This window comes from Cryptomeria japonica, chromosome 5, assembly GCF_030272615.1.
Source record: "Cryptomeria japonica chromosome 5, Sugi_1.0, whole genome shotgun sequence".
NCBI classification, from domain to species: domain Eukaryota; kingdom Viridiplantae; phylum Streptophyta; class Pinopsida; order Cupressales; family Cupressaceae; genus Cryptomeria; species Cryptomeria japonica.
Genome location: NC_081409.1, coordinates 517028594 through 517100682, shown reverse-complemented (window position 1 = coordinate 517100682; position 72089 = coordinate 517028594).

Below are 72089 nucleotides of genomic sequence, written 5' to 3'. Positions count from 1 at the left end.
ATTCTCATGTTTATTGATTCCTTCCTTATGTTATAGTTTTGGTGTTGTGAAAATTCATAGGGGTTATGCTAGCAAAATTTTGCCAGATTTACCCTCCTTTGTTCCATAAAAAGTTTCTCTGTGTGTTATGCAATTTTTGTGTTCTTCTTGGTTGAAGAAATTTATTAAAAAATTGGGTGAAGCAATAATTGGATTGTGGAAGATATTTGTGTAAATAAAATGGAGTAAAGTGGGGATGCATTGAATTTTATCTCTGTTGAAAATTAATTTTAACCCCTGTGGAAATTAATTTTAAATCCCTATGAAAATTTGATTTTTAATATTCTGTGAAAACTGATTTTTATATTCTCTGTTGTAAAATTTTCCTTTTTCTTTTTTTTTTTTGGGGGGGGGGGGTGTGGTTTGTGGAATATTTATCTATGTATTTAAATCTGGGCATTTATTAAATTTAATTTTAAAAATTTTAAAAAATATATATATAAATGGGTTTATGGGAGGGAGTCGGTAGTTACTACCGACGGTAGCAATGCTACCATATGATAGCAGTGCTACCGCGTGGTAGCAGTACTACCGCATGCTATCGTTGGGTAGCAAATAAAGCTGCCAGGACACATTTAATCCACTCCCTGGTTTGCGTGCCTTCAGCTTTAATGGAAAATTCAGTTTTAGTAATTTTGTGTTATATAAAATATATGTGTGTGTGTCTGTGTCTGTGTCTGTCTGTGTGTGTTTTAAACTTGGGCATTTTATTAATTAAGTTTTATTAATATCATGCAAATTTATTTATGTTTTAATATAGATATATTTAGTAATATGAATATATGTATATGATATATATATTCGGTGAATATATATATTAATATACTTATATTATATTATTATATATATATATATATAGTTAATTCAGAATTTGGGTATTTCCAGAAAAGCTTATATTTTTTAGATTCTATATTTATTCTTGGAAATACATTAGAAGGTTAATTTTTATGTGCTTAATTTAGCCTTGTTGTTCAAATGACAATTTTGCTTTTCTTTTATCAATGAGGTGTATTTTCGGCTTTTCTGAAATATCTGCATTTGCAAGTAATTAATGCTTTTTACTGTTTTAAAAAGATTATCTGTTATAGGATCTTTAGAATAAAGGGTATTCTCTGGTTAAAGCATATTTTGTTGTAAATATGAATTGAGTTATTGTCTTGTTACTAAGGTTGTTTTTACCCCTTAGTTAGGTGTCGTTGTATAACCCTGTTGATGTGAGCCATTGTGTGTTATGTTTCTAAATGGTCAATCCTGGGTTAGTGATTGTGTATCCTTCACCTGTGGTTTGACATGGTTAGATATGGCTGTCAGTTTCACCAAAGAGTTCTCGTAGAGAGACCTTTCCTATTAGTATCCTATGAGAGAGTGGCTTTCAAGTGGGGGTAGCACCCAAAGTGGATGGTAGGATAACCCTTCGAAATTCAATTAAGATGTGATAACCTAATAATTTATTAGGGGGTGGATAGCTAAAATATTAACTAAGATAATGTGCCTCACACATGGTTGAGTGCTTGTATAGGCTTAGGATGTGGTGAGAAGGCCTGGAATGGCAAACCTGCCACCTTGTCTTGACGAAAGGATTGGTAGGGTTTGCATGATGCTTAGATGGGAGAGGTTACCAGGATAACCCAGGATGGGGGTCAGAACCTATGGAGGCCTACCTAGGGCAACTACCTTAAGCCATGTGATGACACTCTCTCCTTAGAGTCACTGGTGTTTGTGAGTTGAGTCACATGGATGTTTGCGGAGTCATGTATTTCTGTCGTACTTGTCTTATTTTGCTTGCTTGAGGGTCTTCTACTATCTCCTAGCACGGTGGGGTGGTTCCGTTTTGGCATCACATGGTCGGGTGGTAGTGCCACTTCCCATCGGATGTTTTGGATTGTATCTTCAGGCGAGGAAAGGCTTCACTGGTGTTTCTTGGTTCATGGTTCATGTACCAGCTCATGTTCATGATCATTGTTCAGTTGAGACCTTGTGGTCATTGTATCAAGCATTTATGTAACCTTCACATTGTAACTTTTGGATACCATGATATTTTTGGAAGCCATGTATTTATGGATATTGTAATATTATATCAATGGAATGTATGTTAAATTCAGATGCTTTAATCTTTTGTATATATGATCTATGGGAAAATAAATGCATTGGAATACTTTGATTCTTTCATTATGGAATTTAGATGTATGTGTAGGTTTTGTCTTAAGCATTTAATTTTCCTAATTAGATGGACAATTGGATTAACCATGGTGTTAATATAATCTGTGAATTAATCTTTGTTGGTAACCCTTAGGAAATCATGTGTTAGACTTTCATTGTGTTATTAGACATGCAATTGTTATAATTAATGCACTTAATCTTTTTTTTTTTTAAATCACCCTTTAGTTGCCTAGTTGTGTTGATTTCCTTTAGGGTTGCTGGCAGGGCATTACAACTTTGGACTCACCAACAATAAGTGATCGGGACCATGTAAGAATTTGTGCATAAAGATGACACCCTCAATTCCTTACACCTCACTTTCAATAGTAGTCATGTGGTTATTTCAGTGATTTGGGCATCAAATCTATAACATGACAATAGAAAAGCACGCTTAAAAGCTTACAATCTATTAAAGACAACCCATGCATGCCATCATCAAAGAGATAAGTCCTTATTCCCTTCATTTAATCTCTTGTTTCATTTCAAAGAGAAAAGCATCTTCATTCAAAGGGATAGGATCTATTAGGGTTTGGCAAATAAATGTTTGGTGAGTTTTGAATTCAACGATATTCTTGTAAGGTTTTGAAGATGTAACAGTAACATACATCAATAGAAGTCATTTCATTAAGGAAGATAGAGATTAATCTTTAGCCTTAACAAATAATAGGGTGAAAGATAGTTTTTCAAACAACAATGAAAGATATGACAACAAAACCACATAAATCTTTGTTAAGACATAGCAGCATTGAAGAAGTCAGAACTCTCCCAGCCAAAGATAGATTATGAAGAACACTATCATCATATCATTAAAGTGCAAGTCTAAAAAACAATGAACAATATTTCAAGGATAGCAACCAAATCGGTTCAATAGCAGTAGCGAAGGGGGTTTTGACAAAGATCAACATATTGCATATTCATTAATTCAACATACAGAATCAATAAACATCAAAGGATAGTGAATTGTTTGTGTGGTCAAAAGATATGAGATAAAGATTCAAAAGAGTGGAGAAAGAAAATAAGACAATCCATGTTATGAATTGTTGTAGTTTTCAAAGCATTATGTGGTAGAATGAAATAATAATAGTAGCATGAGCACAATCAAGGACATTATGTCAATAATACTCAAAGTAATATTGGGTGCTCAATAAGGTTGTCACCACAAAGCATGCATAGGGCATAGAGAAGTCAAGCATATATTCTACAAAGTCTCATTGGATATGCAGTCTTATGGGGAGAATACAAATTTTCTGAGATAGTCCTTGTCAAAAGAAGACAATACACAGAGAACAATGACAGCATTGTTCTGATAACAACAACCATCAAGAATAACTCATAGGGAAGATTGGTATAGAAAAAGGTATAAAAATTCCATATGATGATAGTGAAGACTTAGAAAAAGTATTCAAGAAAGATGATTAGAATACAAGCCATAAGACAGAGAGTAGACCCTTGGCAATGATAAAAGGAAATACATAGTCACAATCAAATGATATTGTCAAAGAAGACAAAGATAAAGGATCGCATACAAGGAGTCACCATGAAGACAAAGATACAAAAAAGGCCACATTCAAAAGACAATCCTCAAGCTTCTGGGCATACAAAACAATGAGAAGGGTCTTCTACACAAATCATCCTAGGGTTTGGAGAGTCAAAAAGATGTTGAAGTAGCCCCATTGAAAGGTAACTTCGGTAAAATAGTAGTCAATGATGATAACAGTCTCAAAGAGATAGAAAGATAGTCCTAAAGCTAGAAAAGAGTTACTGTTAAATACAGTAACAAAGAGCTTCATGAAATCACAAATGCAGTCACAGAACAACAACAACAAAAATAGTTTCCTTTCAACAATCATGGAAATTACATGTGTAAACAAGATTAGTAATAAAAGATAAGATATGGACATTTTAGGTCTATTTGGGTCAACAAAAGTATAAACAACAAAAGACAGTCATTGGGACTATAGTATAGAGAGCAGTAGATGAGAAAATGTTCTCAATTTTCACCATGGCAAAGTTTCATGTTAGTTCTTATTTCATTGTTTCATTGGTAAGAATGGTACATATTTCCTTATGACAGTGATATAAGATTGTCAAGGTATAGAACTTAAAAGAACACTTAGTCATAAGAGGGTTATGAAGAAGATTAAAGAGTAAGAAAGTAGAGAGCAATGCCTCAAATTGAGTCAATATTGACAGTGGAAAGAGGTGTGAGAAATTGTATGAGAAAAGTAGTCAATGTATGGCAAGAAGAAATACAAAATGGTCTTTATGCTAATGAGACAATCCCCTTATTGATCGTAACAAATTGTCAATAAATCCATGATTGAGAAATGATGAGGGACTCCTATCATAGGAATAGGAAAGATAATTACCTTTGCTTTACTATTGCAATAATAAAGGATATAAAATAGAAAAGCATTAAGGATGATTGGTCATAGTACAGTAATAGCATTGAATTGTATCTTTTGGAGCAATTTGATATTAGAGGAAGTTATGTCCACCTACATAAAGACCGTAAATAAGATGAAAGGAGCATCATCAATATCAGAAGAATGAAGAGTTGAAAAGTATGCATTGTTGTTGCACTTTTAATAGAGCATTACAAAGTCTTTTTTACAATTAAAAACGTAAGAATAATTTATTTTGCAAAGTATTATATGTTGGAATTGAGTTGTCATTGATGTCAACATACACAAATGCAGAGTTGATTTAGGTTCAGGATGCAAGGAGAGAAGTGTTGGCTCAGATTTGGGACTAATGCATGGGATCTTTTTCATGTTGATTACACAGTGTGTTTGTCGCCACTCATTAAGCATCTAAGTTTATTTATGAGAGATCTCATTTCTACAAGATGCCTTGACTACGTGTGAGAACAATTAGGTCTTGTTGATAAATATTCTATAAATGGGTTTTCGCAAACCCAATGTGTTTATCACCACATGCATAAATAGAAGACAGAGGGTAGTCATTGTTTCGTAGGTAAACATATTTGTGTTGACCAAAGATGGCTAGTGAAAAGAATTGAAGATAACACGATGTGTTTATTGCCATGGTCTCTGTGCATTTGTAAGGGCAGGAGCACCCTTCCAAGCTCTTCCTATTTCTTTGTTTTTTTTTTGTTATGCTTCCTTTGAAGCCATTGTATATGGAAGAAGAGCCATGAGCTCATTTGTTTTTGACTAGGTCCTAGTTTTAGGTCCTTACTATTTTTGTTGTGATGTCTTGTACAAGAGAGGTTGAGTGTGCCTTGGATGTGTGTTAGGCCTTAAAGGTATGTTGATTTCCTTAGGATAGCCCAAAATAGGCCTAGGAGTCATGAAAAGCAACAATGACAAAGTTGCTCAAAAGATGCAAAAGTTGCATGACAACTTTTAAAAGTTGTCAAGCAACTTTTCCACCCAAAAGGGTCAAAAACTCTTGTTGAGCATGGAGAGCCCTAATTTTGGCACACCAACCAAGGAGAGGGTAGTATAAGTATTTCCAAACCCTAAGTTAATGGGTTGGATGTCAGACATTGTACGGCCCAAGGAAGAAAAGCTTGACTGTGACTATTTTTGGGTTACCGGTCAGTTTGAATGAAGCTATCGAGCAAGTTAATGGATTGATTTGCATGTAAAAATATGTGGAGTTTCTTTTATGGTGTAAATACTTTCATTGTGAGAAATTAGATTAGGTTTTTATTTGCAGGTTGTGTGTGTTTGTAAATATTTTGAAAGCTGTCTTCTCACTGTCCAGTTTTGGACTGGTTTGTGCAAATGGACTCATAACTCCATTCCCCATTGTGGAATCACCATGAAACCATGGGTAATGAGAGTAGAGACCTTGTATCATAGTTATATGCAAGCAGGGCCCTTGAAAATGCAAGGAAGCCATTTGAAAACCCATTCCTAGGCGAGACTAGACAGTGCCCTGTTAGGAATGGTTGTTGTTGCAGAGGTCTTGGAGAGCAAGGTTGGTCAGAGAAGAGTGCACTCTTTGGAGGAGGTGTAGAGGAGTGTGTGAAGCACCATTGGCATGAAGGAGAATTCACCACCAATCCAAACAAGGTGGCTAAAACACAAAACATCCACTGTGACCCATGTAGACCATAAAAACCCTCACAAAACTCTTAAAAACCCCAAAATTTGCCCTAGGCACTGTACGGCCACTTGGAGGCCCAAAACTAGAGAAATCCTTGAACCCTTGCCAGCTTAATGGTAGTCTATTTTGGAATTTTGGGTAGTTTGTGCATCGTTTGTGAGAGGGAGCCCTAAAAGTCTAGGTAGGAGGCCTAATTGGTCCTAATCCTTGTAGCCCTATTTTGTAGGCAAAACACAAAATAGTGAAATCGGTAAGGGGTTGAAGGCTTGAAACCTCTTGGGGGTACATGAATGGGTGGAAAGACCATGAATAAGACCTGATATGACCTTGCTAAGACCTTGGAAGGTGTAGAAAAAGCCTAGCCCTTATTAGCCATAGTAAGGGGTTTTGAGTCTCATGAGTAGGTGAGACCTTAGGAGAAGCATTGCAACTAATTGGTGGGTGGAATTGGGCAAGGTCAGGGGATTCCTCAAGAAAAGGAAGTTCTAGAGACCCTAGGGTGTGTAGAGAACATTAGGTGATCCAAGGAAAGGATCCAAGAGCATAGACTAGGCTAGTATATCCCAAGCACCAACCCATCAGTTAATTATATCACTATCTGATCCAATAGTAGGCGTTCATCCATGGGCAGATTGGTTGTCAAAGAAAAGGAGGCCACAATGCAATGATATCTGTTGATTCAAGAGGTGGACTGATGTAGAGCTAGGCAACAAGCTAGGTGATAATCTTCTCTCACCCAAAACAACACACCAACCAAGTTCTCAACTCACACAATAAATTGTGTGATGAGATCCATAAAGGATTTGTATCTTCTGGTACTAGTGGGATGGGAACACTCAACCCTTGTATGAATGGTAGATGATCTTCTGGTACTAGTGGGATGGGAACCTATTTGATTTTGTCTATTGGTGGTCTAACCAAATCAAAACATCCATCAGGTCTGACGGTCAAATGTGCTAGGGAGTACTTGTCTCACAACTGTCCTATTTGTCTAATAGCCCTACCGGTTGAGTTTTTCCCGCACAACTAAATAACTTCCAAAGGATAAGACAAACTAAGGGAATATTTAGATACCCTTTATCTATTTATACAATTCCCGAAAGGCTTAGACTATAACCCCAATTTTAAAGGTATGTGCCCTTACTGTCCTTACAAACCTAATTAAGCTAATGAGGCCTAATTTACAAAGAAAGTACCCCTTGTATTAGTCCCCCAAATAAATAAACACTTTTACAAGTTGGGGTAAGATGTCAAACCACAAAATCCAAGGTTTCAGGACTTGATCCCATCTCCTTTGCCTACTGCAAGTGATTTTCACTTCTATAGTTTAGGCGATCACATATAGATGCCCACCTAGGGTCAATTCAATCTCCTCGGGATTGGAGCCCCCCTGAAAACCAATACCAAAATCATATGGTAAAATTAACCCTCTAACATTTTCCCATAGGTTGTATGATCCTCTGGTGAAAATGTTAGATTAAGAGCATTTTTACAGTAAAACGCTGGGTGTTGGCAGGGTTTGTGACTAGTCCAGATAGGTTTTGATGGATCTCTACAACCCGATTGTTAAAAGACCTAAAACTTAATATAAATGAAAGGAAAGAGATATCCCTAACTCATCCAGTTAGGTTCGGGCATCCACCAATCTGTACAGATCAGAAATGAACTTCGAACACTCCGATTTTCTAGGAAACTCTAAGTATATTGTATTACTCCAAAACTCCAAAACATCACCATCTTCAATGACTTCAATAAAAACCCTAGAATCAATCCAAGTGGGCCTAATATATCCTCCCTAATGGTTTCCAACCACTTTTCAACTTTGGAACCATTGGAGGATGAGTTACCCCTTTTTACAACATTTTGCAATGACAACAAAAGTTGTCAACTTGCAACTTTCCAATTTGGTGACTCCAAGGCATATTCGGCCTATTCCAAGGATTGGTCTAATGTTTCTAAGACTAATATTTATTTCTTGACTCATGCCTAGACTCCTACTAACCCACATGGTCATTTTTCCATGGTGGCTTATAAAATCCAACCATGACAATGTCTTACATCAATTGGGTCTTATTGACTCACAAACCTATCAACTTACTACATATGATGTCAATGTGAAAAGGTCATTACATTTAACCTCATGGGTGATATTAGACTCTTTAGGCTTCATTTGTGTCTTTGGGTGCTCCTACACCATGGACCCTATTTTAGCCAAGTTAGCGGCAGGTGTGCGGTAAGGTGCTAGCAGATCTAATAGAAGGATTTCATCAGTGGGGAGATTTGTTGTCAGAGGAAAAGAGGCCACGGTGCAATGATAGTCATTGATTAGGTGAGTGGACCCCACCTCAGCCATGTTGCGGTATACCCAACATGTTTTCCTCCATACAAATAAAATCCAAAATGAAAGTGGCCCAAATGGAAGTTTGACCCAATGGCACAATAGGAAATACTGAGGACATGGCGTATACAAGACAAATTAGATATTGCTGACATGGAATAGTTATTGTCCATTTCATCAAATCTAATTGTTGAAGGAAGACAAAAAAATGATCTTGTGGGATATTAAAGTGGAAGAAGGTGCATAGTCCTGCCATGCTACAGGTATCTTTTGTGATGTTGATAAAGCGATGGGTATTTCACCCAACCAGTTTTTTCTTTCATTTTGTTGGGATGTATTTTGAAAAAATTCTCTAATAGTAGTCTAGGCTTTAAATCTTCTAAATATCCTAAGTCTAAAACCCTAAACCCTAGTAGTCTTCCACTTGTTTGGTTCACTTTTCTATTCTAATCGGATGTTGACCTCTGATAGTTGGTACATGTGCCCATAAGTTATAACTTAAAGTCTATTATAACATCACGTGACCAGCCCCTTTGCATTAGCTACCTTGTTCGACTATTTTCTTGTATTGATTAAGTGTCCCTAATCTTTGGCCAGATCTACAACTCACATTTGTGCATGATTGCATGATTAGATCAATAAGCTAGTTAATGCTAACTCTGCAACCATTCCTTCCAACCTGGCACATGGGCCCCATTTGAATAGGTCATATCCCAGATGGACCAATCAAATTAAGCTAGATCAATAATTGTCGATATGTAAACAAGAGTGGGTCTAGTGTCTTTGTGATATATACTACCTTATTAAGAGGTCATGTATAGGTGATCCAACGGATTGGATTATCATGCAACTGTGTTGTTGATGGAAGTTGCTCGTTGAGGTTAATTAAACAACCCCACCGCTTACATGGTAGGTGGGACCTAATCAAGCTTACTAAGCACATATGTGAACCAATAAACAAGTAGTACGTGGATGACAGGATGATATGGTAAAAAGGTGGGCCTGGTATGGTCGCATCCTTGGTATCATATGAAGAAAACAACTTGAGCAAGATCAACAAACCAGATGCTCACACGATTGCGTGATTGCAGAAAATTACACCCAAAAGATAACTCTATTGTGTGGCATATGGGTCTCACACAGGATGATGTCAGCCACTATGGCCCAATAAAACACATGGGTAGCTAAGCCATGCAATGAGAATGTGGTTCCTATGCCCCTCGCTTCTAAGTATGATAAAGGGAGATACTTTCACAGGGGATCGACGACCAGATTTTCCACGCGATTATGTAATTGGATAAAGCTACATGGCCAAGTTAATTTTGTAGCACCATGAAGGCTTGAGGACTAAAGGCAAAATAAAAAATATTAAATTTCCTACGTTCCCACTTCTCATTCATTACTGATTGATAGGTAATTTGTTGTTGGGGCCCCAACATTCAAATATGAAATGCAAGGGGTATCTCCCGTCATCACACCAGCATACGTGCCTGCAGTAAATGACCTAATTTCCCATTGCAAACCATTTTTATCAGTTATATTTACACTATTTGTGATACATTTCACATTTATTATTACTTTGAATATGTTTTGATTTCTATGTAACTCCCTACCCTCATACTTAAGTTTATACGATAAGAATTGCTGCAATTTCTTTAATTTGCTTGCTATATTCTGCTTGATACCTTCCATGTGTTTCTTGGTTGCATATAGTTGCTTGAACCATCAAATTGCATTTTGTGCCTGATTTGGGGAGCCACTAGTTGTTTCCTTGATGGTACCCAATAGACCCTAACCCTAAGAATGGCATAATCCTCTTTTACAATAAAGAGAAAGTTATCAGAAGAGATAATTCTTCAACTCCTAGAGTCAAGTGAAACACAGAAGAGGTCTAAGCCTAGTTCTTGGCTGAATGAGTTTATAATTGACCATTTATCTAGTATAAGAGATGCATTGATTCCTCCTTTGGGTTTCAGTGTGTGGAGAAGAGGATACAATAAAAAAGGAGAGGGTTCCAGTCTCAAACATTTGGAGACACAACTTAGGAAGGCTTTTGGTCCCTAATGTATATATGAATACAGAATTGATTGATGCCATAGCTTTGAACTATAGATCAAATACCAGAGAGATTGTGGTGAGTGAAGGTGGCAAGCTCACCTTAATATGGATGTCATCAATGAAGTCTGCATGATTAACCCAAGTACAAACTGGGCCATAGACCCAAAAGAGTTGGATGGGGAATACAAGAAGAATGAAACTCTATATAGGAGAAGGTTGGCATACTTCAGGCCACAAAAAGTAAATGGAGATGATAGGAAGTTGACTCCATACCATTTTTCCCCTTATAGCACCAATTTGTTTGTTAAATACTTCACGGATACATACCATTCTCTATGTCAGGTATGTGCAGAAGATGCAAACGACATGATTCCAAACCGAATGCTAGTGATATGCATGGATATCAAAAATAGGTATATCAACAGACCTTTTGATTATGCCTCATTGGTGGTAGAAGGCCTTCATAATGCCCTTTTTGAATTCAAAGCTAAGAAATCAATAAATTTTAAGTATTATTATTTGTTGATGCATATATTTGTGTACAAAGGTCTCAAGGTTTGGTACCCAGATTTGCAAATTACAACTACAATTGGAGGAGAGCCACTTCCAGTCCAGGAATGGACATATATCTAGGATGTTCATATGAATGAATCTAACTATCTACTATATGAAAATCTTTTTGTTAGAAAGATTTTGAGTATTTTATAAAAGGATGTTAGGTGGGGATTGAGTAAATTGGCTAAAGAATTCGTAAGGCCCAAAGATTTAAGGCTCGGTCTAGATATTCCTCACAATTGGGGCTCGTGGTTCTATTTTAAGGACCATACGGTCATTAGAGCATTGGGTAGTCCTATTGTTCCTCATCGCCTACCTATCACTATTCAAGTTAGGGTTTCTTTGCTTGAAATCATGCATCAGTTGGTAGAAACTGATAAGTCTTTAAGTGGGGGAGCACATAAGAAAGGATCAATGATCCCATCACAAGTTATGATTGGTATGTATCACTTATTCAATAGGAGAGAATATAAAATTCTTTATTCTATGTTGAATAGGTTTAGACTTCCTCGAGCTAATTATAGGTTTTATGATTCTAAGTGGTTCATCCACAAGATTAGAGAGGAAAATATACCACCACATCAATGGCATGATGAAGAAGACATCATTATAAATGTTGAAGACTACAATGATGTCTTAAAAAGAAAAGAGAGATGGTACAAAATTCACTATGAGGAACATACGAAGAGAAGGGAGGATAGTGCATAATTTCTAGAATGGAAGATGCAACTAATCCCAGAGGCTAGAATAAGGGCAGCTTTTGCGACCTATCTTGATTTTGATAGGATTCCCTTACCTCATGAAAGGCCATAATTGGAAATTAGGCCACTATTTTAGACAAAAGAAGAGGAGGAGAAGTTAGAATCTCCTCAATCTATTGGCTCCCCTATTGGTCCTTATTCCCCTCCACACAGCCATGATGAACCTTCTTTGGCCCCTACTCTTGCATCTGTATCATCTAACCCTTCCCCTTCATAGAAATTATTTGTAGAGGTTTCTATGGATAAATATATTATAGCATCATCCTCAAGTGGCCCAATTCTACAAATTCTAGAGAGCCCAAGAGTTTTCACCCCTCTACATATATTGTCTCCCAAAAGAGAAATCCCATTTCAGTCATATGAAGGTTTTGAATTTCGAGATGAACCTCAGCCTCCTCATAGATTTGACACAAGACTAGGTGTCACAATTCAAGATCCTCCCAAGGAGAGGGCCCTAGATGCATTCAAACTAGGGGGAGATCTCAATGAAGATGTAAGGATCAATGCCTATGAGAATTTTATGAGTGATAACTAGTTCATAAACACTAGACACTTCAGGCATTTTTTTATAAGAAACTTGACAGATGACATAGAAAGAAGAAGAGGAGTTGATCTTGATAGAACTGAATATGATGAGAGAACAAAGATGAAGAATGAGATAGTAAAGATGGTAAATCAACAATTAGAAGCTATGACTCCTGAAATGGGAAGAGAAATTGTGAAAAGAAGTGGGGTGCTCCTCTTGGAAGGATGGGACATATCTTCTCCTATTGTCTTTGATGAACTTAGAAGAACACATAACATAGATCTGGATACAATGGATCCTGAGCACAGATAAATGGTAGTTTTCAAAGTGATATTTGATGATCGCCTTGATCAACTTGTAATTTGGTGTCTCCACAAGGTCACTAAGAGGCCTAGAATGAGTCAGGAGGTTGATCAGTTATTTGTAAAAATTTTTGTAAAGAGAGTAGCGGACACTTCTATTACAAAGGCAACAGGATTAAATATGAATGTAGTAAAGTTTGTTCACAAGGTGACCATCAAGGCAAAGGAAGAATTTGTTATCCTAAGGGAAAGAGTGAAGGCAATGCAAGAACAATTGTATGCAGGTCTAGCATATAGACCTCTGGGTATGATTGAATACTCCTTTGATGAAATGATGGGATTGAGAAATGACCTAGCCCAAGCTAGCCTAGATGTGACAAGGTTAAATAATGATGTAGATATGTTGAAAGAAAGTACTCCACAAGTGGAGAAGAGAGTGATGATGGATCTTTGTGCCTTCCACTCTGCTTAATAGTTTCTAGTGTTTGGTCACTAGCCATATGCCTACACAATTTGATAGAGAAAGAAGAAGAGTGGAAGACACAAAGATCCTGAGATCAAAGACAGAATGGAGAGAATATCTCATAACACTCTAGAGTCAGATATTCTCTAATGTTATTTCAGACGATGCATAATTATTGAAGAAGTTAGGATCATACACGGATGCTTTATCAAGACTTGACATTGGGATGACAATAATGGAGGTGATCAGATTAGAGATTGAAGACAACAATTACCAGCAGCATCTTAGTGGACTCCAGAGGCTTAAACAACACAGATTTGATGACTCTTGAACCCTTTCTACTATTTATTCTAAGTTTCAAAACAATTATATTATTAGAGGTCTTGCTAATAAAATCAGTTTTAAATCACATGTATCTTATAGTCCAGAGCATTAAAGTTAAGTTTGAAGTGATTAAGTAGGTCTTTGCTACTACAATTGTCTTGCCCATATGAGATTGAATACTCCTCTGATGAAATGATTGGATTTACAAATGACCTAGCCCAAGCTAGGCTAGATTTTACAAGGTTAAACAATGATGTAGATATGTTGAAGGCGGGTACTCCACAAGTGGAGAAGAGAGTGATGAAAGATATGAAAAATTCATTATTGGGAGCAAAGATCAGTGAAATCTTGGATCATGAAGATACAACATGGGATGTGCATAGAGAATTATTGAGACTCTCTCAAGAGAATCTGAAGTGGCAGTGTTTTCTTGCATGCTCTCTATCTCATATGGGCAATACAATTGTAGTATTAGAGATCTTGCTAATAAAATCAGTTTCAAATCACCTGTATCCTATAGTCCAGAGCTTTACAGTTAAGTTTGAAGTGATTAAGTAGGTCTTTGCTAAAAATAAGGTGTACACACAAAAAATTGGAGATAAGATTAATACTTTTCAGTGTTTGGTCACTAGCCATGTGCCTACATAATTGGACAGAGAAAGAAGCAGAGCGAAAGGCACAAAGATTTTGAGATCAAAGATAGAATGGAGAGCAGATCTCAGAACACTCTAGAGTCAGATATTCCCTGATGTTAATTCGGATGATGCACAATTGTTGAAGAAGTTAGGATCATATATGGATTCCTTATCAAGACTTGACATTGGGATGACAAGAATGGAGGTGATTAGATAAGAAATTGAAGACAACAATTACTAGTAGCATCTCAATGGACTCTAGAGGCTTAAACAAGATGGATTTGATGACTCTTTAACCCTTTCTACTCTTTATTCTAAGTTTTGAAATTACGAATTCAAATTCTATATTTTCCCGCATTTTTTTTAATTTTGTTGTTTTCTTGGCTTTCCTTGAAAGGAAAATGGCTTAAAATAACATACTTCTAGTTTAATTCAATGATCTTACATATCTGCATAAAGATATTGATCTTTATCCTTCTAATTAAATGCATATCTTTGAGAATAATTTGTAAGTTTCTCTCTATCAATGTGAATTAAATAGGTCTATAGGGTTTTCACACTTTTCAACCTGATAAGGGAGCTCAAGCAAGGAAAAGGAAGATCCCAAATAATCTCATATCATCTCTAACAGCTACCAACTTTGGAGGAGTAGATAATAATATATATCTTTTTTAGAGAGATGAAAAGTTTTTTGTCTTTTTCCTGTCAGTCGGTCACCTAAATTTTGATTTTGTAAAAGGCTTGAAGCTTGTTGCATCCTCAATATTTCTATACAAGAATATTCAAGGCCTTATTTTTCTTCTTCTTCTTCCTCGAGACAAAATATAAATGATACAATTTTATTAAGAAGGGCTATTGTACTATTTTTCCACCAAGGGTGAATAGCATGCAAAAGTGTTAATATGTTTCGTAGTGCAATATTGTGATTTTGTGTCACATCCTATTTGCAGTAAAACTTTGCAAAGGATATGCACACATGTTTTGTAAAATATAAACATATGGAAATCCAATTCTATGATTTCTATGTTGTTTCTCTCTTCTTGTTATCTAAAGTCTTATATGAATCAATAAAATCAGGGGTTTGGGGTTCATATCTGTAATGCCCCACCAGGAACCCTAAAGGAAAACAACACAACTAGGCAACTAAAGGGTGAAATAGAAAAAATTTAAAAGATTAAGTGGATTAATTATATCCATTGCACATTTAATAACATAGCAGAAGTCTAACACATGATTTCCTAAGGGTTACCAACGAAGTTTAATTCGCAGATTATATTAATACCATGGTTAATCCAGTTGTCCATTTAATTAGGTAAATTAAATGCATAAGATTAAAACTACAATGTACATCTAAATTCCAAAATGAAAGAATAAAAGTATTCCATGCATTCAATTTATCCATAAATCATAAGATCAAAGCAACTGAATTAACATACATTCTACTGACACAATATTACAATATCCATAAATACATGGCTTCCAATAGTACCACAGATTACAGTTATAATATCAAGGTTACATAAAAGTTTGATACAATGACCACAAGGTCTCAACTGAACAATGATCTCGAACATGAGCTGGTACATGAACCATGAACCAAGAAACACCAGCGAAGCCTTTCCTTGCCTGAAGACACAATCCAGAATATCTAATGGGAAGTGGCACTACCACCCGACCATGTGATCCCGAAATGGAACCACCCCATCGTGCTAGGAGATAGTAGAAAACCCTCAAGCAAGCAAAATAAGACAAGTACGAAAGAACTACATGACTCCGCAAACATCCATGTGACTCAACTAACAAACACTAGTGACTCTAAGGAGAGAGTGTCATCCCATAGCTTAAGATGGATACCATGGTACAGCCTCCATAGGTCTCGGCTCACTATCCTGGTAACCTCTCCTGAACCTCCAGTTCCAACCAGTCTCATGCAGACCCTACCAATCCTTTCATGAAGACAAGGTGGTAAGTTTTCCATTCCAGGCCTTCTCGCAACATTATGAGCCCTGTACTAGCACTCACCTATGCACGAGGTACATTATCTTAATAAATATATCTATTTCACCCACCCCCAAATCAATTATTAGGTTATCACTTTTTAACTAACTTTCGACGGGTTATCCTATCATCCACTTCGGGCACGACCCCCGCTTGAAAGCCACTCTCTTTCATAGGACACTAACAAGAAAGGTCTCTCTACAAGAACTCTATGGTGAAACAAACAACCATAACTAATCCTGACAAACCACAAGTGAAGGATACACATTCACTAACCCAAGATTGACCATTTGGAACAAAACACACAATGGCTCACATCCACGAGGTTATACAACAACACCTGACCAAGGAGATATAACAACATATGACATAATGACAACTCAACTAGAATTGCAATGAAATTAAGCTTGACTACAAATACCATTTACACAAGATCCTAATACAGGCAATCTTTTCTTTAAACAGCCAAAAGCATAAATAACTTGCAATTAAAGCTTTTCCAGAAAATAAGAAAATACAACTAAATTAATACAAAGAAATTTTGTCATTTGTCCAATAAAGTTAAATAAATTCACATATGAATTAATCTCCTAATGTATTTCCAAGCATAAATATAAAATCTAAAAATTACAAGCTTTTTCTGAAAAAACCCAAACTCTAATTTAATATATATATATATATATATACATCGTATGTATATAATATACTTATAATTATTTTACAAAATATATATGTCAACTCATAAATTAATTTTCACAGTATTAAAAATAATGCTAAAATAATATAATGCCCATAATAAAAAAACAACTTATATATATATATATATATATATATATATATATATATATATATATATATATATATATATATATATATATATATATATATATATTATACAATAAATTAATTAATAAATAACCAAAATACACAACCCCGGGCACGAAACCCGAAAGTGCCATGTCAAAGTGCGCATAGGGGAATTAAAAAAAACATTAAATCTCTGCTACTCTGGATGGTAGCACATGCTATGCACGATAGCCCATGCTACTGCCAGTAGCACATGCTACCGCCGGTAGCACTACTACTGTTGGTAGTACTGCTACCGTATGGTAGTCGTACTACCGTCGGTAGTGCTACCGAGGTTTAATTTATTTTATTTTATTTTTATTTTTTTTATATTTTTATTTTTTAAATTAATTTCTTTTCAATAAATGCAATAACATAAATAACAATAAATTTCCAATTCCAATAAAATTCACTTTCACAAAATTTTATCTAATACAATTTTTTTTTATAATTAAATAAAATATTTCCCAAAACTTAAATAACCCAATAAATTTAATTAATAATTAAATTTATTTCTAAAGTAATTAAATAATTTAACAAAGATACCATTATTAAAAAAAAACTTTCATAGCCAAATATTGGAGCAAAAATCAAACAAGAGGAAATGAATTCTGTGGTAAATCACATTCCTTCTAAATCTTGCAATTTCCATGCACAACAAAATTCTTGGCAAAATTTGCCATAATAACTTATCACAATTTCCTCCAAATTTAATCTACAAAACATCCAGAAAATAACTTTTTTCCATAAACCAAAAATCAACTTCAAGAATGGACTTTAGCCAAGAACAATAATTAATCAGACAGGATTTTAAATTTGACAAACATCTTAACACACACATCATTCAGAAAGATAAAAGAAATAAAAATATTTTCTTTGAAACAAACAATCAAAAGAAGCCACCCAACCTGGTATAGCTTTCCTGGAAGAAATTTGTAGAAGAGAACCAATCCTTCAACAAACTTCGAAATAAATTTCTTCACCTAAATCCCTGACCTATTTCCTGTGTATCTCTAAAATAATTTCCTGTTCCCCTTTTAAACTAAAATTCTAGGTTGAATATCTTTTTCTCCAAAAACCTAAATTTGGCAATTTTCTTTTCTTTTCTAATTTTCTAACAAAGGGATAAGCTAACATGCAATAATTAAAAATCATTTTTCTTTTTTTTCTTTTCTCATGTAGATAATTAAAAATCAAACAACAAAATACGAAGGCCGAACAAACTCACAGGATGACCAACTGATGACACTCACACGAGTGTAACTGAGTAAAATAGGGTCAACTACTATCTCCTCCACTTCCATCGAAAAATATAAAAAAAAAAAAAAGAAATAAAAATAAAATAAAATAAAATAAAAATAAATTAAACCTCGGTAGCACTACCGACGGTAGTACGGCTACCGTATGGTAGCAGTACTACCGATGGTAGTATGCTACCTACAGTAGCATCTGCTACCGATGGTAGCAGTGCCACCCAACCTAGTATAGCTTTCCTGGAAGAAATTTGTAGAAGAGAACCAATCCTTCAACAAGCTTCCAAATAAATTTCTTCACCTAAACCACTGGCCTGTTTCCTATGTATCTCTAAAATAAAGACCTATTCCCCTTTTAAACTAAAATTCTAGGTTGAATATCTTTTTCTCCAAAAACCTAAATTTAGCAATTTTCTTTTCTTTTCTAATTTTCTAACAAAGGGATAAATAAACATGCAATGATTAAAAATTATTTTTCTTTCTTTTCTTCACTATGTTGATCAAATTGAGTGATTTTGGCTTCTTTTAAAGTAGGAGACTAAACTTGCTAATTTTATTCAAAGAGACTCTCTGTAGAGAGTAGGAATTGACATACAATCATGAGATTCATTTCATGTTGTGACTAGTATTAGGTATCACTCATATAAGGGAAAAGATGGTGTATAACATCCATAATTTATATTGTAATAATGATTCATCTAGGGTCTAGCCCAATGGATAAGCCATTGATCATGATAATGTATTCTTAACTATGGCAAGAAGGTTTTGTCAAAAAGAAATTCAATAATCATTTTAAGTTTGTTAATTTTTGTTTTCAAGTACATAGGATAATTAGTTCTCATTGTGATTAAATTAGTATAAGGATGAAGGCCACATCCTATGAAGTTTAGATATTTTATGACTCACATAGTAGTCTAAGAACACATATGTTTTAACATCATATGAGCTAGGAGAATGTCAAATATGTTGTTGTAAGGGATACCCACCTAGGTTTAACAGAGGCTGAAGTGTAGAGAGGGTGACTAGTTCCTTATCCCTTGTCATTGCTCTGTCAGTTGACCCACTAATCCAAGATGTTAAAAATTGAAGTTGGCCTCTCATAGAGGATCTTTTGGAGAAATTAGTTGCAAACACCAACAAAATGGTGACTCTTCTTGGGAATTGAACAAAAAAGCACTAGTACTTATAAGATTTCCCACAATGGTGTTACCTCACAATAATCAACTTCCATTCAAAAAGCCTACTGCAAATTGGAGACAAGAAGATCTTATAGATGTGGTTTTCCACTTAGGTACTACTTCTTGGGATAATAGAAGAAGCCTTGCTGAATATATAAGAATTAATGTTGTTTTAACAAAGGAGAAACAAGAAACAGAATTGGCTGTTGCAAAAATTGAGAAGTTGCTCCATCCCCAATTTATCTGAATAACTTTGGTTTCATAATCTAGATATATTGTGATAGGTTTTATGTTCCTTTAATTGAAGCTTTTAAAATTTTATCCCTAACCTCAAGGGTGGTGACTCTGTGCACCCTTTGTACCCTTTGAATCCCTAAATTGACTAGTGAAAAACCTAGAGAAAAACCTTTTCCTTTACAAGTAGGGGATGGTAAAAACTAGAGCTCAAGTTCAGTCGGATAGGAATATGAATCAAGAAACCCTAAGACAAGCCTGGGTACCTATATAGTTAGGTCAGTCAACACCTCCTGGTACCCCAAATCTCATAAGTCAGGAGCCTTCTTTGACTCTCAGGGTTGAGCATCGTCAAGAAGTTGTCATGAGTAGCAATGTGTCCCAGATGTCCCCTTTAGGAATGAACGTGGGAGTTGAAGGAGTTGAAAATATTCAAGATACTATGAATTCTTATTTAGTACCTCTAAACAAAGTCCTGCCAAATATCACTAAGTCATTTGAATTGACAAGATGGTTACAAAAATCCAATGATCCTTCGTGTGTTGACCAAACCAAGCCTCAGAACTTGGGTGCTCAAATGATATTTCCACCTCAAGATCTGAGTTCTTCTTCTTATCATATACCTTTATCTCAAAGCTCAATAGCAAATCAAACCCAAATGGTTCAACCCTTTATTGCTTTACAAAACATAAGTACCAACCCGTGTTCTACTTCAAGCCCCTAGATAACTAATGATGAGTTAAAGTTACAAATACAAGATTTGAAGGACCAAGTAGAAAGGGTTGGGCTTGAGAAGGAAAGGGAAGCCCTTTCTCAGAAATTGATGGCCTTTTTACCCAAAAGAAGAACAACTACCAATGCACCTTTTCCTAATATGTCCACTTCCTTAGTTCAAAGTACTACTTATATGGGGAATACTCAACTAGGGTCTTCAAATATACCAGTTTATACCTCTTCAATTGTGTCGACCTCAGCCAGAGACCGTACCCAAGGATGGCCTACTGTGTTCAATTATTTTACTTACCCCAATCAGGGTTCTACATCTTCCCTAGCCTTTGTTGTGAATCAAAACATTCAAGCCACCACTGTACCCCTATATAATACGTCATTTCCCATGATTCAAGTACCACAAAGCCTTGGTATAACCCCTTTTGGCCATCAGAATTCAAGATACAATCTATTTGTTGGCCAACAAAATTTGTAAAATCAAAATTGGCAATAGACTCCTATTTCATAGCCCCAAGTGCAGCAATAAATACCTCAAGTTCAAGGAGGATAACAATTCCAACAAGGGCAACCATAGAATCAACAAAACCAAACTTTTAATCAGTAGAAACAATGAGAAAATCAGTTTGCTAGGGTTCCAATACAAATGGATAGATATAGATAAATAAATTTTAAAGTAATTCTTAGATTACTAAATGCAATCACCAATGAGGTCAGATTGCAAGTTCCCAAGTTCTCTGCCAATAATGCTTTGACAGGGGAAGATCATCTGAGGGAATTTGAAAATTTTATGGACAACTATGAGTTGGAACATGAGGATGTGATAATGAAACTTTTTATGCAATATTTGGTAAATGATGCTAGGGATTGGTATTAAAGTTTGCCTAATAATTCTATCAGCTCTTGGAGAGAGTTTAAGCATTTGTTTAAAGATCGGTATGGGGATCACTTTGACCCTAGTTTTGCTTTGAATGGGTTCACAAGTATTCGGAAAGGGGTTAATGAATCTCACATCTTTCAACACAAGGTTTCTCAAAATTTTCAATAAGATTTCACCTCTCTTAAGGCCTACAGGTCCTATATGTCAAAATCTATGCATAAGAGCATATGATCCTAAAATCGGATATAAATTAAGAAGTAGAAATATCCTTGATTTAAGGGAAGCTTTTAAGGTTGCATTAAACATAGAAAACAATAGAAAAGCCTCTAGCATTGATTGGAAAAAGAGATGGTGTTAAGATATTGTAGAATCCAAAGCACTCACAAATAAAGCAGCAAAAGGATGATGATAAGCTTGATAGGGTGATGAAACAATTAAGGTAACTAGATCATAAGATTGCTAGGAATGAAAAGGGCAACACTTATGAGAGAAATACTCATTATGGATATCAGAGACCAACATTGCATAGTATGCCTTACAATACAAATTGGAAGGATGGCAAGCCTTTTCCTAATAATCAAAGGGATTCAAAAATTAAGAAACTCATGATCCACTAAAAGGTCCAAATGTTGACTTTTCTGAAGAGATTCTATGGTATTTAGTATTCTAGTTACCTCATTCCTCAAACATGTTTGTTATAGCCCAATCTTTACATGATGTTGATATGATGGAAGACGATGTGGATAATGAATGAGATCAAGTTGACCACGCTATAAACATGTTGTCTTATGAGTGTCATGTCATAGAGGAGGATATAGTTTCTGATGCTTATAATGATGGAAATTATGTGGACATGCAAAGACAAAGGGGTGAGGTATATCATCAAGAATTATTTTCAGATGATGAATCACTTGAATGTAAGCAGTCACTTTCCTCTCTCTTCTATCAGGACACAAATGCAAGTTTGAGGAGGAATATTGAGGAAGAGATTATATCTCTCACAATAGCTACCATTCAGCAGGTGAAGAGTAATTATAATTTGAGAAACAAGGCGATATGAGGTGACTCAGGAAAACCAGGAAGCTTATTTTTCAAAGCATCCCAACCAAAACAATCAACTCAAGGAAGTAGGAGGGAAAAACCTCAAAGTTGAAACAAAGTTTAGTTTGATATTCCAAGTGATACCAAGAAGGAAAACAAACTACATATTCAAAATCTTGCCTCACCTATTCCTACTCCATCAGCCCTCAAGGAGAAAGAAAAGAAAAGAAATCAAGAGGTTTGTAAGCCATCTTCTACTCCTACAATGATCAATACACCTAGTTTTGATATGGCCCAAGCACTAAATCAGGTAAATATTCTAGTCCCATTTCTTGAATTTCTAAAATCATATAAATGTAGCTTTATCAATGATAGATAATATTATTAGGGCTATAAGCAGGACTGATAATGGAAATGGGGGAAATATACCAGTATCTAAGGTCAACCAAACTCATGAAACCCAAAATACAATTGCAAATAACCGTGAAGTGTATTTAGGTACAACACTTGATAGGTCTCCTTCTCAAGTGGATCCTTTTTACATCACACTCCTTATTAACAACAAATTAATCAAGAATTGTATGTTGGATTCAGGGGCAACAATCAATGTTATGCCATTGGTATAATGAAGCAATTAGGACTTTGGGTCGATACTCCATATGGAAGGTGTTATGCTATGGATAATAGGGAAATTCCTATCTTTGGGGTAATTAAAGACTTAGAGCTAAGATTTGTTTCATATCTTGAGACTCCTTACAAGATGGATGTTGTAGGCATCCAAAAATAGTCAACGATTGTGGTATCATACTTTGACATGTCTGTGTTGCTGGGGAAGAATTATTAAGACTCTACTGTGGGAGAGAACTCAGAAGAAAGAAATAACTTATGTTCTCTATGAAAGAGGTAGCGACTCTATAAAAAGGAAAATTAAATGAAAAAGATTAGTAGCATTCAATATGTTTCACTATCCATATTTTTATGGAGAAGCATCTTTAGAAAAATATGCACAGTGGAAACCACAGCCACAAAAAGACAGGAATATTCCAAGAAGATTTAAGCCATTGGATTTTGGTAACATCCCTGAGTATCCATATGCATTTCCCTATGAGTTGAAGATCGATATGCCAAGGTTCCATGGAGATGAAAAGGAATCATCAATTGGGCATCTAAAATCATTTTATTGGTTTATTGAGACCTTCAGAATCTATTCAGAATAAATGATCATGAAATGGTTTGTGCTAACATTGGAGAATGTTGTGGAGCAGTCATTCAGCTTGTTACCCCCACAAAGTATCTCATCATGGGAAGAACTTGAATGGTGGTTCATGGAAGAGTTCTATGGTGCAATCAAGGATAATACTTCAGCCATTAGCCCTTAAAATGGCTCTCCATACCAAAATCACATTCAACCAGATTATGATTGTGGCAATGCAATCTACAACATAAGAAGAAAGGAAGGTGAATCTATAGAAAACCTGATTGGTAGAATAATGGTGACTTATTTCCAAATGCCTGATAATATACAATTTAATTCAACTATACTAGAGGAATTGATCGTGAGAGAATGTGGGCCTGACAGTTTGGAATCAGCATGTTCAATTCTTGAAGAATTAAATAAAAAACTACATGATTTGAGTGAGAAGAGTAACATCAACATAAGAGATGCAAATGAAGATGAATATATAGGAGAACTACTTGTCCCTTTTGAAGGCCCATCAGATGAAGAAGTAATGGATGATATTTTTTACTATGATTCAGAACTTGAGGAGATTATTGTTGATGATACAGAATTATCTCCATGTGAAGAAATATACTTGTCTAACAGGGAACAAATGGTTGATTCATCCATACCTGAAAACCATGAGGATATTTTGACAGGAACAAAAACTTGTATCAGTAACAAAGAGGAACAAGAATGTTTTCTCAATATTGAACAAATTTCAGACTTTCTGGATAAAGAGTATCAGAGAAATGAAGAAAAGGCAAAAGGGGTGTATTATGAACAACAGACAAAATGCACACACACACCTGAAAATAATTTCCAAAATTTTTCAAACCTATTGTGGGACAAGGTGATAGAAGAAGATTGTAATGTGAAGGATACAATGGAAAAAACTTCATGTAACGAGTCTTTCTATTTCTCTGATAAATACATTAATGATAGTGAGGGCACACATGGTGACCAAAAAACTCAAGAGTCACATGAGCATGGAGATGATTTTAAATTTTTTACAAATCCCCTTTATAATGATGAAGATAGAAATGATGAAATGATATACTGCCAGAGGATGTCTGACAGAGATCTTTATGTCTTTCCAAATCCACTATATGAAGAAGAAAAAACACCTCCAAATGATCAAGAAATCTTATTGAGAAATGACATAAATAATAATGAGGATAATTGGGAGCATTGTTGTGGATCAAAAAAGTTGCATTCTCCAAAGAAATATCAGAGAAATAAAATTGGTGATATATTTTTTTCAAAAATGAGAGAAAAGTGCCATGAGAAAAATTTAGGGTTTCTAAATAATCCTTCTCCTCAGTATGAAGTACATCTTAAAAATAACCTGAGATATAATTTTTTAACTTTTGGCCTACATGAATCACATAAGCGAATAATAAAGGAGAATTTTTTTTCAAATTCTAATGTTGACATTACTGAGAGGGTTTTTACCTAAAGATGGCATTAGAGGTAAAAAACAAAGTCTCTCAAGTAAAATGGAACACCCTTATAAAATAGGGATGAATATTGATGTATTCATGAATAAGAGGATGTTTCAGAAAGGAAACCTTGGTGAATATGAAAGCTTAATAATTTATGAAGATTTTATAGCTTATATGATGAATACAGGGAGGGGTAAAAAACAATATATCCCATATGATTTGGAATGTGTCCATAGAGAAATGAGAGACAATATGATACTTGAAAATATTAGAAAATCTCAAAAGTTAAAACTTTATAAACCAAATAGTATAATGGTTTATAAAAGTCTGATTCATGTGAAACAAAAATGAGATTGTTGTGATTCTTTTATAGAACATCAAGACAAAAATAAAAGACATTACAACATATATGGACAGCATGGAAAAATGACAATTGATAAGCTTTATGATGAAATTGGAATGTTGTTGCAAAATGAGAACCAGGTGTTTGATCCAGGAAAAATGAGTGTTCATGATTTTGGGACCTAGGGGCCACGAGATGCAGTTTTAACATAATCTACAGAAGGAAGGTGATTGGCAATGGTCTACTCTACCAGAGAAAACTATATTCTTGCTATGCCCACAGGGGGCATACATCCCCAGTCAGAGCCACTGTTGAGCATCAAATTTGAATGTTTATCTATGGAATTAAATCATAAAATCCCCCTATTGTTATAAGAAATCATCATTTTCATTAATACCATGATATCCCAAAGGTCATCAAGCAGGTATAATAGCATCCTATAAAGATATCTGGATTCAAATATTATCAATGAGACCCAATGATATCTCATCAATATAGAAGTGTATCGAAGGAAAGGGAACACCGATGAACTCTAAAAAGGACTCATCGAAAGCAATGATTCCACCGAAAGAGGATATCAAAGAAAGCAGAGATGGTTTTCATCGACGGGAGAAGGCTTCAGAGGAAATAATACCATCGACGCAACATGAAGGAAACTTACCGAAAGAAGCTTTCTTATCAAAAGAATGATATTGATCAAACATAAGGAAGCTACATCGATAAAAGATATCGATAAGGAAATGAGTTTTGAGGAGGCTAAAAGGTATGTTACCGATATGTGTGGTTTTTCCAATGCAACTTTATCGAGGAAGATTACTAATGAACTCATCAATGAAAGATGATAGTGGAAGCAAATCATCAAAAGAAAGATGGCCTCAATGAAAAAATAGACCCATTCATCGAAGGAGTGTATTGATGTCGATAGAAAAAGTGTTTCGATGGAAGGATAAAGGAAGTTACCGAAGCCCAAGGTTTCTTTGACATGAAACCCGATGGACATCAGATATATATCAATGAGGAAATAGGTTTCGAGGAGGCTAAAAGGCATGTCTCCGATATGCATTATTTTGCCGATACAACTTTATTGGTGGAAGACGACAAGAGAGGATAAAGAAAGGCTTCAGTGAGACAATAGATCCATTCATCGATGGGGCATAGTGATATCGATGGAAGAGGTATTTTGGTGGAAAAATAAAGGAGGTCACCGAAGCCCAAGGTTTCTTCAACATAAAAAGCTGATGGATATTAGATAGGTATCGATGAGGAGATAGCCATAGTGACCGAGATCAACATTTTGATGAAGGGAGAAAATACCTAGTCGAAGTAATGTTCGAAACAGAAGTGTTAGTTAACGGTTATATGATGAAGAGCCACAACGCTTGGTGATAATGTATACTCTCATATAAAGGAGGGAGCTTTTGTAATATGGAGAAAGAAGTAGAGAAAGAAGTAGATTATAGCCTCAGACTTACCATTGTACTATTTTGGTGAATATATATAATATAATCAGTTATTCCTTTGCATATGTGTTATGGATTACTGCATTTTTCTGCAGGCAGTTGCTTATGATATTATCTAAAGGAGATAAGGTTATTTGTGTTCTTCTAGTAAAATTTTGTGTTTCATATTGTAGATTTGGATCAAAAAGATTTACTTGCAAATTGTAATTATTCCTTGTATTTCTTCCTTGGATGGTCTCTTAAGGTTAGAGTTAAATTCATTCAGGCAGTTTACAATATAGACATTGAAGTAGAGCTCATAAGAAACAATAACTAACAGACTCATCGAGAGGGGGTGGGTTTAAAAACTCTCTCATAAGTTTACACAATAAGTCCTAAAGAGATATAAAGACTTTGTAGCCCAAACAGCAAAGAAAGGTAATAGTCATCTATAAAATACAACTCGTCAATTCATACTTTCACATTAAAAGTAATAGGAGTAGCTGAGTAGGAATTCTAGAATAAATTAGCAATAGTGTATATATATATATATATATATTTCAAGCACAAAGATCAAATAGCTTCTACAATAACAATCTTGAACTCATCTGCTATATCTCCATCCTAGGAGCTTATGCCATTCTGAGATAGGAGGAAGTCAGATCAAGACACTAAATTTGCTATAAAAAGCATTAGTTGAAGGAACAACTAGTGAGTAGGTACACCCGCCTAGGTCCTGTAGAGCCTAAAGTGAGAGAGTTAGTAACCAAATAGGTTCACTCTATAAGTTGGCGAAGTCAATTGAAGGGTTTGAGCATAGGAGTTGGCATTTCCTTAGAACCTATCCAATCTATTGGTTTGAGACCCAACATGTGTGACCTTATTTTAGGGTTTTCACATCTTATTAGCATTTATTCTATGTCGCACACTTGATCTTTATCATTTGTCGACATCTTGTCATTCTTCTGCACTTAAGTCCTCTTAGGTCTTATCAAATATTGTCCCTCAAGTTGTAATCTTCAGTCTAATCAATTTTATCATGTCAATTAGACATCGTCAATCCTAATTTGTGTTGAATTAGGGTTTTGTCCCCTATTGGTGAACCCGACGTGAACTAGCTAAATTTGATCCTTCTTGAGTGTCTTTGAGGTGTTTGCAGGTTGAATTTCCAGAAAAGATCCCTTTTTTAGCAATTTCAGGTCTTTTGTGCCTGTGCAAGATATTTTTACACCTGTGAAAGCTATTTTTTCATCTGTGTTGGCTATTTTTGTGCCTGTGCAGTATACTTATACACCTATGCAAGGTGATTTTGCGCTTGTGTGGCCCAAAACTGCGCCTGTGTGGAGAATAGGGTTTTGGGTTAGAAGACTCAAAAATTTGATTGTATTGGCATTAGTGAAGGATTTTGATCTTAAATTAGGCTTCAATTTTGATAAATGATGGCTTAAAATGAATCCACATAGTGCTAAATAGGTTGGTTAATGAACAACAACTTTCACATTTCCAATTTTCATGCAATTGGGTTAAAAAGAACTTCACACTTGTCAATTTGGGCCCTAAAATAAACTCCAATCTACTCATTTTGTTTCAATTTCAAGTGAAATTAGTCTAATTAGGGCTAAAATGAACTCACATAGCCTAATCAGGTTGGTTAAGGAATAACAAATGCTCACATTTTAGGGTTTTGGTTGTGCATTAGCTATTTTGGGCATAGATCCATTATGGTTCTTTGATATTTGGACAAAATTATGCCATTTTAGTGGGTTTTAGAGTCCAATCAAGTCAATTTTCATCAAAAATTAGGGTTTTCATGCATGATATGGCTTTAATTTTACAAAATTTACCCTTTATCTGAGAAAATTTTGTTGTTTTGCATGTGCATTGCACTTATGTGCCTGTGTTCCCTGATTTTGCACCTGTGTGCCCTTATTTTGCACCTATGTGCTCTGATCCTACGCCTGTGTGCCCTAAAACTACACCTATACAAGGGAAGAACCTACGGTATAACTGGTCAATTTTACTTGCAGGAATAAAATGATTTCTTTTTGTTTCATGTATTTTGGCTTTCTGCATTACTAATAATTTGTGCAGCACCGTGGCTAAATGTTTGATGAAGACTTATTCACAAACTACTAATGTGTTTGTTGCAGGACGCGGCCAAAGAATTTCACCAAAACTAAGTGTCTACGATTTTTAGAGTAGTTGCACACTTCCTTTCTAATAATTAATGAACACCATGTATGTCATGTTTTCTTTTATTTTTCTTGCATGTTTTTACCCTTAGAAGTGGGCTACCTCCCGATTTGCCTGGTACTTCGCACAAGCATTGGTGAGAGGGAACGACCCAAAGTGGCAACGAGATAAATCCAAGCTCTTTTGAGCCACTATAATCAAATGTGTTTACAACAAAAGTTGTAAGAAACACGTATTGGAATGGCATAACGATGATTAAATTCGTCGAATCTATGCCCACCCAAACAGATGCCCTAACTAAAAACCTTTGTGCTTAGAGACCAAAAACCTTATATTTATTGACTCAGGTGTTGTGATATGCGCATGCTGAAGAAACCCCGCATGTGCCCTTCAATTCAAGATAGTAAATTCTTGGGAAGTGATTCCCCTTTAATTTGAAGCTTGGTATGCCCATAGAAGTGAGTTTTGTGGAGGGGAGCCAATGCTACCAAGCTTCTAACTATCCAGTTGAATGAGGTATTCTAGGTAAGGGGATTCAACAAGTATTTTCCTTACCAGCCTTAGGATTTTGTCATTGAATGTGCATGAGTGTCTTTTGTTAAAATCAAATAAACATATTGTCTTCTATGCTTGTTAAAAGTGAATTATAAACAAAGGACATAATCAACCTTACAAACATTGGCAAAAATATTTTTTCAAAAGAAGTCATAATCAACTTTGATCATCAAACCCAAACAATTGTCCAAACAGACTTCAAACAAATTCAAATTTGGTTCAAGGAAATTCAAAGTATCTATCCAACAAGTTGCAAAAAAATTATCAACATGGCTTGTCAAAAGATTGGGTACCCTTATTTCAACATTGATGTCACTTAGGGCTAGGTTTTGCATAGTCTGACCTAGGTCTTAGGACATATTATCATCCTCCTTCATTTTTAGTCCATTTCATTTCAATCAACCTCTTTTTGCACTTAGGTTAAGAATCATTTCCCTAAGTCTTCATTGCATTGTCATCTTGCATTATCATTGTCATCGCCAAACTTAGGTCTTCACTTAGGTCATATCATTTCCTTGCATACCCCTTTCTTGCATTAGATAATACCATTGCATAGTCAAAAACTTTAGGTCATATCATATTCCAAGTTTTGTCAACATTTTCATTCATACCTTAAGCTCATATCATTGCATAATAGCCTTGAGTCATTTTATATGCTTAGGTCATTTCATTTCTTCTTATTAGGTCATATTCATATCATATCTTGGGTCCATACCCTAGGTCCTTGTCAATAGTCATTGTCCTTTTGCATAATAGTCCCAAAATTACAATTTCCCAAACTTTAAAATTCAAATCTCTAGATTAAACCCTAAGTAGTTGTTAGGGAGTCTTGACCTTGTCCAAAATTTATCCTCTTGTCAACATCATTTTGTCAAACCTTAGCTTAGTATCCAAGTATATAGGTGTGACATTTTCATTTGTCCTATCGCCATTTGGTCATCTTGTCCTTTTCACTTCTAGACTTCATTTCAGCTTCCCAAGGTTATGTTTTTAGGTTTGCATTTTGAAATTTTGTCCAAAATCTTGAGAAATAACAAAAATATAAGTTGCATTTTCAATCATTTAAGTTGCATTTAGTTGCATACCCTTGCCATTCCAAAAATTCAAAAGACCAAAACATAAGTTGCATTGTCATCATTCTAGGTTGCATTTAGTTGTGTACTCATTGTCATTCTAAAAATCAAAAATACCAAAAACATTGCATAGTGACATGTCTATTGAAACAAGGTTCCAAGTTCCCATGATGCAACAAAGTTTAACATATCAACCAATGATTGGTCCAATTAATAACACAATGCAATCAAGTTTTGATCCAACGCAATCACAATTCTATCCAACCCAACAACAAGGTAACACCAATCAAGATTTTTATGACGAAATAAGCATCCAAATACAAAAACTAGAGGAGAAACTAGCTTGAGAAATAGAGATCATATAATAAAGAGCGATAAACATTGAAAAGTCTAGATCCAAAATGATGAAAACTTTTTGAAAATTTCATGGTCTAAACCCAAAACTTGAACTAGTTGATTTGAAGGCTCTCATTGAAAAATCAGACATACCTACTCTCCTCTCACAAATAGAGATGATGAATCAATTTCAAGCAATAAGTGCAAACTTTAACCATGTCCCAAATCAAGTCTTGTTTGATCAAGTTCCAAATCAAACCTCATTCAACCAAATTTTCCAAACCTCATGTGATAAATCTCCATTCAATCAAATATTGAATCAACAACAACCAATGATCCACCAATAATCAATGGTCCAGCATATCCAACATACACAACCAATGATTCAATTAACACAACCAATGGTCCAAAGTATCTAACATACACAACCAATCATTCAGAAAAAACCAATGATTTTATTAACACAACCAATGATCCAACCAACACAACCAATGGTGCAATTTCAACAATATGTCCAACCAAACACACAATGTCAACAATTGGTTCAACAAACTGGCAAGTATCAACAACAATTTCAATCATCATATCAATGAATAGCTACAACCCATTAAAAAACAAAAGTTGCAACACAAACCAAACCAAATTTTAAACATGTCAGAGCAATTCAACCAAAAGCCAATTCAAAATCAAAACATGACATCAAACCAAGACCAAATTCTTGTCAAACAAGTTCAAGATCCAAAGTCAATCATGTCAAATCCTCGTAAGGATTCAAATGCATCTTCAATAAAAGATATCTCTTTTAGACATTTCCTAAAGATAATCCTAAGCGATTCTTCTTAAGAAGATCAAAATTATGCACCTGTGTCTAGCAATGGCTCATCCACTCATAAGTAAATCGAATCTCCAGTGACATCTATTCCTACACCTCTTAAAATTTCGCAAGAGCCTTCCATATCATCCCCATCAAATGATACACCTAAAGATGCAATTTCCCAAGGGTTGTTTGTAATTAATTGCCAGCTAATTCAATTCATGATGCAAGTCCTTGCCATACTTCAAAAAAGATAGACCCAATGCTACCATGTGCTTCATTTCCCATCATGCCTATTGCAGAGGATCCTATTCAAAGTCCATCTCCCTCATGTCAAAGCATTGAGTCCTTGCTAGAATCCCCCATGTGTATTCAAAGTCCAACCCCATGTCAAGAGGATGATTTAGAGCATGAAGAAATGAGTCCTAAAACAAATCAAGATCAAGATCTTGAAACCTTGTCATCCCATATAATTATTGACCAAGATCCGATCTTCCCAGACACTCATGATGATTCCCCTATTCCTATCCATCATATCCAAAGTCCTATTGACACTCTGCTCCCTAACCAAGATCAAGATATCCCAATCCATCCTATCCCAAGTGATCCCCTTCCATTTAATGAGCAAAATGTCTTTTCAAATCCCATTGACATTCCACTCCCTAAGCAAGGTCAAAATATCCCCTCCATCCTTTCTGATGATCTCATTGAAAGTCAAGAGTAGAGTACATTTAAAGAGGAATCTAGTGATCCTCCTTGTCAAGATCAAATTATCCTTTCAGCTTCATGTCCACCACAAGATTTCTTTGTCCCTCCATCTTCATGTCCTAATCCTCCATATACACCCCAAGAACTCATTTCTTTTGATGATCCCATTATTCATCCCACTCCATCTCATGAAGAGCCTATCATTGATCCTAGTCCCTTTCATGATATTGATCCCCCTAGTGATCCTGGTCCCCATCATGATTCTAATATGTTAGTGCAAGATGTTTACGAACCCCCTACATGCATAATTGGTTCCTCCACTTTGGTCCAGTCTGATCCACTTGATGATCCCATCATTCTTATCATATCCCATCCACCTCATAATGGACTTGCATCTTCTTCTTGAAGCAAAGAGTATCCTATAGGTCAAAATATTTTTAAAGGCAAAGGGGTAGACCTTCACAAGCAAGAACCCCTTCATATCAAAGAAATTATTAATGATCCTGGCCTCAATAACATTCCTCAAGATGTTGGTATCCCTACAAAGTCAAAATTTAAATATGCACCTCGCCCTTCATTCCTTCCATCCATTTTAGGTCCTTATATCCCTTCATCCCCTATTCAGGTTTAGCAAAGGCATGCATCTTTGAGCACCTTCCATCCATACAAAATACCTTCATATCATTCCTATCCATCCATGCATTTTTTTCCCTCTCCAAGCAATTTGGATGCCAAGCACAAAAGTCATAAGTCTAAAAATCACGTGTATTTAGGGATCAACATGTCCAGTCTAATAGACATGTCAAAACAAAGAAAAATATGATTCAAAAAGAAAAAGAAATGTCTAAAAGGCCAAAAAGGCCCACTGAGAAAAAGAAAGAAAAGGAAAAAGCTATATGGGTTCCTAAATCCCTTGTGCAAGAAATGCATTCCAAGGAGCCACAAAATAATGAAAAATCAAAAACCATGTGGATCCCTAAGAAGATACTTGAAGCACAAGAGTCTAAAGCAGCACCAAAATTGGCATCCAAAATTTTTATTCCTCCATCCAAACCTTCAAAACATATTCCTCCAAAATCTCCCTCATCCATTTTGGGTCCTTATGTCCCAAAATCCCTAGCTATTGTTCCATCCAAATCTCAAAATTTGAAATCCATTTTTCCTCCATCAGTCCACCACCCCTCAAGGTGTGTGCCAACGTTGATCTTGCCAACATTTCCATCTATCCAAGCCCAATGTTCCAATATCTTATAAATTATCCAATGCATATTTTCCATCCTTTCGTCCCTCTTATCCAATCCTTTGCATAAATATGCCTTAGTCCCATCTCATTTCCATGTTATTATCCTGCCAACATCTTTGAGCATACCTTAACGATCATGTTCTATTTTTCAAGGCTACTATCCAAACAACAAGATGCTTGAGTCCTTCTTCCATCCCCTATCAAGTATCCATTTTCTACTGCAAGTCAAAAAGTGAAAAATTTGAAAAAAAAAATACAAAAAAATGAAAAAAAGTAAAGAAAAACCATTTGTCCACTGGTGAAAACTTGGCAAACAGGCACCTTGGGAAAGTACCATGATCAAAACCTAGCAAACAGGCATCATGTGTAATCTATGAACATCTTGCATACCATACTTGGGGGTAGGTTTCATTCATGTCATCCTATCATATCCTATTTCTCTTCATTATCCTAGCATCCTATCATTTGTCATATCCTATCATACCCCTGTCATACTCCTTCATTATCCTATCATCCCTCATGTCCATATTCCCTTTTCCACCTTTGATCTTGACAAGGTTGAGGATTTTCATAAGCATCATGCATCCTCTTCATAGCTTTCAATCTATTACAGCTTTTGGTCCTTTATCCATTGGCTTATTACAACCTTTCATCCATATTCCTTGGCTTATTACAACCGTTCATCCATATCCCTTGGCGTATTGCAACCTTTTGTCACTATCCCTCATCCTATCGCGTTTGTATCATATTCATATCCCTTATCCATTTTTTGATCTTTCTTATCCTATTCATAATCCTATCATTGTCTATACACGCTTTTCAATCCCTTGATCTTGATCCCATATAAGGATGTAAAATGCAAAATATGATTTCAAAACCCTCTTGACATGTTCCTCAGGCCATGCCATTGCTTTACTTTGTTATATCCAGTCCCTTATCCCATTGCATGAACTCCCTTAGAAATTACATCTGTGTTGTCTCCATAATAAATGGCATTTGTCTTCCCTCTGTCTATCATCATTTTAGCATGCTTGTTTATCCATCTGTCATATTCCTTGCCTTGCTAGACACTGGGGGCAAAATCACAAAAATCCCTAAAAATCAAATAAAGTCTTGAAAAAATCCCTAACAAGAAAATAATGTCCTGAAAAAATCCATAAAAATCAAATAATGTCCTCAAAAAATCCCTAAAAATCAAATAATGTCCTGAAAAAATCTTTAAAAAAGCAAATAAAAGTCTTGAAAAAATCCAAAAAAAAATCAAATAATGTCCTCAAAAAATCCCTAAAAATCATATAATGTCCTAAAAAAATCCAAAAAAAAACAAATAGAAGTCCTAAAAAAATCCAAAAAAAATCAAATAATGTCCTGAAAAAATCACTAAAAATCAAATAATGTCCTGAAAAAATCCAAAAAAAAAGCAAATAAAAGTCTTGAAAAAACTCAAAAAAACCTTGAAAATCATAAAACATTAAAATTCAAAAACAATCATTTTGATTTCATTTCATCAATAAACTGTCCCTCTTGTACATAGACAAATATCTACATAGACGTCAAACAGAAACACCTTAAACACTGCGCTTAAACGAAAACATGCTTTAACAGATGAACTATTCATCAAACCAAGCATTCAAACTGATCAAAGTTGTCCTGTCAATCAAACAACATCAACATTATCAATCATTTGTTAACATTATCATGGGTCTTATACAGGGTGTAGTATACTCGAAACCAAGTTGTGTCCTGTCTTAGACAAGGTATTGCATTCCCTGAATTCAGACTGCATGATCGTCCCTTTGTCACAACACTTTCAACTTTTGACAACAAGATCAAGATGTTTGTTTGACTTGTTTGAATTTGTGATTCTTATCTTTCATTGATTTATATTTGATCATGTTCCTATGTTGCTCGATGATGTCAGTGAGTGATTTAAAGTGGTCGAGATGGTTCATGGTCCTTTTTTTGTTTTTATTTTTTGTTTGTGGAGTGTTTCTAGCATTCTGGGGAAAGTATGTCTTGGGTGTCTATGATAAGTACATTCACTTTGTGAACGTCGCACATACCTCGACCTTTAAGACACATTATGTTTAAGGGTGTTTCAAATCATTCCTTGTCTGCAATATGTTTGTTTTATGCAAAGGGATTGCATTCTCGCCCTGGCCTTCATTGCCATGGTGCGTTGCATCCATTTTGCAATATCAAAATAAAGGTTCTCACCTACTTTTTGTGCATTTGTGCAAGCAAGTTTTCTTCACCACTAACTTTTCTTCATCTAATTTCCTCTTACTAACATTTATTCCATCAGTCCTTTCAATCAGTTTGATCTAGTGCTCTGATACACCAAAAACAAGTTGCATCCTATATTCAGTTATTAGTACATTTGCATATCATAATCATTTATTGCATCACAAAAATAAAGCATTTTGCATAACATCATTATTGTGTTGCATATCATATCAAATCAAAATACAAAAACAAGAGAATTTTTCATTCATTACGTCACATGAAAATGTACATAAAGCATCCATACATGGCATCATATAGACAACACAATGCATATCGTAACATAGCTACATATCATATCATATATATATCAAAAGTGTCTAAGTACAAAATCAGACTGTCTTAGTTTGGTATGGCCCACAGGCTGAGTACAAATCTAAGGATGTCTAAATCATACTAAGTGACTATGTCCCTATCACTGTGTGCTCCCTCTGTCCTTGTCATGTTTGTCTTGTCTTGAGGATGGAGCTCCTCTTTCCCATGGTCCATGGTTTGGCATATATGTCCAACAATGGGGTATCATTTTGTCAGTTTTTAGGGTTTCTTCCTATAGTCTTCATTTCCTCCTTTTACGTGCAAATCGGGTGCATTCATGTCTTATTTTCTCCCCTTTAGGTCCAATTTTCCTATAGGACCCCAATTGTCTTCATCGACAAGTTTTTCCACTTGCGCGACTCGCTTGAAACCTATCTTTATGTACTTTTGTGCTTGTGTAGCCTCAACCTACGCTTGTGCATCATGAACCTGTGCTTGTGCATAACACACAAGCATGGATCCAGCTCACACAAGTATGAATCCAGCCCACACAAGCACAATTGTCATGTCCCTATCCCAAAACATTACCCGAAAAATGTCATAAAAGTGCATGCAATTGACCAAAAGTAAAACATGGGTTTTTTAGGCCCTTCCCCGTCCTCTTCCATCATCTAGTCATCTATAGCTATGTGCACATTCTCCAAGGTGGTCTGCCACTAGAGCGATCGCCATCTTTCTGCAATGTCTTTTATAACGCTTCTATCTTTTGCATCCGATCTTTGATTTGCATTTTGTTTGTGTCGTTGGTTTTTTATTTTCATTGTCGATCAATTGGCCTCTTTTTTTGGATTTTTTTGGCCAATTCCTCAAGGGGGCATACATATATCCTTGTCATCATCTGGGGCATATTTCTCAATTGTTCTTTGAAACAACACTCATAATTGCATTGTCTCAAAGAGGGGAAAAATGTAGGCATCTAAAAATGGTCAACGCTTGTGATATCGTACTTTAACATGTCCGCGTGACCTTATTTTAAATTTTTTGCATCTTATTAACATTTCTTCTATGTCGCGCACTTGATCTTTATCATTTGTCAGCATCTTGTCATTCTTCTACACTTTTGTCCTCTTAGGTCTTGTCAAATATTGTCTCTCGAGTTGTAATCTTCAGTCGTAATCAATTTTATCATGTCAATTGGACATTGTCAATCCTAATTTGTGTTGAATTAAGGTTTTGTCCTCCATCTTTGTCATTTTTAATCAATCTTTGATCAATTGTCATCATTTTGGATCCTCTTTTCAATTGTCAGTTATCAGTCAATCTTGTCAACTTGCGATTGATTTGTCATCGGTCTTCATCAATCTTGGCATAATGTTATTTGACCTTTCATCAACTCGACCTTTTATCAATATTTGATCGATTTATCATCGGTCTCAATCAATCATCAATCTTTGTCTATTTTGGATCGATTAGTCATGGATCCTTTTTCATTTGTCATCTATTAATTTTGTCCTTTTGTCAATTATTGATCAATTTGTCATCGATCTTTGTCAATCAACATCGATACTTTATCAATTGTCCAATTTTCATCATTTTTGAATCGACCCTACATCAGTTACTTATTGTCATGACCTAATTGTTGTCCTTTCATTTCTATTTCATCTCCTACGGTTTTATGATTTAATCATTTAATCCTATTAACATTCCTCTTCTAGGTTAAATAATTTATTTTTTTTTTCCTAGGTCCCTCTTGTCACAATTAAATGGTTCATTTAATTGGCTTATTATGTCTTCTTTGTGAATTAATTAATGAATGATAATTTATTAATTAATCTCACCTAATTTACTTCATTTCTAATTTTCTAATTTTTCCATTTCCACCTAATTTGCTAATTTTTGAATTTTAAATTTCTTTTAATTTTCCCTCCTAATTTCTCCCACTAATTTATCCTCCTAATTATCCCCTCTTTTTGTGTTCAATCATTTCATATCATTTGAGGCTATTTTATCTCTCAATCATGTAATAATTGATGAGCAATTATTTCTCTCAATTTGTCATAAATCAAAGGGTTTATTTTCCCTCTCAATCATGTCATAATTTGATGAGCACAAATTGATCTCAATTTGTCACATTTTTGCATAGCAACTTGTCATGAAATTGGTCATTCAATTTGTCATAATTTGTCACAAATCATATCAATTAATTTTTTTGTTGGCCTTTTTGAATCCTCATCAATTTTTTAATAAATTGAGCACTCTTTTCTCAATCATTTTAAGAACCACAATTTGATTACCCTCATGTTGTCACTTTTGAATTTATCACTTGCAATCCTCTTGCTTGCTAATCTTTTGCATTTTTAGGTTACACCAACATAATTTGGAGGAGAAAGAATAACAATGGAATCACATGGAGGAGATTCAGCATTATGGTTTGCATTTAATTTTTTTTGAATCTTGTCTTCATGCCTCTATTGAGTGTATTAGGACCATTTCTTAGCTTATTAGGGTTTGTGGTTACCTAATTGATGGCTTTGATGTTTTCCATGATTCCTATGTACAAATGTCACTATGGAAGATATTCCTCCTCAATATGGTATGTTGCTTTCAAGACAATTGGGGGAAATTGTGGGAGATCACATGCAGTTAGATCTTTCCTTTTCCAAAATTCCTATGGATGGAACAGATATCAAAATTTATAGGGAACCAAGATCTCAAATGGTCATTGAAGGTGTATCTCCTAAGGAGTTCATTTGCTTTTGTGATGTCAATTTAGAAAATTTCAAGGTGGAACAGCTACAAGTACTCTTGAAAAATATTGATGCAATCGACTATGAAATGCAGTCTGACTAGCAGGGTTTTTAGAAGATGTATTTGATGGAGCATGTTTGAAGGAGGGATCAGATGCAAGTGTCCTATTTATTTCTCCTTGTAACAATACCTTCAAGTATTCATTCATGCTACATTTTTAATGCACTAATAATATTGTAGAATATGAAACTTTTCTCTTATGACTTAACATTGCTAAAAAGCACAGAATTAAGGTGTTACAAGCAATTGGAGATTCAGAATTGACTGTATCTCAGGTAAGATCTAAGTACTCCTTAAAAAATGCAAGACTAAAGTAGTATAGGAATGTTGTTTGGGATGCTATAGAATCTTTTGATGCCTTTTCAATTGATTTTATTGAAAGGAGTAAGAATATGGTGGAAGATTTTCTTGCTAATGTGGCCTTGAAAAAATTTGATGAGACACTTGTTGGCATATTAGAAGTAGACATAAAGACTGGGCCATTAGTATCAAATAATGTCACTAATTGGAAAGTTTTCAGAGATGATATTGATTTGTTAAACTTCTTGCAATGTATAGATGGCTATGAATCTCATATAATTGATTGTAACTCTCTAGTCCAAGTTGTAAATGGCAAATAAACAGTCTTTAGGAATGAGGTTGTTCAATTGAAAACATATAAGATTCCTAGGGGAATGGTAGCATTGGAAAGGGTATTTTATGGAAATGATCGCAATCTTATGAAAGCTTCTCCAACCAAGAATGAGGAGTTAGAAGAGATCAACTTAGGAAATGACACATCTCCAAGAAAGGTATATATAGCGAAAAGGATGAGTGCTAATATCATATCTAAGCTTATAGCACTATTAAGGAAGTATAGGCATATTTTTTCTTATGATGATCTAAAAGCCTATAGGGAGGATCTTTTCCATCATGAGATCCCTTTCAAACTAGAAGCTAAACCTTTTAGGCAAAAGCAAAGACCAATAAACCTAATTCTAGATCCTAAAATGCAAAATGAGCTCACCAAATTGAGGGATGGGGGGATCATAAGACCTATCAAACATTCAACTTGGGTCTCTAATTTGGTCCCTGATAGAAAGAAGAATGGAGACATTAGGTTGTGTTTGGATTTTATAAATTTATACATTTCATCATTAAAGGACAACTATCCACTACCTAAAATGGAAGCTATACTTCAGAAGGTTACAGTTTGTGAGCTTCTATCCATGATGGATGGATTTTTTAGGTTATAATCAAGTCAAAGTGAAATAATCAAAGAAATATAAGGTTCCATTCACCACTCCTTGGGGAACCTATGTTTATGTTAGAATTCCATTCGCATTAATAAATGCAGGAGCAACATTTCAAAGAGTAATGGATGTAGCGTTTACAAGATTGATTGATTCTATTTTGGTTGTGCATCAAGATGATTTAACTTCTCATTCTAAAGAGGCATAAGACCATTGTTTACACCTACAGAGGATTTTTATGAAGCCTTGGAATTCAAAATTTCTTTGAACCCAAAGAAATGTGCCTTTGGGGTGGTTGAAGGAAAACTCCTTAGACATATAGTATCAAAAGATTGAGTAATGATTGACCCTAAGAGAGTGGAAGCTATGGACAAAATCCCCATTCCAAAGACAATTAAAGAAATTTAGTCTTTCTTTGAGCAAATCAACTTTATAAGAAGATTCATTGTGAAAATTTTGCATAGATTGTCAAGCCTATTTCCAAGATGTTAAAGAAGAATGCTATTGTAACATGGGATGATCAAGCAATTCAGGCTTTCCAATAAATAAAAAGGGCAATCAAGGAGGCACCTATCCTCATTTCTCTTGATTTCAGTAAGCCTTTTCAAATTTTTTCTTTTGTCTCCTATCACACAGTTGTTGTTGTCCTACTCCAAAATAATCCACAAGGGTATGAATATCCCATTGCATTTTTTAGTCAAACTCTACAAGAAGCAAAGTTAAAATATGATTTGGTTGAGAAGCAGGCTTATGCACTTGTTAAGGCTATCAAAAAAATTTGGCCTTATCTAGTAGGATCTCAAATTATTGCCTATGTACCTAATGCTGAAGTGAAAGATGTCTTTGTGTAAACTGAGACAATGGGGAGAAGGTGCAGGTGGTTAATAGAATTCAAAAATTTAATATTGATATTCAGATCACAAATCTTGTCAGAGGACAAGGTATATCTAAATTAATGACTGCGAAGAATTTGCAAGCAACACAAGTTGATGAAGGCCATATTATGAGCAGTCAGGTATGCAGTTTGGAAAAAATTTCTTGGTATTCTAATATTATTTCTTATTTAAATAGTGGGGACTACTCGTCTCATTTCACTCATAATCAAAAAAAGATATTGAAGTTGCAAGCACATAGATATGTCTTTTTTCATGGTGATTTGTACTAGAAGAATAAGGATGAAATTGTGTTGCTTTGTTTAGATGAGTGTCAAACAAAGAAAGTTTTGGAACATATGCACCAAGGAGTGTGTGGAGATCACTACACTACCAAAACTACTACCCATAAAATTTTGAGGGCAAGATATTACTGACCCACTTTATTTGCTGACACATATAAGATGGTCCAAAAATGTTCAAAGCATGTCAAAAAAATTTAAGAAAGTTGAAATTTTTAGGTGTTATTCCCCTTAAGCCTGTTACATCATAAGCTCCTTTTTGTCAATGGGGAATTGATTTTATAGGAGAAATAAGTCAACCATCAAGTGCATGACATAAGTGGATTTTAGTAGCCACAAATTACTTTACCAAGTGGATTTAGGCAATCCCTACTAGGAGGGCTACACGTAAAGTGGTTATGGACTTTCTTCTTGATAACATTATTACCAGGTTTGGTGTCCTAGCTAGACTTGTGATAGACAATGCAATGTGTTTTAGGTCTAAGGAGTATGTTCATTTTTATGAATCATATGGTATACAGGTATCTTATTTTATGCCCTATCATCCCCGAGGCAATGGGAAGGCTGAATCTAGTAACAAAATCATAATGAAGATCATTAAAAGAGTTTTGGATGAAAACAAAAGAGCATGAGATTGAAAATTAAGGATTTCTCTATGCGCTGATAGAGTAACTGTTAAGAAGGCTACTGGAAAGACACCTTTTAAATTAGTCTATGGGACAAATGCAAGGCTAATAATTAACAATTTGTTACATGTTTACAAATTTATTCAGAATCAGAGCACTGATATATTGGATCCAATGCAAGAGAGAGTAATACAAGTTATAGAGCTTGAAGAAAAATAAATGATGCTCGTAAGAAAAACCTGAAGCAACAAAAGAAGATCAAATATTTGTTTGATAAAAGAACTATTCACAGACATTTTCAACCTAGAGATATGGTCTTAATGTGGAATGCTAGAGATCAAAACAAGGGTAAACATGGAAATTTTGAAGCACTATGGCTTGGACCTTATCTGATAATTGAAGGCCATGGATAAGATTCATATATTCTTCAGAATGAAGATGGAGAGAATCTAGAGTTGGCTATGAATGGGCAATATTCGAAGAATTTTTTAGCTAGTCCTCCTAGTTTGTGTTGTGTATACATTGTATAGATTGTATATATTTTGTGTTTTCTTTTTTGTTTCTGGTTTGCATTCCTAAAAATCTAGACTCTCATGATAACCTAACATGTTATAGGCCCCCAACTAAAGCCATTGTTGGGATGTATTTTGAAATTTTTCTATGACACTAGTCCAAGGTTTAAATCTCTTGTATATCCTAAGCCTAAAACACTAAACCCTAGTAGTCTTCCACTTGTTTGGTTTTCTTTTCTATTCTAATCAAATTTTGATCTCTGATAGCCGATACCCATGGCCATAAGTTACAACTTAAAGTATATTATAACATCTCATGATCGACCCCTTTGTATTAGCTATCTGGTTCAACTATTTTCCTGTATTGATTAAGTGTCCCTCATCTTCAGCCAGATCTACAGCTTGCATTTGCACGCGGTTGCATGATTAGATCAATGAGCTAGTTAATGCTAACTCTACAACCCCACCTTCCTACCTGGCACATGTGCCCTATTTGAATAAGTCATATCCCAAATGGACCAATAAAAATCAGCTAGATCGATAACTATGAACATGTAAACAAGAGTCGGTCTAGTATCTTTCTAATATATACAACCTTATTAAGTGGTCACTTCTAGGTAATCCAATGGCCCAAATTATCACACAACTGCATCATTGATGGAAGTTGCTCGTTGGGGTTAATTTCGCAACCCCATTGCTTACGTGGTAGGTGGAACCTACTTGAGCTTACTGAGCACATATGTGAACCAATAAACAATTAGTGTGTGGATGATAGGATGATATGGCAGAAAGGTGGGCTCGGTATGGTCTTATCCTTGGTATCATATGAAGCAAACAACTTGAGCAAGATCAACAAACTAAATTCCCGCACGATTACATGATTACAAAAATTTGCACCCAAAAGCTAACTCTACAACTCCACTGCAGACATGGCATATGGATCCCGCGCAGGATGATCTCAGCCACCATGGACCAATAAAACATGGACACATGGGCAACTAAGCCATGTAATAAGAATGTGGTTCTTATACCCTCCTCTTCTAGGTACGATAAAGGGAGACACTTTCATAGGGGATCGGCGACCAAGATTTCCATGTGATTGGGTAAAGTTCCATGGCCAAGTTAATTTCACAGTGTCGTGAAGGCTTGAGGACTAAAGGAGAAACAAAAAATATTAAATTTCCTATGTGCCCGCTTCTCATTCATCATCAACTGACTGATAATTTTCTATTGGGGCCCCAACATTCAAATATGAAATGCAACGGCTATCTCTCGCTATCACACTAGCATACGTGCCTATAGTAAATGACCCAATTGCCCATTGTGAACCAGGTTTATTAGTTATGTTTGCACCATTTGCAATCAATTTTATATTTATAATTACTCTAAATATGTTTTGATTTCTCTGTAATTCCTTACCCTCATACTTAGGGTTTATGTGATAAGATTTATTGCAATTTCTTTAATTTGCTTGTCTTGTTCTTCTTGATACCTTTCATGTGTTTCTTGGTTGCATATAGTTTCTTGAACCCTCAAATTACATTATGTGCCTCATTAAGGGAGTCATTAGTTATTTCCTTGATGGTACCCAATATACCCTAACCCTAAGAATGACAAAATCCTTTGATACAAGAAAGAGAAAGTTCTAAGAAGAGATAATTCTTCAACTCCCAAAGTCAACCAAAACACAAAAGAGGTCTAAGCCTGGCTCTAGGCCAAATGAGTTCATAATTGAGCATTCAGTCAATATAAGGGATGCATTGATTCTTCCTTTGTATTTCAATGTATGGAGAAGAGGATGCAATAAAAAGAAGGAGAGGGTTCCAGTTTCAAACATTTGGAGAGACAATTTAGGAAGGCTCATCGTCCCTAATGTATATGTGAATACAAAATTGATTAATGTCATAACTACGAACTATAGACCAGATACCAGAGAGATTATGGCAAGTGAAGGTGGCGGGCTCACCCTAATTACTAGGGATGTCATCAATGAAGTCTTCATGCTTAACCCAAGTACAAACTAGGCCATTGACCCAAAATAATTGGATGAGGAGTACAAGAAGAATGAAATTCTATATAGGAGAAGATTGGCATCCTTAAGGCCACAAAAAGTAAAGGGAGATGATAGAAAGTTGACTCCATAGTAGGTTGCCTCTTATAGCATTGATTTGTTTATTGAATACTTCACATATACATACCATGCTTTATGTCAAGTATTTGCAGAAGATGCAAAGGATTCCAAACTCGATGCTAGTGATATTCATGGATATCCAAGGTAGGGATATCAACAGACCCTTTGAGTATGCCTCATTGGTGGCAAAAGGTCTTCACAATGCCCTTTGTGAATTTAAAGCTAGGAAATCAAATAATTTTAGGTCTTATTCTTTGTTGATGCATATATATTTGTACAATGGTCTCAAGGTGTTGGTATTATGGATGTGTTGCATTGGTTTTGTCATTTATGTCAACACTTGTCAAGACTTATCAGCACTGGAAATCTTTGGTTATGTTCACCGGCACGTTCAGTGACTTATGCACAGTCACCAATATTTGGTTCACCGCGAGGTTATATTGTTCATCACCACTGAGGATGATCTGTTATCATCTGGAGATTACTTGGTTATGTCGAAGACATTGTTTGGACACATGGTTTTGGTGATTTGGTCATTGGCCTAATCGAGTTTTCATATTTGTTGTTACCGGCAAATAGGTCTAGGTTATGGACCGGCAAGCGTTATCTATTCCAGATCAGCACGGCAGGTTATGGAGATGATTTATTGATTGGTTATTATTATAAATGCATTGAGCCGACATGATGCATTGCATATTGATTCATTTGTAATTGATTTAATTGTAATATTCTTAGTGAGCCGACCTACACATTTGGTCTTAGGTTTTGGTATATATGTAAGATCTCATTTGTGAGATTATGTAGAGTGGTGTGAAAAAGGATTGTAACAAGGTATATGCGAATATAAGCAGAGCTATACACACTGACATCATTTGAAGATTCAAGGAAGGTATGAAGAAGACAATCAGAGCTTAACCAATACTGAATCTAGCATATGAAGATGTTTTGAGTAGTACATTATCATTGGATCTAACCATCCAATTGTAGTCAGTGTGACTCCCATTTTGTGATTGAGCAATGAGCTCTAGGAAATTGTCCTTTTTGCATGTGCAAACCCCATTTGTACACATATACTATCTGCAGTAGTATCATATGATTGTGGGTAAGGTTTCCCATTGTGGTTATTCCCCTTACAGGGTTTCCACCTACAAATATATGTGTTATGTGTTGTGGATGTTATTTGTCTTTCTATTTCATGCATTAAACTTCACTGGTTCTATTATTATCTGTTAAACTGTCAACCGGCATTAAGTTTGGTTTACCGGTATTATGCATCAAGTTTGATTAAGTTATATTTGGGTTGAAACTAATAGACAACTAATTCACCCCCCCCCCCCTCTCAGTTGCCTCTGAGTCCTAACACAAGGTTTGGCACCCAAATTTGTAGATTACAACTGTAATTGGAGGAGAGCTACTTCCAATCCAGGAATGGACTTATATCTGGGATTTTCATATGAATGAATCTAACTACCTAGTATTTGAAAATCTTTTTGTTAGAAATATTTTGAGTATTTTGCAAAAGGAAGTTAGGTGGGGATTGAGTAAATATGCTAAAGAATTCCTAAGGCCCAAATATTTAAGGCATGATCTAGATATTCCTCACAATTGGGGGCCATGTGTTACATCATGTTGTCACAAATGTTGCACCTTGTGATGATCAACCTTGATCATCAACCTTGTGAAACATGGAAACAACCTCCCAAGTGGGGCAATTGCAGAAGTGAATTTGAGTCTCTAGAGAAGGTCAACTTTGTTTCCAATCTGAGTGCAAGTGTTGGGCCAACCCAGTACTAATAAAACTAATCTACTAATTGACAAGGAAAGAGGGAGAAAGAGAGGATGCAAGAAATAAGGGAAATAAGGTTTTCACCTAGACTGAAATGATTTTCTTTCCTATAATTGCACATGACATTAACAAAACTTGTCCAAGGCATACACAAGATTCTATCAAAATTAGTTATCTGAGAAAAGATGAAGTTTGTGATTCTTATGAGATACAAAGTGAGATGACAATTAGCTCACAAATTGCATTCAAAGATGGATTCAACACAATCAGCTACAACTAAGAAAACTAAAAGAGATGCATTCATAAAGGTGATAATTCATAGTGACTTGAAACAACTAAATTAGGTAAAACAAACAAGTTTTATTGATGTAGGGCAAAGAAATTTTTTACAAGTGTATAAGATGAATGAATTTTGCAAGGGAAAGAAAGAAAATCCTTTGGAAAGATACAAAAATTTCCTTTATAGCTAAGGCATAACTCAAAATGAACTAAAGCTAGAAACCCTAACCCTACTATAGCTAGGTTACAAAATGTAGAGAGGAGAAGAAGATCAAATTGACTGATCTGATGGCATATGGAAAGTAGGTTCTGAGAATGTCCTTTGCCTCTGAAAAAACAAAAAATTCTGCAAAAAAGAGGAAATCTTTACAATTGAATGCACTGAGATGGCATCTGTAGGCACAAAAGTCCTCAATCTGTATTGAATGAGCATGGGCGGCATAAAAAATCTACCTCAATGTCCCATCTAGAGTAATTATGGAGAGAATCCGGTGGTTGGATGAAATCTAAATCGGATTGGGGGAACCGAGTGAGCCAAAAATGGATTTGACTAATTGGTTGGCAACTACCCCGTGCAGAAGATTTAAATGCAAAAGTGTCTTTGAGATTTGAATCTTGGTCATTTGATTATGGAGGTCATGCGAAGATGGACGTGTGAGATTTCAAGACATATCCCTCCAAAGGAATCAATTGAAGTTTAAAACGTAGTCGTTGATCGCCCCTTTAAGTGAAAATCCACAGTCATAGATGTGCCACATGGCAAGCCATGTCCACCTTTCTCTTTCGTTGTGCAACAACAATGTCCTTTTTGTAATTGGGCTATGTGGATGACATGGCATGGAGGTCCCATCTCAATTGGAGTTTGGGAAAACATGGTCTTTCATCTAGACACCCTTTTCCCTCCTATCGCAATTGAAATCCTTACCAAAAAGGACCTTCATATCGCCCATCGTAACATTGGGTGGAAATAGAAAAACTGATGTTGCGTGGAAATAGAACAACTACCAAAAGGAATAAAAGTCAAAAATTCTTGACCACATGATATAGAAAAAGGAAACCCTCGCCAACAACCTCATCCCCTCTCACCATAGCTTATCGTGTTGTCAGGAAAAAATGCAAGATCCAAACACGGAACAAAAGTGGAAATGTTCCTATTCGATTCAACAAAGTGATAACAAGGAACTTTGCTAGATGGTAGTGGGTGAAAAGGGGGTGGTCTTGTCATGGAAAAGGGACCCTCCAACTAGTGAACTTAAGTGAGTTGACCGACCGACCCGATCAACTCAAAAATAAAACTTAGAGCCTAAAAAGAGTAACAGGGCAAAAGAAACTCATTTCCTTTGTTGCCAATATAGTGCACATAACACGCAGGTTATGTGAAATATTTCTCAAGCCTGATGAAGTTAAGTTGAAACATAAATAGTCATCACATCCCACTTGTGCCCTAGTTGTTTATATGCTATGATAACACCATGCTATATGTGGGCCCTAGTTGATCTATGATATACTTGGAAGATGTTTAAGCGTTCCCTAGATGTTCATGTTTAAATTGAATGATGTTGGCAACAACAATGAAGGAAAACTAAGAGGGAGGGGATGAATCAGTTTCATCAGACTAAACAAATTAAGCACAATCTTAGATTTGATCAACTCCAACAAGAATAAAGATAAGGACAATAACAGCAACACACAAAACATTAAGATTTTGACGTGGAAAACCTGATTAAGGGAAAACCCATGGTGGGAACCTCCCACAATAAGATGATACTCTACAGTAGTATGTGTAAATATTACAATGGGGAACGTACATGCATTCAAGTACACTGCTTAGAGCTCACTGCTCAAAATATAATGACCCAGAAGGCTACAACCCTCAGGGAAGGTTCACTACCTTACAATAATATTCGGACTACAATCTGGTTAAGATGAACTAAAAGAATAGCATCTCCAAATGCCTAATGATAGTTCTGGTTAAGCATAATTGTTTGTCATGCAATACTCTCTGCTCAATACATCACACCGAAAGATTAATTCACTTGTTCACAAATACACCACTCTCTGATAATGCAAACACAACCACCATCATCATTGATATCCCAATTACATGAATATAACACCTATTTATACAAATCATCAACCTTGACTACAAGTTGGCTCAACCCTTAACACCTAATTACAAAATTACACCACACGATACATAAATCAACCACCAAACCAATATAATTCCATAGATGACAACATGGATTCAAATAAAATCCTCAAACATGCAACACCACCAGAAGTCTTGCCAAGATCAATTGCAACTCGCTACACCACCAAAAATACCACATAACACAAAGAATATCACCAGACCCATAAGATCTTAATAACATGCACAATGATCAATGTGGATCACCAAAACAAATAGGACACCATTAGGAAACACCAATAAGCATGTTAGAACCATCCGCAATAGCTACACCAACACCACTTAATCAAATCTTCATCGATCAGTGCGCTAATACTCAAGAACACTCAACAGCAGCAACTCAAACAAGAAAGATAACTTGCAAAGCACCAAAACATGAACTATCTTAATTGAAGATACGCATGAACATCCCAAACACTCTCCCAAATATGCAACCAAAGATATAAACATTCTGGATCACAATAGATCAAATACCAAAATAGTGCAACACAGCCAGCTCAATTCCCTGCAATCACCAGAGCACCAAAATAACTTTGCATCACCAAAACACATGAATATGTTGACATAAATGACAACAACATATCCTAGCAGCAGCAATATCCAACAAATGAATGTTCCCTAGAAGTATATGCATAATTCAATGATGTTAATTGTGCTTAGAATAATGAATTGATGACTCATAATTGTTAAATCGATGACTTGATAGCTAACATTATGACATGATGTTTCATTTTTGTTAATGATATTCAGAGTAGGACACGAATTTGATCTAACTGGTTGAACTGGCCAAGTGTGTGCAGGAGATCATTGTCCTTTGATAAGGGAGGGGAAGTATCATCAAGTTGAGAGGTAAGGAGAGGGAAGAACTTATGTCATCTGAAACCCTAACCCTGAGTTAGGTAGTCTCATGTTGACCTTGGTAATTTATGTCAATGGTCGCGTATACAAAACTATGTATATATATATATATACATATATGTATATACATAGATGTATATACATGTATATACATCTATGTATATACATATATGTATATACATAGATGTATATACATGTATATACATCTATGTATATACATATATGTATATACATAGATGTATATACATGTATATACATCTATGTATATACATATATGTATATACATAGATGTATATACATGTATATACATCTATGTATATACATATATGTATATACATAGATGTATATACATGTATATACATCTATGTATATACATATATGTATATACATAGATGTATATACATGTATATACATCTATGTATATACATATGTATATATGTATATATGTATATATATACATATGTATATATGTATATATATACATATAGATATATACATATATGTATATACATATATCTATATATATATATATATGTATATATATGTATATAGATATATACATATATACATATATATACATATATATACATATATACATACATATACATACATATACATACATATATATATCTGTATATATATACATATATATATACAAATATATATATGTATATATATGTATGTAGATGTATGTATATGTATGTATGTATATGTATGTATATATGTATATATGTACATATAAGTTCCTTTAATGTTTTTTTTTTTTTTAAATACCTAAGCCAACTCTATTTGGTAATTTCAACAAAGCTAAGTGTGAAGAGGGGGGTGACTTGTTATTTAAATTAATTTTAAAATCATTCTACAAGCCGCTAAAAGTATGTTTGGTACAAAGCATTTTTTTTTAAACAAACATTCACCCCATCTTTAATGCAATGCATATTAAACATCTCTCATCATATGACCTTGATATATTTTATCGGGCATGATGAACCTTGGCTTCTTTATTTACTTGATGAATTTAAAATTCATTTGAGGAGAATGAAAACAAAAATAAAAATGCAAATTATCGAACCTTCCAGAAGAGGTGAGGAATGAAGCCTCTTTTGCGTGTCTCATCTTCACAAAGAAGAAACGAAGGGAGGTTTTGCACGTGATTTTTTTTTCCTTAACTAGAGGGAATCATGCACGTTTTTGGCATGAATTTTAGGGCAAAAAGAAGAAAAATACTTAGCATGAAGGATATAGGGGTTTGGGAAGTAAAACTTAGACACACTCTTTTTTTCTGCAATGCTAGAAAATACATTTTTGCTCTACGATTTCAAAGAACATAGGTTCTCTTCAACGGGAAACTAGAGAGGGCTCATTGTGGAAGACATTGTGTATCAGTTGCTAAGGCCACATTATACAAGTCATGTAATATTTCTAAACCCTGCAAACTTGTTCAATCTTCCACTTTCTTCATCTTGGAGTTTTGAAAACATGGTGGATTAATTGAAAAGAAGGAAATGCAGAAATGATTTCTATTAGATGCGATTTGACTTAGTGTTGGGCATTTTTGAATAAAGAAATTTTGAAAATCTTCTGTTATAATTTGATTTTTCTGAGATTTGCTCAACTTGGAGCAAGAATAATGTAATTACTTTTGAATGTTGATTAGGGTTTAAACCTTCTACAGTTTAAAAGGAAATATATGTATTGTTTATGCTAAATTCCTGTTATTAAACCAGAATAATTTAATTACTCTTGAATGTTGAAAAGGGTTTGTATATTCTACAATTTCAAAGGAAACATACATATTATTTTTCTAAATTTTGCTAATGTACCCTTTATAAATAGTTGAATCTCAATTTCTTTGTAAAATCGGTGGATATGCTATAGCTAACTGAGTTTATTAAGAGAATTTCTAGTTTAGCCTACATTTTTGTGACTAGTTGTGGAATGGGTTTAGAAATAACTTTATTCCACTTTAGGCATAAAGATGTACAGCTAAGTAGTAATGTTGGGAATAATAAGAAAATATTCACTATATAATTCCAAGGTAGTAATTCAGGATGGCTGTGTGGAATAAATTTTTATTGATAAAAGTCAAAAGGTTGTAGCAGCATTCATTATGATGTTTAATAGAAATGAGACAAAAACCTTTGAACAAGAACATTATGTCACATTCTGTTATAAATAAAGATGTATGCTAGTTGAAGCACCTTGAAAAACTAAAACATTTATGTGGTTGTATATGTATATGTATATGTATATGTATATGTATATGTATATGTATATGTATATGTATATGTATATGTATGTATGAGTATGGATTATAACCAATAATCAATAGAGAAAAGTTGGTAAAAGATATAAAAACAATACCCCTTAGATTAGAGTAGGTGCATATCCAAATACTTGTAATAAGAAGATTTTACCTCTTTATTGATTTGTCTTAGAATTGCCTATCTGAAAAACCATAACACCAGTAATAATGATCTATATATTTGAGATTAACCATCTCTAGCTCATGATAAAACTAAAACCCTAGTCTAGGAAGGTAATGGGTGGGAGGACACAGTTGTATTATGATGTGGTTAGCATCTCAATTAAAGAGAATACCCTCAAAATTGCAATGACAGCAGAGACATGCCTTGCATGGTGTTTATTCCAAACTTAAGGATCAATGGACAGCTAGCGGCTCCCAACCCCTTACGTTCCCAATCTAGAGAATTAGTTGTATTATTAAAAACCTTTTGCAATCTTGAATGGGAAAAATAAAATAGTAACTTCTTAAGAGAATTAGTGTTGATAACAAAAAGAATGTAAAACAAACGTGTGGTCAATGGTTTCTAAGTGAGTTCAGTTATGGCTCTTTGTTGGTTAAACATACTTGACCCTTCACCTATGCCAAGAAGGGTGGTGATCATTGACAACATGTTTAATCACACTTACAGTGTTAAAACCTTGGCCAAGGTGGTGTTGCATAATGCGAGCTACTGCTAGATCACTAGAACCAGATACACCTCTAGGAAGGAGTGTCATACTAGTTGGGGGTTACCCATAGTGTATGACCGGCTAGTCTGTGTAGGTCCTAAACACCAAGTCTCAGATGGCATGATTTCCACCTCTCGTTACCTCCCTACTAAGGGTCAGGCCAATCCAGTCGGATATGGCATGAGCGACTAGTAAGTTCGTGGTTGGGCAGAAAAATGCCTTGATGATACTTTTCCTCCTCATTAGTTTGTTGATAAAGTTTCAAAAGTTCAGAATGTTAGCATCAAAAGAAATGTACTTTCTAAACCCTCTCTCTTTCATTTTAAATGAAACGTTTTAAATTACTTTCATATCTACTGTTCATTTTTACAGCATAGATATGTTTTATATCTAGATCTCAGTTATTACAAGTTTCATTTCAGTTATTGTAATTCAAAACAAAAATCAATTTTGTTTCCTTCATGTTAAACTGCTAAGTTGTTGTTTTAAAGGCTTAAATTGTTTTCAGGATGTTGCATATGGTATCAGAGCACCAAGCTCGACACTAAACCTAGGGCTCACTACACACAGCAAACTTAGGATAGAGAACTGAAACAAAACATTTTGGCATTGCACCAAGATGTTTTGCACAACAAAGTGTAAACAAGTACAAGATTTGGTCTACTCCCAATTGTGGAGGGTAATAAACCGCAAGTATGATTACTCATGCTTCTTATTGCCATCTAATGATGAGACTTTATTAGATTCCCTAAAAAGGATAGTTAAGGAAAGACAACCATGGACTTCTACCAGGAAGATAGTAGTACGAACCAAAATACTGGCCAATAAAGCACCCAAGCCTGTTAAGATAACAACTGAGGAAATTAAATCTAACATTGTTCACATTCATCCTAAGCCTGAAGAACCAAAGAAGGTACGAATACCCACTCTGGGTTTTCAACTAGTTCCTTTTTCCAATTTGAAGGGCAGGAGGAGCCCATTACTAAATCGGACAATAACTCTTAGAGGGGGATTTACTTTATACATAACGAAAGACAAAACCCCAAACTATTTTTGAGAGTAACTCTTGTATAGAGTTTACATTGTATATATTGAAAAACAAAACCTCCTTACTACTTTTGAAAGGAGTTTTCGGATAGAACTAAACATGGTATATATATGGTTAAAAAAAATAAGTACTTGGACTATGAAACATTCATGTTTCAATTTCATGCTTTTATTGATGAAATCAGATAGAAAACTAAACTGCATATTCTAGAATAATAGGTTAAACAGGAAACAATAGCATGTTTCAAAATCAAGAAGGTAGAGGAGAATCTGAAGTCCTAGAGACTCCAACTAATAAGCTAGATAAAATTATTTGTATGGTTGAGAACACCCAAAAAATGCTCCAAATTTTGGAGCAGAGGGAAAGTAGCCACGCAAAAACCCACAGTGATGAATATGAGTCTCAGCTCAGAGACAAACATACCGAGCGGGAACACACTCGTCATAGTGGGTTCCAAGGGACTCAATCCCACACTCAAGTCTGAAAGGATAAACAGATGATGGGAGTCATATCTGATGATACGAAAAAAGTTAAACCTCCTCAATACGATGGATCTGAAGGAGGAGATTCCACTGAGGCATGGCTTATGAGCATGGAAAAGTATTTTGAAATTGGGGATTATACAAAGAACATTGAGGCTATTTGGGGAGCCTACCAACTAGCCAGAGAAGTTGTCGATTGGTGGGACAACAAAAAGGCCAAACTTTGTTTGAGGTTAGATAACATAACCTAGAGTAATTCTGTAAAGGCTTTTAGGCAAAGGTTGTTGCTGTAGCTAATCATTTAGCAGAATTGACAAATTTCTAGGACTTAAGGAAGGGGGAACTTTCTATCCATGCATATTGGGAAAAGTCCACGCGTCTCCTGAAATATGTGCCTCATTTCCAAGTGGATGAGAAATACAAGATTAGAAAATTCATCATAGGTTTTAACAACCATATAGGAGGATTAGTGGATGTCCTAGCTCCTACTACTATGGATGAATCCTATTAAAAGGTTCTCATGCAAGAGCAAAAATTTCGAAAGGATGACTCCATAAGAGATAGAAACAGGAAAAAGAGCAATTGGACACAATCTTCTCTAACCTTTAAGAAGAAGGGAGATAGATATGGATCCAACAATAAGAATAGTAAAGGGTACAAAGGAGGTCAACAAAATAATCGAGATTGGAAGGGCTTTGACAAACCCAGAAGAGACAATGGGGGAAATAACAATAAACCAAAAAAGAGAGGACCGCTAGGAGGTTGTTTTACTTGTGGTGGAAATCACTACGCCAACCAGTGCCCAACCAAACAACAAGGAGGGAAACAATAGAGAAATCCATTGCCACCTCAACAAATAGTGTTCTAACAAAGAATTCACGTAGCAGTTGATAATCAACAAGTTGAGTATCAGTTTACTCCGGTGGAGACTCCAGGTACTTTATATGGTATTCCTATTACTATACTCATTGATACCGGAGCTATTAAAAATTTAATTTCACCTAAGTTGCTTAGTAAGTTTCCTAAGAGAGATAGCTACATGGCTAACTCCTAGACTATAGAGTATACAAACCAGACAAGAGCTCGAGTAGAGCAATGCCTGTTTGGGGCAAGAGTAGATTTTTGAAACTTCACCACTGAATTTGATTTATTTGTAGCACCTTTAGGAACGTATGATGTCATTATAGGAGTGAAATGGTTGGGACAACAGAGGGCTAAGGTCAATTTCTCTGACAAGTTAGTTGAGTGTCAAGATGATTATGGCAATAAGGTTTTTTTTAAGGAATCCAACAAGAAGTCAAATTGCAGCAACGGAGTGAAAAGAAAGGATGCCAAGTGTTCACAGTAAAGATGGAAGAAATTAATGACTTAAAGGATGTAAAATATCAAGATGACATGATGATGTGTGAGAACTTTGAACATCATGGATAAGAATTTAGTGAAAGTGGGAAACCAGAAGAGTCCTTCAAAGAAAAATATCCTTATCTTTGAGACTATTAGGATGTATTTCCAGAAGAACTTCTTGGTTTACCATCAAAAAGGATATTCAATCTCTCTATTGAATTGATACTAGGGGAAGCTCAGTTATCCAAAGCTCCCTATCATATGACAATTGTAGAATTGATGGAGTTAAGTATGTCGGTAGACAATGTTAACAGTAAATTGCTATACTGGTAAGTATTAATGCATGAAACATAAACATAAAGTCATCCACAACACATAACACCAATATTTGTACGTGGAAACCCTGTAAGGCTGTAAGGGGACAGACCACCGTGGGAAACCTTACCCACAATCAGATGATACTACTGCAGATAGTAAGCATACATAAATGGGGTCTGCACATGCAGAAAGGCCAATAGCCTAGAGCTCACTGCTCAATCACAAAATGGGAGTCACACTGACTACAGTTGGATGGTTAAATCCAATAAGAATGTACTGCACAAAATAGCATCTTCATATGTTGGATTCAATACCGGTGTAATGCTGATATGCTTATACAAAAACCTAACTTCACCTTCAAATGATGTCTTCATGTATACCTCTGCTTAATTTCACATATACCTTCACTCGGTTCTTTTTCGCATTTCACACTTGATCTTACAAATAAGATCTTACATTTATACCATACCCTAAGACCAATTTTAGTAGGTCGGATCTACAAGATATTACAATAAAAACATTTTACATACAATATAATATCTGATTCAATAACTGATTAAACATGTTGGCTTAATGCATTTACATCAATAATAAATCATCTCCATAGCGTGCCATGCTGATCTGGAAAAGATAAACCTGTCGGTGTAACCCTAGATAACCCTAGACCTATTTGCCGGTAAAAGCAAATATGCAAATATGAATATACCAATGATCAATTCTTCAAAAGAAAGTGTCCACATGATTTCTTCGACATTACCAAGTGTCTTCCATATCATTTCAGGTACCAGTGAACAATATATCCTATCGGTGAACCATATACCAGTAACTGTGCAATAGTTACTTACTTGCCGGTGAATGTTGCTGGATCTCCAAAGTGCTTGTTTTCAGTAGGTGTTGACATCAATGACAAAACCATACCAAAATACCAACAATCTCCCCCTTTGGCATTGATGGCAACACAAGATGGAAAAACCATCAAAGTGCCAAAACAGAAATGCCAAATACCAAAAACCAACAATCTCCCTTAGACAACAATTTCTCCCCCTGGGAGCAACATGTGTTTATCCAAAGATTTATTTTCAATACCAATCTCTTCTCAAAAGATAATGTGTTTTTCCATAGATATCTCTCCCCCTTTGACATCAAATGCCAAAGTCACAAAAATTAAGTTCATACAAAATACCAACTACTCCCCCTAAGAAGTAGCTTCCTCATCAAAGACCGGAATAAAAGATTTGTTCTTTTAATTTTGTCGGTTGATGACAATCATCAACTGTCTAAGTCTCTACCGGTGGTGGTATGACTCCAAGCTGATCTCTAAGATATTCAAAAGTCTCCTTAGGCAAAGGTTTTGTGAAAATATCTGCAAGTTGTTCTTTAGTATTCACATAAACCAGTTTTATCTCTTTTTCTTCAACTTTTTCCCTTAGAAAATTCAATTTGATAGAAACATGTTTTGTTTTAGAATGTAATACCAGATTCTTAGATATATCAATTACTGCAGTGTTATCACAATATATAGTAATAGGTTCCTTGCATTTTACCTTTATGTCTTTCAACATTTGCTTAAGCCATAGTACCTGTGTACAGGTAATTGCTGCTGCAACATATTCTGATTTTGCTGTTGATAAAGATGTACAACTCTATTTCTTACTCAACCAAGAAACTAACCTCTTTCCAAGAAAGAATTCTCCTCCAGTGGTGCTCTTTCTATCATCCACATCTCCTGCCCAATTTGCATTTGTGTATGCACATAGGTCAAAATTTTCATCTTTAGGATACCATAATCCAAGATTTGTTGTGCCTTGTAAGAACCGGAAAATCCTTTTTACTGTTGATTCATGATTTTCCCTAGGATTACTTTGAAATCTAGAAACAATATATACTGCATTCATAATATCAGGCTTGGTTTGTGTCAAATACAGTAAACCTCCTATCATAGATTTGTATCTAGTTGGATTAACAGGTGTAGATTCATCCCTTTGAGATAATTTGTCATTTGTAGTCATAGGTGTGCTTACCGGTTTAGAGTTCTCCATCCCAAATTTCTTTAGTAATTCTTTCAAGTACTTGGATTGACTCAAAAATATACCTTTATCAGTCTATGAAATTTGTAAACCTAAAAAGAATTTTATCTCTCCAATCATAGACATTTCAAATTCTTGCTGCATTTTAATAGAAAATTCCTTACATAATCCATCTTCTCCTCCAAAGATTATATCATCAACAAATACTTCAATAATCAAGATGTCATCATTAGTTACTTTGTAATATAAATTGTTATCTGCATTTCCTTTAGTAAAACTAATCTTTAAAAGATACTTATCCAATCTTGCATACCAAGCTCTTGGAGCTTGTTTCAATCCATACAGAGCTTTTCTTAACTTGCAAACCATATCATTGTCATTTGTCAAGGAAAATCCATCAGGTTGTTCAATATATACTTCCTCTTCAAGATATCCATTCAAAAATGCACATTTAATATCCATTTGATAAACTTTGTAATCCTTGTGAGCTACAAAAGCCAAGAATAATCTAAATGCCTCAATTCTGGCTACCGGTGCAAAGGTTTCATTGTAATCAACTCCTTCTTTCTGAGAATATCCTTTACACACTAGTCTTGCTCTATTTCTGACAACCTTACCATCTTCATTAAGTTTGTTTCTAAATACCCATTTGGTTCCAATTACATTTTTATCTTTAGGCCAGGGAACTAATGTCCAAGTATTATTTTTCTCAATTTGTCCTAATTCTTCTTCCATAGCTTTAATCCAAAATTTATCTTCACATGCCTCATTGATAGATGATGGTTCAATTTGAGAAATAAGACATACCTCTTCATTTGCCAATCTTCCTCTTGTCATAACTCCTTTAAATTTGTTTCCAATTATCTGATCTTCAGAATGATTCAATCTTACATATCGGGGTGTCTTTGTTTGTTGTTGTTCTTCAATTATTGTGGAATCTTCTGATGATACCGAGGTAACTGGATCTTCATTTTGTGCTGGTGGATTCAGTGTAGGTTCATTTGTCACAATTTTTGTTGTCGGTTCAAAGTCTATATACCTTGAAGTTCCTTTGAATTGTTCATCAATCTTTACATTTGTGCTCTCAACAATTTTCTGCAATCTCTTATTAAAACATCTATATGCCTTACTCTTAGGTGAATAACCAAGAAATATTCCTTCATCACTTCTAAGATCAAATTTGCCAATATACTCATCTCTTCTAATATAACATTTACTTCCAAAAATTCTGAAATACTTAAGAGTAGGAGTATTATCAAACCATAGTTCATGAGGGGTCTTACCGGTTTCACCTTTGATGTGAACTTTGTTGAATGTATAGATAGCAGTGCTAACTGCCTCTCTCCAATACACATGTGGTAGATTTGCTTCTGATAACATACTTATTGTTGCATCCAAGATAGTTTTGTTTTTCCTTTCAACAACTCCATTCTATTGTGGTGTCCGAGGTGCTGATAACTGTCTTATGATTCCATTCATTTCACAGAATGTATTAAAGTCCTGAGATGTGAATTCTCCTCCTTGGTTTGATCTTAAACATTTGATTTTCTTACCGGTTTCATTCTCAACCATTGCTTTGAACAGTTTGAACTTCCCAAGTGCTTCTGAATTTTCTCTAAGAAAAGTAACCCAACACATTCTAGAATAATCATCAATAATTAGCATGAAATATCTATCACCTTGTAAGCTTCTAGTTCTAGCTGGACCACATAAATCAGTGTGAATCAAATCAAGAGCATTATTTGATTTTTCTGGAATACTTTTGAAACTTTCTCTAACTTGTTTTCCAAATTGACATTCTTTACAAATTGTATTCTGAGGTTTCACAATTTTAGGTAGATCTCTAATTGCCTTAGAAGTACTGATTTTTACCATGCAATCAAAGTTTACATGACATAGTCTCTTATGACATAACCAACTTTCATCTATATGTGCAATTAAGCATTTCTTTTCACTGTTATTCAAATGGTAGATATTACCTCTAGTCTGATTACCGGTTGCAATTTCCAAACCAGTTCTATTCATGATTTTGCATTTTCCATTTTTAAATTGTAACTAAAATCCTATCTCAACTAATTGACCAACACTTAAAAGATTGTGTTTTAATCCTTCAACATAGTAGACATTGTTAGTGTTATGCTTACCATCAAGAGATATTGAACCCTTACCTTTGATTGAACAAGCTTTGTCATCTCCAAATCTTACTAAACCTCCATTGTATTCTTGAAAGTTCAAGAATTTACCTTTGTCTCTAGTCATGTGATGTGAGCATCCTGAGTCAATGATCCATTCATCCTTTGCTTCAACTTTAGTTACTATGGCTTGTTCTACCGGTTGGGTAGTAGGTGCCAGTTTATCCTCTATTATAGCAACAAAAACCCATCAATTGTCTATTGGATCCTCATCAGAATCATCAGTCACACCTTCATCAGCAATGTAACAAGATTTGTCTTTGTTCTTCTTAAGTCTGTATCTCTAATATTCAGGATTAGGCTTGTATGTTCTTCTAGCTTCTTCTCTTAATCTAGCATGTCTATCAAGGCATCTCGAAGCCATATGACCAATCTTATTGCAGTTAAAACATTTAAAGGGTGTTTTACCTTCATACTTACTTCCAATAGGACCATTTGGCATTTTTCTTGCAAATAGTGCTTCAAGTTCTTCAAGCTCTTCATTCTCCTTCCTGGTTTCTTCAAGTTCTCTTGCATAAAAGGCTCTCCAGTCTGATTTGTCAAATGATGGAGCAGATGATGTTGATGCTTTAAAGGCCAAATCAGTTTTTATAGTAGCAACAGGACCAAATTCCTCAATCTCAAAAGCTGAAAGTTTTCCAATCAATGTATCCCTAGTTACTAATGTATTAGGCATTGTTCTCAACTCATTTATAGCAGTAACCTTCATTTTATATGCCGGTGGCAATCCTCTTAAGATTTTTGAAACAATTTCATCCTCACTCAGAGTTCCTCCACAACATTTAATACCCAAAACAATTTCATTTACTCTTTCCATAAAAGCAGAAATCCTTTCATCTTCTTCCATTTCCAGATGTTCATACCTGACTCGGAAGCTTTCAAGTTTTGCAATCTTGACTATGGAATCTCCTTCATTCAATGTTTCCAAATGATCCCAAATAGCTTTAGCAGTAGACCTATCTGATAATCCCATGATTTGTTGATCTGATAATGCGCTCAAAAGTGCTTCTCTTGCTTTGCAATCATTCTCTTCATCTTTAGCTAAAGTAGTTGGAGTAGTCTGACTAGCTATAGCAGCAGTATAACCATTGTTTGTAACTTCTCAGATGTCTTTACCAATGCAATTCAGATGTGTCTCCATCCTGATTTTCCATATCCCATAGTTGGTTCCATCAAGTTTAGGACTATCCTTCCTGAATTAATTAGTAGACATTGGATCTCCTCAAGTTGTTAAGCTTCTGCAAAAGAGGACTAAGCTCTGATACCAATTGTTAGATCTCGGAGACAACTGAGAGGGGGGGGTGAATCAGTTGTCTAATAAATTCAAACCAAAAACCAAATAACCAACTTAATAATTAATACCGGTAAACCAGTTAAGTATGCTGGTAGACAGTGTTAACAGTAAATTGCTATACCGGTAAGTATTAATGCATGAAACATAAACATAAAGTCATCCACAACACATAACACTAATATTTGTACGTGGAAACCCTGTAAGGGGAAAAACCACGGTGGGAAACCTTACCCACAATCAGATGATACTACTGCAGATAGTAAGTGTACATAAATGGGGTATGCACATGCAAAAAGGCCAACATCCTAGAGCTCACTACTCAATCACAAAATGGGAGTCACACTTACTACATTTGGATGGTTAAATCCAATAAGAATGTACTGCACAAAATAGCATCTTCATATGCTGGATTCAGTACCTGTGTAATGTTGATATGCTTATACAAAAACCTAACTTCACCTTCAAATGATGTCTTCATGTATACCTCTTCTTAATCTCGCATATACCTTCACTCAGTTCTTTTTCGCATTTCACACTTGATCTTACAAATAAGATCTTACATTTATACCATACCCTAAGACCAATTTTAGTAGGTCGGCTCTACAAGATATTACAATAAAAACATTTTACATACAATATAATATCGGATGCAATAACCGATTAAACATGTTGGCTTAATGCATTTACATCAATAATAAATCATCTCCATAGCATGCCATGCTGATCTAGAAAAGATAAACATGTCGGTGTAACCCTAGATAACCCTAGACCTATTTGCTGGTAAAAGCAAATATGCAAATATGAATATACCAATGATCAATTCTTCAAAACAAAGTGTCCACACGATGTCTTCGACATTACCAAGTGTCTTCCATATCATTCCAAGTACTGGTGAACAATATATCCTGCCGATGAACCATATACCAGTAACTGTGCAATAGTTACTTGCTTGCCGATGAATGTTGTTGGATATCCAAAGTGCTTGTTTTCAGTAGGTGTTGACATCAATGACAAAACCATACCAAAATACCAACATGACAAACTAACCAAAGTAGCTCACTTTATTTTGGGCAACCTATCAGATGGAGCACCTACCATAGCCTATAAATTTGTGCAAGAAATATTTCAGTTACTTGGAGTACTAGAGAAAATAATCTTAGATAGGTATGCCATAATAACATCTAGATTTTGGCAAACTTTATTTGTTGCCTTAGGAACTCAGTTGAATATAAGCTTTGCTTATCACCCTAAAATAGATGGCTAGACAAAAAGAGTCAATCAGGTTTTAGAGGACCTTTTTAAGAATGTACTGCATGGATCAGTAGTACAAATGAGAAGATAATAACATTTCCTACCAGTCATCCATTAAGATGGCGTCCTTCTAAGCACTATATGGAAGGAGGTGTAGAACTCTTATTAGTTGTGATAAGTTGGAAGATAGAATAACTCTCGGTCTATAAATGCTCTCAGAAATGGAGGAGCAAGTAAAGTTGGTCCGAAAAAGGTTAGCAGAAGTTAACGATCGGCATAAAATCTATGCAAATGCAAAGCATACTCTAGAGAGTTTGTGGTGGGAGAGAAAGTGCTTATACAGGTAAAACCAAACAAAAGTAGCATAAAATTTGGAAAGTCTTCCAAACTAGCTCCATGCTATGTAGGACCCTTTGAAGTTTTGGAAATTATTAACCTAGTCACCTAGAGAATTTCTCTACCACTAGCTCTTGTCTGATTACATGATGTATTTCATGTTTCCTATTTGAAAAGGTATGTTTTTTATTTTACACACATGATTGACTGGAACTCTTTGCAGGTACAAGACCTAGGGATGGTCATGATCGAGCCAATCAGGGTGCTCTAGGTACTTAAGTAGCACTTACATAATAGAGAAGTCACTCAATGCAAGGTCCAGTGGGACTAGTACACTGAGGACAGTGCCACCTGGGAGGATTATAATGAAATCCATCAATGATTCCCTCATTTTTTTAATGTTTTCAATAGTTAAACTTGGTCCTTTTTAAATGATCGATAAACAATGTTATTTTCATGTTTATTTTTAAAAAATGATACTTAAAATTATCGAGGATGATGATTCACAAGGGGAAGGATGTGTTACATCCCACTTGTGCCCTAGTTGTTTATATGTTTTGATTACATCATGCTATATGTGTGCCCTAGTTGATCTATCATATACTCTCAAGATGTTTAAGCATGCCCTAGATGTACATGTTTAAATTGAATGAATGTGCCCTAGAAGTATATGCATAATCGACTAATGTTAATTGTGCTTAGAATAATGAATTGGTGACTCATAATTGTTAAATCAATGACTTGATAGCCAACATTATGACATGATGTTTCATTTTTATTAATAATATTTGAAATGTCAGAGTAGGACAAGATTTTCATCTAACTGGTTGAACTGGCCAAGAATGTGCAGGAGATCATTGTCCTCCGAGAAGGAAGGTGAAGTATCACCAGGTCGGGAGGTAAGGAGAGGGAAGAACTTATGTCATCTGAAACCCTAACTGTGAGTCAAGTAGCCTCATGTTAACCTTGGTAATTTACGTCAGTCATCGCGTAAGGTAACCCTAGCTAGTCTGTATAGAGGTTTTAGGGTTTAACAACCCTAAGTTATTGATTGGTTTTCGAGTTAATTTGTTATTATTATTAATTAATTATGTTATTAATAATTAAATTAAAATTTACAATGGCTATATATATACATACATATATATATATATATACGTGCTCCCACAGTCATGTATACATAAGATGTATAGACTCATATATATGAATATATTATACTAATTTTCTTGCAAAGATAAGGTTTTTTTTCTAAAAACCTAAGCCACCTCTATTTGGTAATTTCAACAAAGCTAAGTGTGAAGAGGGGGAGTGCCTTGTTATTTAAATTAATTTTAAAATCATTCTACAAGCTGCTAAAAGTGTGTTTGGCACAAAGCAAGTTTTTTAAAACAAATATTCAGCCCATCTTTAACACAGTGCATATTAAACATCTCTTATCACATGACCTTGATATATTTTATTGGGCATGATGAACCTTGTCTTCTTTAATTACTTGGTGAATTTAAAATTCATTTGAGGAGAATGAAAACAAAAATCAAAATGCAAATTATCGAACCTTCCAGAAGAGGTGGGGAAGGAAAACTCTTTTGCATGACTCTCATCTTCACAAAGAAGAAACAAAGGGAGGTTTTGTGCATGATTTCTTTTTTGCCTTAGCTGGAGGGAATCATGCACATTTTTGGCATGAATTTTAGGGAAAAAAGAAGAAAAATCCTTACCATGAAGGATATAGGGGTGTGGGAAGTAAAAGTGAGACACATTCTTCCTTCTGGAATGCTAGAAAATACATTTCTACTCTACGATTTCAAAGAACATAGGTTCTCTTCAATGGGAAACTAGGGAGGGCTCATTGTGGAAGACATTGTGTATCAGTTGATAAGGCCAAATTATATAGGTCATGTTATATTTCTAAACCCTGTGAACTTGTTTATTCTTCCATTTTCTTCTTCTTAGAGTTTCAAAAACATGGTGGATTAATTGAAAACAAGGAAATACAAAAATGATTTTTGTTATATGTGATTTGACTTAGTGTTGGGCATTTTTATGTAGGAATAAGGAAATTATGAAAATCTTTTGTTAAAATTTGATTTTTCTGAGATTTTCCCAACCTGGAGCAAGAATAATGTAATTACTTTTGAATGTTGAATAGGGTTTAAACCTTCTGTGGCTTAAAAGCAAATAGATGTACTATTTCTGCTAAATTCCTAGTATTAAACCAGAATAATTTAGTTGCTCTTGAATGTTGAAAAGGGTTTTTATATTCTACAATTTAAAAGGAAATATATGTATTATTCTGCTAAATTTTGCTAATGGACCCTGTCTAAATAGTTGAATCTCAGTTTTCTTGTGAAATCAGTGGATATGTTGTAGCTAACTAAGTTTATTAGGAGAATTTCTAGTTTAGCCTATTGTAATGCCCGTTAAAATACCCTAGAGAAACTAAACATCTAACATACTATTGGAGATAAAAAAAAAATTATTATTAACATCTATTAACAACTAATGTAACACATAACATCTCCATCTAACTATATTCATTAACCAATTAATAATTATGAACATGCATCATTACACATTTCATGAATTTATGCAAGCGGAAATGACATAACATCATTAACCTTTCCCTAGGGTACTTCAACGTCATTACTTGATTAACTACCATAATGACATCCTACTCACATGATAAAAATATTCCATCTTGATTTAATGCATCATATTCAATTCCTAACCATGTGATATGAAACCTACTAGATTATCTATCCATAATGATATGTATATCATTCTTCCATTCTACTAGCATGTTATATTCCTTCTTAAAAATGCAAGACAACCCCTTAATCCTACATTCATTTTATGCACCAAATCCAAATGTGTTTTAACTCATCATTTCCTATCTACATGCTCTTAATCCTTTTCCATGATAATGCAATCCTAATGCATAGGTATAATCCATCTCTACCAATCCATTTAAGCATACTTCTATTGCATCTAATACTAACATGAACATCTTCTTTATCATTAATTCCAAATGCATAATGCAATAATCTTAATAAAAACTTCTTATTTACAATCCTTAACAGGATATGCATAACTTCCTTTCTACCAATGCATCTACATGAATCATTCATCTAATTATATTATCTAACATTCTTATTAATACTAATCCATTCATTAAGGTTCCTTCTCATTTCAATCACATCCTAGTCATTTCATAGAATTCAATTTCAACCAATACAATTAAGCCATAATATAAATCCATTCCATTTCATTTACCAATATACTCAAGGACATTTATTCCATTCTATAAGTAAAACATGATACATCATATAATCTTATTACAATCCATGGCATAATCCTAAACTCCAACTACTACCTACAATAATATTACATTACATGAATTTCATCATATTCATTACATAAATCTACTACAAAGTACATCCATAGTCATCATGAAGAAGAATCCACATCCACACAAGGAGAATCCAAGAGAACATCCCAATGGCTAAAAAGAACCAACCACCCGACCATGTGGAACCAAAGAAACCACCCCCTGTGCTAGGAGATGACACAAGGTCCCAACACACAATCTAAACCTAAGTTGGCACCTATAACTAAAGAGGCTAATCACATAAGGGCTCTCATGCATGAACCAACACAATACAACAAGAATAAACTCCCAGAGGCATACAACTCAACAAGTCATAAATGCAACCAATAAGGCATAATCATAAATCAAGGAATACATGTAGGGGTGGAGTGTCATGACATGCCAACCTCAAAACATAACAACATTAAGGCACTAGCATGATGGGCATGTGGTACCATCTCAACCTATGAGAGATCAAGGGAGATTGACTTGTCATCGCAATAGCCTTCTTGTGCTTATCCTAAAACATCCTCCCTAGGATCAAGTCATGAGCCTCACATCAATTATTATCTTTAATGAATCTAGCTACCCAATCCATTAATTATTAGGTTATCACTTATTTACAATCATAGTAAGCTCCCAATGTGCTCTAGCGGTCTAGACTTCATGCATCCTTACAAGGAACCTCATACAAGTCTATGTCTCATGACCCCGATCATCACATGGAATCCTAGTCCCCCTAACATGGTCCAAACTAAAAATGCAACAAGAGGCTAATACCAACAATTAAATCTGAAATTATTATATTCATACAACCACACACACGTACATGGTCATCCAAAGGTCATTAAACCAAATAAACATCAAGGAGCCTCAAAACATATAAATGCATCAATAAGATAATCAAATCTACTCATCAAATGAAATAAATATCAACAGCAAGGCACATCAACTTGTTGGACTAAGCTCAATAAACAACTCTCTCTACCATGGCTTCTCAACATGATAGAGGCATAAATCCAACATAAATATTTCTACAAAACATAGAACGAAAACAATAAAAGATTCAACAAATATATCAAATGCATAATCTAGAAATCATCATAAAACATCCAAAAAGGCCTTTGGTATAAAATCCAAATCTGAAATGACATCACAAACGATAAACTGGAAAAATAATAAAAAAGGGACAGTTTAGCGCATATGTTCACTGTTCTAGCGCATTTGTCAATTCTTTTAGCGCATTTATCAAATTCTGAGGTGCATTTGTTAAACATATTAGCGCATACAGACAGTCTTTTAGCGCATTTGTTCCAGAGGACATAAAGTTTGAAAAAATAACTAAGTTTTGAACTTAAATTAAAAATCTGAGATAAACAATTAAGTATAAAATCCATGATGACCAAAGACACCTAGAAAAGGCGTTATGAAAGCAGCAAATGGAAATTCAAATGGAATTCTATCAAAGGAACAATCATTAAATTACCATACACAGATATAAGCTCAAAAACTAAGTATAGGGACTCACAGAGAGTCTAACAAGGATAGATAGCTTAAATAAATATTCTAATAACCAAAGAGAACATAAGTAGCAACTAAAATCGTAAATCAAGCCTTCAGGGAGAATTATCTATGAAGTTTCTTTCACAGTCAAGATGAATCTAGAAACTCACAAATTTCCCCTTCTAACTTCAAAATCCATCCAATAAGACAACTGAATAACACAAAGGAAACCCAAGACTCAATTTCCAAAATGATGAAAATTGCAGAGCCGCGCTCACGGCAAAACCGAACAGACAATAGAAATAAAATATTTTCCCCATCCTAAACTTAAACTTTATAATAAATTCCATGCACATAAAAAAATTTTAAAACTATAGTATAAAATTTATAATTAATCTTTTTCCCAATTAAAACCCACAAACAGTAATTTCAGCAGACACGGAGAATACAGATAAGTAAAAATCTTTACAAGAGTCAAGAGCTTCAACCTAGAAATAGAAGTTATGGAAGAAATTTGACGAAGAGCTCCAAATCCAAATCCAAACCACAAGCTCCAACAATCCAAAACCAAACCAAAATCCAAATGCTGTAGAAAATCTCCAAGAATGGTAACCCGACAATAAGCCCAGGCTGTCGAATAAAAAGAAATCCAAAAAAAAACTCTAGCCAATGAAAAAAATAAAAATATAATATTTTCTACCAACCCCATGTTAGGTTACTTTTATATTTTCCATTTCAAATTCAACCAGTGACAATAGAGGGTAGGTGAAAATAATATAAAATCTTCTTATACAACTAAGTGGGAAGATATTATTATTTTATTCAAATGTGTTTATACACTCCCACTAACAAATAAAAGTTTTGGAGAGGTATAATAACATTTAAATTGAATAGGAACTAGTCAAGAGGGGTTAGTATTAACAAGATATCATCAAGCATTCCTGCAGCAAAGCAAGGAGAAGGAATGGAGAGCAGTCGGATCCAAAATTCAAATTTGAGCGGGAGTTCTGGTTTGGCATCGGGACAACATGAGGCAGATGACTTAGAGATTCCTGCAGATGGAGGGGGCTCGGATAGTAAGGATCACGATGATCCCTTGGATTTGGGGGACCCAGGGGGAGGACCAAGACCACCTGAAGAGTGGCTAGCAAATGAGAGTGGGAAAGGGCAGGTTCAAACTTCAAAAACAGAAGATGGCAACTCAGAAGGAGCTCAAGGACAGCAAGCGACTAGTGGTTTAGAGAACACGGAGGAAGGAAAAGATCATCCGAAAAAGGTTCTTTCATCGACCCCTTAGGATCTTAAGGGGGGACCCAGTTTGAATGGACATATACATAAGTGGTCCTCTCTGTTTGAGGTTAAACCCAAAGGTAAGTCCTCGTCGCCTCCTATTAAAAACACCTCAAATGTGTCTTAGGGCAAGTTTGCTATCATTATTCCAAACCAAATCATAGACCAAATCATTGCTAGGATGGAAAATACTTTGATCGGTAATTTTTTTGGGTCTAGACCTAATATAGAGATCGTTCATAGATTTGTCAAAATAAAGTGTAATTTGAAAGGTCAGGTTGATGTGGTTGCAATGAACAAAGGTTGTCTATCCTTTGCTTTTTCTTGTGATGGGGATAGAAGAAACATTCTCTGTAGTGGGTCATGGGCAATAGGCAAACACATCATGTACATCCAGAAGTGGTACCCTAATGTGGCAAAAGGAAAGAATTTTTTGGTCCAAGTCCCTGTGTGGGTTAAACTCCCTGGGCTTCCAATGGAATTCTGGGAGGAAGATGTTTTTGCAGGAATAGCCAACACCTTCGGGGAGCTTATCGCTATTGACCAGGTCATGACATCTAGAAGAAAGCTGATTTATGCTAGGATTTGTGTTGGAGTTGGACCTGACATGAACATGCTAGAGGAAATAGAGATAGAATCTAAACTTGGGAAGTGGAGGCAGAATATTGTTTATGAAACAATCCCTTTTTCCTACTTTCACTATAAAAAAGTTGGACATTGGGCTATAAAATGCCCAAGTATCGAGGGTAAACCTCACCTCCAAACTAAGGTTTGGAAAAAAGTGGATAGGCCTCTAAAAGCCTTGGAGTCCAATGACCTAGATCAAGAGAAACAGTCTCAGATTGGATGGACGGAGGAAGAACTCACCAATGAAGTGGTAAATGAACTAAAGAAAGTAGATAGCGTAAAAATAGATCATCAAGAGTTGGAGCCGAGTGATAAAGATTCAGAGCATGGAAAAAAAGACAATAATTAGAAAGAGGAACTGGAAGAGGATAAGATAGAGTTAGTCTCAGATAAATGTGAGAGTAAAGGAAATAAAAAGCCCACAAATAACAAAGAGGAAGGAGATAATTTTAACCTCGTTTCAAACTCTCAAGATCTAGGTAAAGAATTAGACTGGTTCCAAGAGGCCCAACCTGAAAACATCCTGGGCCAAGGGCTATCGAAAATCTCATTAGCTTCCCCAGTAAAAGTAAAGCTGGCCTTTTCAGAGGAACAAGATCCAAAATGGGGAGATGAGGAAGACATCAAAAAGGCACTAGGGAAGAATGAAACAAAGCAGGAGGAAGAAGGAGCAGCAGAGGACAAAAGAAAGAACAAGCAAAAAAAAGAATAACAATAACCTCATCAATAGTATGCTGACTAGAAACACTAGAAGCGGGCTTGGGGATGTGGGAGGGCAACACACTTCTCCAGGAAGACATTCAAATGCCAAAAAGAGATCAATGGAAACAAGCAGGAATATAGTAGATGGTACCCAAAGAACCATCTTTGAGGTAGGTATTTCTAAAAATCCATGAAAATCATCTCTTGGAATATTCGAGGACTGAACAGCCCTCACAAACATGATTTAGTTAAAAGTATGATTAGAGATAAAAATCCTGATATTTTTTTGATTCAAGAAACTAAGATGGAAAATGATAAAGTTGAAAGCCTGAATATGTTCAAAAATGGAGGGAGTTCAGAAGGTGCATCGGGAGGAATTGTTACCTTCTGGAACAAAAACAATGTAGAAGGTGAGGTGTTGATTCAGGACAACAACTTGGCCTGCGTTAGATTTAAGAACCTTAAGAATTGCACCACTTGGGTCCTAACTAACTTATATGCTCCTAACACTAAGGCTGGTAGAAGTGAGATGTGGAGAAATCTTACTCGCTTAAGAAGAATGTTTGCTGAGGACAGCTGGATAATTATGGGAGATTTCAACACCCCCTTGAAGGAAAATGAGAAAAAGGGAGGGAGTCAAGTTAATCTAGAAAGTAGATTGGACTTGATGGATTTTATAAACAATAATGCCATTAATGGCAAGATCAGACCATTACCCAATAACCTTTACGACTGAAGAAAAGAATAGAAGGAGACATTTTCCTTATAGATTTGAAAAGATGTGGACTAGACACCCGGATCTGGAAAGTAAGATTAAGGACTGGTGGCAAGTCAGTATTGAAGGAAATGCCATGTACAAAGTGGTCAAAAAGATGAAGATTGTTAAAGATAATGTTAAGAAGTGGAACAAGGAATGCTTTGGGAATATCTTTACCTCAAAAGCTACTACCCTCTTAGAGCTCAAGGAAATCCAGGATGAGATATAGAATAAAGGTTACACTAATACGTCTAGAGATACTAAAGATGCTATTCTTATGAGATATCATGATATTATAGCTAAAGAGGAAACCTGCTGGAAACAAAGATCAAGAAATGTCTGGTTGAAGGAAGGGGATAGGAATACTAAATACTTCCATATGTCCACCTTAAGACATAAGGCCATTAATAGAATTGTTCATATTAAAGTGAATGGCAGATGTGTTGTAGAAGATGAATCCACGAGCAGGGCTGCTATGGACTTTTTCTCCAATTTACTTGTTGAGGATCAAAATTTGGATATACAGGCCCAAAGGGACCTCCTGGACAGTATACCTACCATTTTAGGGGATGATCCTGACTTCCATCCCTTCCCATGATGAAATTCTGATAGTTGTCAACTCCTTTGAGGGCAACAAGGCCC